This window comes from Musca autumnalis, unplaced genomic scaffold (genome assembly GCF_047663935.1).
Source record: "Musca autumnalis isolate F117 unplaced genomic scaffold, ASM4766393v1 scaffold_5, whole genome shotgun sequence".
Lineage (NCBI taxonomy): Eukaryota > Metazoa > Arthropoda > Insecta > Diptera > Muscidae > Musca > Musca autumnalis.
In genome coordinates, this window is record NW_027412088.1 from 113665753 (window position 1) to 113737841 (window position 72089).

General features: G+C 35.7%; 1 protein-coding gene across 1 annotated transcript; it reads right to left on the reverse strand.

Annotated features, from left to right (window-relative positions):
• Positions 1-44164: 44164 nt before the first annotated feature.
• Positions 44165-47588, reverse strand: LOC141386731 (uncharacterized). Its single transcript, XM_073955652.1, has 3 exons — positions 46080-47588; positions 45532-45650; positions 44165-44468 (listed from the first exon to the last, which is right to left on the reverse strand). Exons 1-3 carry the CDS (start codon positions 47586-47588, stop codon positions 44165-44167), a joined length of 1932 nt encoding a protein of 643 aa, XP_073811753.1.
• Positions 47589-72089: the final 24501 nt, after the last annotated feature.

A 72089-nucleotide genomic window follows, 5' to 3' on the forward strand; every position in this document is an offset into this window, starting at 1 on the left:
TGAAAAATATGCTCAATTGAAAGCAGGCTTCAGTAATGGTACAACTTTGATTAAGGAAACAGGTGGCTGGAGAGACGACATGAAGTTTCTCTTCCACCTTACTCGTGTTTTCCGCAATTTCATTGAGAAGAGTGAAATTCCTTTTGTAGATTTTAAGCAGATCCCAAACATTTGCAATGCACGCTGGAACTCTCGTGCCATTCTAGCTCTACTTGCTTTTATACTGATGCCTGAAACACGGAGCAGGTTGCGTAAAATCTGTTTATTCATTTCTTATTCATGGGCTGATCATTGGTTCAGTAGTCAATTGTTCCGCTCTGAAGATTTCGCAGAACTATCTGCAGCTCTGAATGACTACCCAAAAGCTCTCAAATGCTTAAGTACTCATTGGAAAAAAGATGAATCTCCAATCAACATTGCCCGAAGCAACCAGTGTTGTGAGCGCGCGATCAAAGATATGCAAGACTTATATAACTCCTGCCGTAACAAGGACAACCTCCCACTGAGATGCATCCTCTCCAATGACAATGTGAATATTTAACTTTCTTTTGTTTTTCATAATCCTTGTTATGTTAGTATATTTATTTTAGTTATTATTTATATATTTTTTAATATCTACTTATAGTGACTCCAAAAAATGTCAAAAATGCATAAATAAAAATTTTCAAATGATTTTGTGCGTGAGGTTTTTTTATCCAATCACGTTAAAATTAAGATTTTATGTAATCTTATGTAAAAGTTCATCCCAATATGATACAGGAATATGAGGTTGTAAAAAAGTCATAACCCTAATGTTCACTGATGCGACTGCTGTGTTCAACTTCAAACTGATACTACGTTACATGGGTGTTTGTGTGTCTGTCTTGAATTCATTATCACCATTAGCTGTTCGAAATTGACAAAAGGTACAGTGAAGGGAACATGCAAGTATTATGCCCGATGTCATTGCGTTATACTTTGTTGACACTTATCATTTTAAAAATAGAAAGTAATTAACGTATTTTTTAACTCCAAAGCGCCTGAAAACTCGTGCAACCTATTAATAGAAACTGTGAAATTGAATACAGTTTGTCAACTAATGTTTGAATGTTAATTTTTTTAATGAAAATAATAATATATAGAACTGAAAGGGTAATAGGGTAGTAATCTTACATAACTTGTGTTTCTCAAAAATCAACTTGTAAAAAGTATATGTCAACATTGCCGACAGAGATGTACAACGTTGCTAAATCGATCTTCGACTCAGAAGTTCCACAGGGTCTTCGGTTCAATACTTAATTTTAAAACTAGACTGTAGCCGTATACTAATACCCTAACGACGAATAAATCATGTTCCCGGTCTTCTACTGCCAAACGCCGAACACATCGTGTTCATGATTATCTTTATCGGAACACCAAACACATACTTTCCTCGCTCATCCAACCTTGAACGTCGAAGACATAGATCTCACGATCGTCAGAAATACATCACTTAGCTATCAACGAATCGCCCGGAACTGAACCCGCCCTCTCACCACGAACTCCCCAACTGCCAAGCACTCATCCAGTCTGCCTAAACTATGTTCACGTCAACGATCAACCCCAATCTATATCCACTGAACAAATTTTATTACATTTAAAGAGTATATGATAAAAACTGAACTTCCTCTGCAATTCCATTTGAAAAAATTTAAAAAAAATTGGGGGCACATCTACAATTTTTGGAGCTTAAGGAAAAAATTCTGGTTTCAAATCTGTTCGCGTTCACAAAATTGGCCGATGCGCGCAAATGTTACAGAGGTTTTTATTCTCGTATAAAGAAAAAATATTTAAAAATGTCTTATTTGTTGTTATGAGAAAATGTATGCATAAATCGTTAACAGTATTCCATATATATTCGTAGACGTTTAAATATTTACTGAATTTATTGTTATTTTCGCGGAAAATCAACAAATAATAAACACATATTGAAGTAAATTCAAATTATCCTGTCCCAGAGACCGTACAAACCCTCAAAAATAAATTAAAAATATCTGCGAAATCTAGACAATGCGTAGAAAAATATGATACCAAATTTATAGAGATTGGGTATATAAATTGCATATCATAGCAACAACAAAAGGGAAAAACTTATTGTTAGAAAATATCTTTTTTGGTTTGATTCGAAAAATTAGAAAAAATTTGGGCGTTCTTCAACTATTTCGCTAAAATATCATACAATAATTAATGTCTACTGCTAAAACTTCATCAAGAAATATGGTTTACCATTGTGAAAGCTTATTTGCTTACTGTGATAACTTATAAAGATAGGAAAATAAGAGTAATATTGAAATTACAATCATTCAAAATATATGAAAATTAAAAAGCCTGTTATTGGCGAATTAGTTAAAGTCGGTTGATGCGCATCCGATTTTGGATACAGCGAATCGATCTCTTTCAATATTTACGCATATTTCGATGTTTCATTCAGCGGTCATTGTGTGCCGTCAGTTGCATCTCACAATGCCAATGACCGTTAAGTGCGTAAAAGTCTCGCAATGTGCATACGATATTGATGCGCATCCGGTTTCATTAGCGCCCATCAAAAATACGTCAATATACACCTATTTCAAATAGATTCTTTAAGAACCGCGGATGTGCCTCCACATTCTACTTTGCGTTAAAAACCCATATTACTCGCGTATCTCTGTAATTTACGACACGCGTTATCGCAAATATTATAATCGCGTATAAAGGATTACATTTATGTAAATATTATTAAAGAAAATCGCGGTTTAGTACGCGGATTTGTCCAAATATATTTTTGCTGATTTTCCTATTTTCAAGGTATCTATATCCGCGGTTTTAGTGGATCCGTCTCGTAAAAAAACTAAATTCGCGCGGTGTTCAAAGAAAATTGAATGACACTTGTAAATTTTAAACGCAAAAATAGGTTTTTTAAGAAAATTCACGCATCAAATTTTGGATTTTAGACTCCAGTTACTAGGATACTGTAAGGAGCACACTCATGAGATAGATATACATTAAATGACGTAAAATCACGAGTTCTATAATCCTATTATAAATTTTGAATATTATCTAGCTGCGCGTCCGCATTATTAAAAAAAATTAAAAAACCCCGAAATTCCGTCTTCAAAATGTCAGCATCAATTTTAGGTGGATGCAGTGGATGTATCGAAAAATCATGCAATAGTATCATGTTGTCCATGGAGTATTCTTTGATTCTTTTTTTGGGCATAGGTCTAAGAAATGTAATGTTAAGCCAGAAATCGAAAAGGAGCATAAAAAACTTGTTGGCTTCAACCCATTTTTACCCATTTAATGCTAACGAGGGTATATCAGCAAAAATTTCTAAAATCGTTTTTCCATTTCAAAAAAAAATCAAAAAAAAATGTTGATACTACATCAATGATTTTTGGTACATAGATTAAGAAAAAAATCGTCATTTCAAATCTGGTTTTATTACCAACTTTGATCGTTGCGCGCAAAAGATATGACCGTTTTAATTATGCTAATTAGAAAAAATTCTAAAAAATCGCGGCTTAATATAGTAAGCTGTTATATCCTATTATCGTTAACTGAATTCGTACCCTTTGCGATGATGTAAAAATAAATTTGAAAAGTCTCAATGGATTCGCGAAAAATCAAATTTGTTAAATAATTTCACGTATTTATAACCATATTTTTGAAACAATCGCGCTTATACTTACAAGAAATATATAAACAATGTACAACAGCATCCTGATATTGTAAAGAATAAAATTAAACCTCAGTCGTGAAGGTTGGAGCTATAGTATTCATGTTATTTGCAAAAATACGAAGAAAATATGACGAACAAAATAAAAATCATGTTATTCTAATTTTATTTTTTTATGGTTTTATAGGAAAGGTTGAAGAAAAAATGTTTGAGTTTTTCGTCATTTTCGTCCAAATTTCACGCAATAACGAAGATATTCCGTTGCAACAAATTTTTCGCGTATAGTTTTCCTATTGGCGAATATTTTTAGAACATTATATTAAATCACAAGGAATTCCAATTGTGCCATTAGATTAAAATAATGTTATATTGAATATTACAACATTTGAAACGCATATATATACGATTTTCCAACACAGCCAATCAATCCCTTTTATTTGGTGTACAGTTTGTGAAATTCTATTTGGCGGCCACGATGTAGCGTCTGTTGCACATTAGGGCGCAAAATACAGTTAGATGGTCATAATTTCCACGAAGTTCATTTACATTTTGTGCGCATCCGATTTCGATGATAAACTTTAAAAAATACATCATTTGATGTCGTTTCATTGCGATCCATCAAGAACCGTGGATGTAGCATCGCACTTAATATTTAGAAAAAATCAATTGTATCTCCGGATTAGCGATAGTTTTGAAATATATGTTTCCGCACATTTTAAACAGGTATATAGCTCTATTTATTTCAGTAAAAATTACACTTCCAAAACGCGTTTCAATGCGCGCAATTTTCAAAAACATTTTTTGCAGATTTTCGAAATTTGAGGGGTATCATATCCGCCGATCTAGTGGACGGATTTTGCATTATGGCTTATTAGACTCAGAACGTAAACAAACTAAGTTCACGCGGGTTTCACCGACAATTTAATGGCAGTTGCAAATTTTGACTCAAAAAAACAGGGTTTTTATAAAAATTTACGCACAAAAATTTCAGTCTTCGAAATGTCAGCATCCGTTTGAGATTGATGCAGTGGTTACATTAAAAAATCATACATTAGAAACTTCATCTCTGAAGTGTATTCTTTAACTTCTTCTTTGAACATTATACTCTACATTGTATTGTAAAGCCACTAATTGAAAATTGACGTAAAAAAACTTGTTTCCTTCAACGATTTTTTCCTATTTTTTTTACATTAATATGGCCACAGCTTCCGCTCAAATTATAATTTTAAGAAATCCATCGGTGAATACTGCTAAAACAGTTTATTTTACCTAAATGCGTTCAAAAGTTATGGTATATTACAACAAGTCGCGAGTTACAATACCCCATACCTCAGTTTCAACATAAGTAAATTTTCTACAAAAAGGCTGATATACACTTTCATACGGGAAAAATGTACCTCATCGAAATATTGGTTTTAGACCCCAAGTATGTTTGGACGAAATCCGTATCAGACAATATGGAGTCGATTAAGCAATGTACGTCCGTCTGTCTGGCTGGCTGGTGCGCACGATAACTCTCGAACGGATGAACCACTCCTTCCACAAAAGTTCGAAAATGTTCGGAAAATTTGTGCGCACGATAACACTTGAAGGGAGTAACCGATTCGGTCCATACTCAGCATATCGTAAAATTTCTACCAAATTTAGATGATGTTCCAATACGGTAGCAATCGGTCCACTCCTTCGGGTACCTCCCACACAAAATTTCGGAAATGTTCGGTTTAGGACCTGCGCTCGAATAGCTTTAATCTTTGCTGTAGCAATTTGCATTTACCGCCCACTATACGACCGTACAAGTTTCATCTAGAGCAAGTTCATACTTCCTGAAAAATAGTCTGAAAGTTGCAAAAAAAACCCTTTGACACCGTGTGTAGTGGTTGGAGCGCAAGAAAACTCTCGGAGTGACCGATTTGGCCCATACTTTACACATGCTATTATATACCAGATATAGATCAGTTTTATATATGGACTATATTTTTCCACTCCTTCGGGTACCTCCCACACAAAATTTCGGATATGTTCACTTTAGGACCTGCTCTAGAAGCACTTTGATTTCTGTTGAAACAACTTGCATTCGCTCTCTCAATTACGACGGTAAATGTTTTTTCAGGGGCAAGTCCATACTTCTTGAGAAAACAGCCCGAAAGGTGTAAGAACCCCTACCACCGTTTCACAGTGGAAAAAATACCGATCTAGCGCGCCAAAAGTCAAAAAATCACATACGCCAATTTAAAAATTATTATTGCAGTATTAATCTAAGGTGTCCACAGAATGCAACGGCATTTAAAATAATTTATTTTGCATCAGTCTAAGCGGAATAACGGTCCATTTTTGGTTGACATTTTTTGAGGTAGTTTTCATAATTTAGTTTATAGACATGCGTATAAGGGGGAAATAGCAAAAATTCCCACAAAGCTGAATTTTGGTGGAGAGCTAGGGTTGGCCATTAGAAGCAACGTCCTAAAAGTCCCCATCGATCCTATGTGTGTAAAACAAGTTATTCGGGGTCAAAGGCCATTTTTGGAGGTATTATTCAGTTTTTTGAATTTTTCTCAAAAACGGTAAGTCCTAGCAAAAGCCGGCTGAAGTAAAAGTTGTAGATTCAATAATTGTCTACAAGAGTGTTCTTTGTGATTCTTAAAAAAGACTTACCATTTTCGAGATATCGCGATCTAAAGGTCAAATAAAAAATTAGCCGCGTAAGTACATTGTGAGGCGAACCGGTTAAAGTAACGACACTATGTGTTAGATACTTCCGTAAGCTTTCAAACGATATCGATTTGCAGTATTCGGTTCAGTAGAACCGGGTTTAACCCGGTTTTTTAATTTGGCCTTTCTGGTCGAATAACCGGCGAACCGGATCCGCAACCGTTGAAAATTATACATTTCCGTAATCAGCGCAACAATCCCTACCTTCGGACAAAACTTGAAAAAAAATCGGAAAGTTTTCGTTGGGATCGTTCCCGTTGGGCTTTCGATTATACATGTGGGTTAAATGGGCTATTTTTGCATAACATGACTCTAACATTGAATAACTCTACTAAACACGCTCCGATTTTGTTGGCATTTTTTTAGAAGATAGCTATAATTTCGCTCTTCAAGAAAATATATATTTTTTGGGGGCAGACCCGATTACTTCTCTTATTTTAGCCGGTTTGTCTGAATATGTGCATATTTCCCTTATAATTGTATAAAAATCATGTGATTTTTAGAACAGCTATATCTCAAGAATGGTTCCTTCTAGGAAAAAAATTATAAAGGTCAAACTTGTAGACAATTTTTCTGTCTACAATATTTACTTTAGTCACTTTTTGATTAGATCAACCGTTTTCAAAAAATAAATCCGAAAACCTAAAAACCCTTAACATTTGACCTTTGACCCCGAATAATTTTTTTGCACACATGGGATCGATGGGGACTTTTAGGACATTGCTTCTAATGGCAAACCCTAGCTCTCCACCAAAATTCAGCTCTGTGGGAATTTTTGCTATTTCAATGTCTATTTTGACCGGACTATTAGTAGTAAATTTATGATCGTCGCATGCACTCTTCCTACAAAGTAATTTTAAAGCTCTACTGAATTTAACATTTCGTGAAGCAGGTGATTTAAAAAATATTGAATATAAGATGTTATTTATTGCAACTCGGATTTTACACTTAAAACATGTGCATACGATTTTTTTCCAAATTGTGCACATCGTTAAAGCTATTACTAAGGAGTGTCGAGGGATGGCGCGTAGATTTTTTATTTTATTTTTAGTACACATAGTTCTTAACCAATTTGTAAAATTTTAGCAGCAACAAACTGCAACCTTTCATTTTATTACTATTTTTATTAATAGTATTTTTTATGTAAAAATGCTGAAATTATGGCGGTACCTTTCTATGGGGGCCATATCAATGCGTGTACCTGTGCCGAAAATTCTCCGTCGGAATATTTTTTACCACCAACGAAGACTAAATGTCAACTTTCAGCTATTTCGGTTGGATAATGTGGCTAAAACCTCAAAAATTACCGAAATCGGTGGTACCGGTATATGGGGGCTATATGAAAACGTAGACCTATACCGAAAATGTTTATAGGAGTGTATGCATAACCCCCACGGAGACTAAATACCAAATCCTAGCCGTTTCGGTTGGATAATGTGGTAGAAATCTTTAAAATATCGAAAATCGATAGGTACCATTCTACGGTACAAATACAAATTTACCAAATATATTAATAAATGAAGTAAAATTGTCAATTTATAGCTGTTCATATCGAATTTATGGGCAAACATGCAATAAAACATAGATTTGTACTTTTGGCGTGCTAAATCGGTACTTTTTTTCCACTGTGCGTTTGTAGTCGCTGAAGAGCACGAAAACTCTCGAACTGATCAACCAATTTGATCCAAAATTTGGCCTTCGTCATATTTTGTCCAAACTTAGTTTCAGTTAGAAGATGGGCAACAACTTCTGGTACTTGCCCCCAATATTTAAAAACTGTTACTGAAATGGTATGCACGATATATGTTGAAGGGGGTACCTCCCCCGCAAACGTTCAAAATGTGTGTCTAAGTGCAGTATACATCTATTCGAAGATCCTTTCGAAATGTATTATATGCGGTTCCTTGTTGTCCTGTTTACAGCCATATTATGTTTTCCGTGGACAAGTCCAAGACTCTACTGAAATGACTAGAGCCCAATATATTATAACGAGGGTTTTGTCTAAGGCTGAGGTGAGTTCAGTCGCAGCCAGGGTCAACTCAAGGACCCACGAAACCTTAAGTGAAAACACGAGTGATGACAATTCAATTCTTTATTATCACCCCTTGGTGCTTAATTTATGATTAACATGTGGATACTTATGTGATAAATGCAATTATATGTGGTGGTTATTCGTCTCAGCTGGGTGGAACCTTACTGTGGGCTCGTAGTCAATCGTCTTCGGCCGACACGAGACAGAGTGATGTTGGTAAACTTGTAGTTGTAGCGGTGTTGGCTTGTTGATGCTCGGCTGTAGTACTCGCACCCAACGACTCGGCTTGTTATATTCGGGTTGATGTGGTCGTGTTGATGGACTCGGGTTGATGGTATTCGGCTTGGTGTAGTCGTGTTGAAGCGACTCGGGTTGATGTTACGGTTTGGTGTAGTCGTGATGAAGCGACTCGGGTTGATGTTACTCGGCTTGGTGTAGTCGTGTTGAAGCGACTTGGGCTGATGACTTCGGGTTGATGATACTCGGCTTAGTGTAGTCGTGTTGGATCGACTCGGGCTGATGTCTCCGGGTTGATGATACTCGGCTTAGTGTAGTCGTGATGAAGCGACTCGGGTTGATGTTACTCGGCTTGGTGTAGTCGTGTTGAAGCGACTCGGGTTGATGTTACTCGGCTTGGTGTAGTCGTGTTGAAGCGACTCGGGCTGATGTCTTCGGGTTGATGATACTCGGCTTAGTGTAGTCGTGTTGGAGCGACTCGGACTGATGATACTCGGCTTAGTGCAGTCGTGTTGAAGCGACTCGGGTTGATGATACTCGGCTGGGTGTAGTCGTGTTGGAGCGACTCGGGCTGATGTCTTCGGGTTGATGATACTCGGCTTAGTGTAGTCGGGTGGTGACCTTAGGCTCTGGATTCGGCTGTGGTAGTCGGGTTGGTGGTTCTCGTTGGGGCCCTTTGGTTTAGTCAGCCTGGAACGAGAAGACGATCGTATTTAGAGGGAAGCGAACGAGTCGCGGAAGCGAACGAATCGCGGAAGCGAACGAATCGCGGAAGCGAACGAGTCGCGGAAGCGAACGAGTCGCGGAAGCGAACAAATCGCGGAAGCGAACGAGTCGCGGAAGCGAACGAATCGCAGTGTTTACAAAAGAAGCGAACGAGTCGCGGAAGCGAACGAATCGCAGGAAGCTTCGGTTGTGTTGGGTACCAGGCGACTGCGGACACTGCCACACGTCAACTTCGTGTATCTTCGGTTAACTCCAGCACTTCACGACTCCTGGTGTCAAAACCTGGAGTACTTATTCGGGGGGCAATGCGAAGTGAATGAGAATTACTTTCCCACACTTTAGAAATAATCATAATTTATATGCACTGAAGTGAAATAATTCCATTACAAGGAGTGTTTTGACTGAGGGTATTTTATGACAATTGCAGAGCATGTATTGACCAATGGTAAATTCATAGATAGCGGGACTCGTAGAAATATGCACATTAAGGTGGGGCATATAATGAGGTGGGTTAACCACAAAATAAAATATTTTTAAGGAAAAGAAATAAAGGTAATGGTCACGTTACATCCTCCCCTTACTTCGGAAAAAAGAAAAAAAAGGAAAAAAAAAGAAAAGACGTTTGTCTACACCCCTCGCTTATAAATTTCCTGTTGTTGTCGCGCTGACTGATTGCACGATGGCGGGGGTATTGGGAAGTCCAGAAGCGTTGGCAATTGCAAAACTTCGTACAGGTTCATTCATGACGTAGACCAGCTGTGCTGGTAGGTTTTTGCCTGAACAAGCTGCAGTAGGCGACGTTAGCGAATATTGGCATGTACGGGTTCGTTTCTGCGCCGGCCGAGGTAATGAGACGTGAATCGTTTGTCTATTGGCGACAGATGTGGTTGATGTCGCTGGCATTCGCGGTTGGCCCTGACCTGGCCGATCTGGAACTGGTTCGTTTATTGTCGACATGTCTCTTGGCTTGACTGTCTGTGGTCCAAAAGGAATGACAGAAGACGAGCTACGATGGGCGAAACGTGCTAACGGAGCAGGGCCCATATTTGTGACTGAGTGAAAACTCACCTGTCGTGGCGGCAAAACCACGTTCGAGATTTTACGAGGCTGAGCTTTCATTGGTGGCCTGTATGGTTGTTTGATGGGTACCTTCAGCTTAACGGTGTGTGCTGCTACCGAACGATTGGCGGATGTTTTAGCAATCTTTTCGGAACGGTGTATGGGCGAGGCGATTGATTCTGTTTCCTGATCTACGGTAATGTCAGCTCTGGATGTAATTGTGTGCGCAATATCCACGAAATGATCGGTAATGACTAGTGGCACTGGTTCTCCATCCAGATTTAAACAGCAGTTTCGCGCTGATAGGAAGTCCATACCTAAGATAAGTGGTTCGGCTAACGTTGGGACTACCGTCACTGAGAGATGAGTCATTTTACCCCGATAATCTACCCCTAAGAGTAGATACGTTTCGCAGTTCATAATTCTCCGATCGGCCATCTGGATACTTTTGTTCGTAGTGCCGGGATGTATACCTCTCGACTGTAACGACTTCCCCAAAGCAGCATCGACGTAGCTTATAGACGCTCCTGTATCGATGAGAGCGTCGACTCGTATACCCTCGACTAACACGGAGATGAAGTACCGACTAACATGTCCATCGGTTAATGTCCCCTCAATGGTCGGTGACTCTGGTTTGTTACAGCCACATTCTCTTGAGAGGACTTCCTCTTTCCCACAGTGTGAACAGAATAGTAGCGGCCTCCTCTTACACTGCCATCGGAAATGACCGGGACGCTTACAGCGCCAACAGTGTGTGTTCCGAGAATAAGGAGCATCGACAGCGTGAAGCATATGGGAAGTGTACGGCTTCTCCATACGAGCCTCATCTCGTTTTAATAATTCATAATCTTCAGTTAATTCTATTAGGTCATCCAGGGTGGCAAAATCGTGACGCCGGACATAATGCCTGTACTCGGGTCGTAAACCTTCGTAGATCCGATCTAGATGGCACGTTTTTCGTAACTGAGGATGTCGTCTGGAAGTTGTCAGCATCGCCAAAATGTAGTCCTTTGCTCTTTCCCTAGCTTGCTGCCGGGTATTTTTTTTTTTTTTTTTTTTTTTTTTTCGTTCGGTCCCACGCCACTCTTTCCCGCCCCACCCGACCGAGGGGGCCACCTCCCTATATCGTAGGGAACGCGTACACCCCATAGACCGGACTATGGAGGGTTAGTAGAATGATGGGATGACCGGCTACATATTAAATCAGCCGGCATACAGTAAAAGTAAACAAGTATTAATACACTAAAACTAATTTTAATAAGGTTGGATGAAGAAGTACTAAATCACAAATCATGCATACGTGTCTGGCACTCACTACATACGCATAATAGCATTTTTTATCAAGTTTAAAGGGTCAGTAAACGATATACTATTATATATATTATTAAAGGATTCACATAAAGCTCTCATGGGATTATTAGCTTCATAATTGGTTCTAACGAGGGGCAAATTTATTGGGATAAAATTACGAGTTAAACGAGACGGGAAATTAAAATTTATTTCGCCTAATAAAAATGGAGAATCAATTAATCCACGAGTCAGTTTTATAATAAACATTGATTTCAACATGAAACGTCTTCTCTCGAGTGTAGGCAGGTCAATTAACATAAGACGACTTTCATAAGGGGGGAGCGGTACAGATGTATTCCAATAGAAAGAATTTTCGATTTGGGTTAAATATCTTTTCGATAGGAAGAATCTCTCGGCTTCCTCTCGAAACTGTGACCAGGATTTTATTGCGGCCCTCTTGACGCGGTACCACTTTAATGCATTGCCCTCCAGGATGGTCAGCAGGGAAGGAAGAAGACGGTCGAAGGGAATGGTGTGGCATTCGGCTAACTCTTCGAATCTTTCCAGAAATTCCACGAGGTCGTGGTCACCCGAAAACTTGAGTGACCATCGGTGGACAATATTTAAGATTTCCAAGTCGGTCATGCCTGTGCTTTGAGGATTTGTCGGGATTTCGATGGATGTATTCGAGTGCGATTCATTTTCCGAAGATATGACATCCTTTTCATACTCACGAAGCAGGTTTTCTGCCGAGGCACGTGTCCGCCTCTCTCTTAAGTACTTGCAGAGTTGTTTCCGAAGATGTTCCACTTTATAGCCTTCGGTCGCAATCGCTGCGTTTTGACAGAGATGTATTAGTTGTTCGCGTTTCAGTAAATATACCCAGCTGAGGGACTCGGGACTCAACGAGTCATTCGCATCCGATTCTCCAAACATGCTTTTCATTGGACTCGACAAATCTTCGCTGGCGGCAGGTAGTGTTTTTCCGCTTTTCGTGTCTTTGTCGGGTCCCTGCTCGGGCGCCATTTATAACGAGGGTTTTGTCTAAGGCTGAGGTGAGTTCAGTCGCAGCCAGGGTCAACTCAAGGACCCACGAAACCTTAAGTGAAAACACGAGTGATGACAATTCAATTCTTTATTATCACCCCTTGGTGCTTAATTTATGATTAACATGTGGATACTTATGTGATAAATGCAATTATATGTGGTGGTTATTCGTCTCAGCTGGGTGGAACCTTACTGTGGGCTCGTAGTCAATCGTCTTCGGCCGACACGAGACAGAGTGATGTTGGTAAACTTGTAGTTGTAGCGGTGTTGGCTTGTTGATGCTCGGCTGTAGTACTCGCACCCAACGACTCGGCTTGTTATATTCGGGTTGATGTGGTCGTGTTGATGGACTCGGGTTGATGGTATTCGGCTTGGTGTAGTCGTGTTGAAGCGACTCGGGTTGATGTTACGGTTTGGTGTAGTCGTGATGAAGCGACTCGGGTTGATGTTACTCGGCTTGGTGTAGTCGTGTTGAAGCGACTTGGGCTGATGACTTCGGGTTGATGATACTCGGCTTAGTGTAGTCGTGTTGGATCGACTCGGGCTGATGTCTCCGGGTTGATGATACTCGGCTTAGTGTAGTCGTGATGAAGCGACTCGGGTTGATGTTACTCGGCTTGGTGTAGTCGTGTTGAAGCGACTCGGGTTGATGTTACTCGGCTTGGTGTAGTCGTGTTGAAGCGACTCGGGCTGATGTCTTCGGGTTGATGATACTCGGCTTAGTGTAGTCGTGTTGGAGCGACTCGGACTGATGATACTCGGCTTAGTGCAGTCGTGTTGAAGCGACTCGGGCTGATGTCTTCGGGTTGATGATACTCGGCTGGGTGTAGTCGTGTTGGAGCGACTCGGGCTGATGTCTTCGGGTTGATGATACTCGGCTTAGTGTAGTCGGGTGGTGACCTTAGGCTCTGGATTCGGCTGTGGTAGTCGGGTTGGTGGTTCTCGTTGGGGCCCTTTGGTTTAGTCAGCCTGGAACGAGAAGACGATCGTATTTAGAGGGAAGCGAACGAGTCGCGGAAGCGAACGAATCGCGGAAGCGAACGAATCGCGGAAGCGAACGAGTCGCGGAAGCGAACGAGTCGCGGAAGCGAACAAATCGCGGAAGCGAACGAGTCGCGGAAGCGAACGAATCGCAGTGTTTACAAAAGAAGCGAACGAGTCGCGGAAGCGAACGAATCGCAGGAAGCTTCGGTTGTGTTGGGTACCAGGCGACTGCGGACACTGCCACACGTCAACTTCGTGTATCTTCGGTTAACTCCAGCACTTCACGACTCCTGGTGTCAAAACCTGGAGTACTTATTCGGGGGGCAATGCGAAGTGAATGAGAATTACTTTCCCACACTTTAGAAATAATCATAATTTATATGCACTGAAGTGAAATAATTCCATTACAAGGAGTGTTTTGACTGAGGGTATTTTATGACAATTGCAGAGCATGTATTGACCAATGGTAAATTCATAGATAGCGGGACTCGTAGAAATATGCACATTAAGGTGGGGCATATAATGAGGTGGGTTAACCACAAAATAAAATATTTTTAAGGAAAAGAAATAAAGGTAATGGTCACGTTACAATATATCAAAAAGATATGACTCTCAAAATAATATCCACTTCCATAATGGACTATTTCGGTCCATTCCTTTAAATGCCTCCTCCGCAACACTTTAAAACTTTAATCCCAATCCACATTTTTGTCGGCAGGTTAAAATAGCCAACAAGAGCAACAAATTTCTGAAAATACCCTAAATACATTCGATCTGTCCGTAGATTAAAGTTTCAAGTCACATAGGCTGAGGGTACATATATCTCTGTCGGCAAAGCCGACTGACACTTTTTTACTTGTTCTACATTAATGTCAACACAGCTTCCACGTAAATTAATTTTAATGGTTGACCTTATGGGATCCCTCCTAAAACGCTTCATTTTATATATTATATAGATTATGTTAACAGTCCGCGAATTCTGAATGGGTGAATCTCGGATTCATCGATTGTAAAACATTTTTGGTTTTTACCATATAGTAAACTATTATTTAATCACTAAAACCGATTTAAACTCCCATTAGTCTTTTCGTTCGGTGAGGTTATATGGGTCCGTATGAAGACCCTAGTCGCAATTGAGATTCCCTCAAGCGACGACAAAATGAGTTCCAAATGGCGCCCGAACAAGGGCCCTTTTCGAAATCGCACTGCGGAAAAGCCGAAACCAACGACTACGGATCGAGTTACAAACGCGATAAGGAATTGAAACCAGAGTCAATGGGTTGGATTTATTTGTTAAAGAAGAAGCAGCTTGTAGAGCAGTGCAAGGCGACAGCAATGCAAACGCAAAGATTAAAAGAGAGGACCTCCACCGAAAATTAACTTCGAAATTTAGATATCACGTTGAGAGCAGAGAAGAAAACTGTGGTCACCTCCCAGCGAGAGGAATTGAAACCAGAGTCAATGGGTTGGATTTATTTGTTAAAGAAGAAGCAGCTTGTAGAGCAGTGCAAGGCGACAGCAATGCAAACGCAAAGATTAAAAGAGAGGACCTCCACCGAAAATTAACTTCGAAATTTAGATATTACGTTGAGAGCAGAGAAGAAAACTGTGGTCACCTCCCAGCGAGAGGCTAACGTTTCCGAAACCATGAATGTTGTGAAGCACTGGAGTAGAGTTTCTACAAGGAGTGCAGGAAAGGACCAAGGGCTATAGGATACCCCATGTCCGATTGATTTCCACCTTGCTCAACATTATGGATGGTAACTCCCTGACCAAACACCTTGCAAATACCAAAGATATTACTAATAGAAATACTCGTAAGTGTCGCTTTGTCGAGGCCAATTCTATGAGGTTGTCACTGGAGAGGATAATCTCAGTGAGAGGCAGTTCTTCTTGTGAACGAATGAACGAACGGATTTTACACAACTTGTTTGGGGTTTCAGGCATAAGAATAAACGTAAGAAGTGCTAGAACGCCACGAGAGTTCCAGTGTGCATTGCAGATGTTTTTATTAAATTTAATATAAAGGATTTGACTCCTCCCAGTGAAGTGAAGGAAGACACGAGTGAAATATTAGTTTGCAATCGGTGAAATCTGCTTTCAACTGAGCAAATTGGCCATTAAATCCTACATAAACCTGTATTCAACTTTTGGCGAACGAACAAAAAACGTAATCCGGGCAACAAATGAACTTGGTTGTGGTGTGACTTTTCTCCTCGAACATTTGCTCCAGCGAACTGTAACGCCTGTCTTTTTGCCAGTATTCACGCTTGTTGTATCGACGACAGTCATGACAATTAATCCCTACGGTTTTAACTCATGTAACACATTTGAGCACAAATAGTATAATTTCCTCAACTAGAGTTTATTGTCAGGACCATAATTCCCACCTTGTATAAAAGAGTTTGAGTTCTAATTTATGTACATACAAGATGTCAATAAAACGACATCCAAGAGTATATACATATTTGAAAAAAATTAGTAATTCTGGAATCCGTCCAACGGATATATTAAAAATGCAGATTTTAATTTCAAATGCCATTATTTTATTTTTCCTGTAATGTCTTATTACAAATTACAACTAATAACTTCGAACCATATTGTTTATTATTATGAAAACGCTCGTAAAAGATTCATTACGCTCACGTACACGTGCATTATTCACGATTGTAGCCGGCGATTATTGTTGTCCACAATCGTGAAACACCTGTTGGATATATTCGTTACATCAAACACCAACCAAACCCCATTATAGGTGCACACAAATATTACATTTATAGGTAATTGACAGAGTCGTCAATAGCCATAATTATTGCAAATCAGTTTTTTTTTTTCAAAAATAACAAGGTTCCAATAATAGAGGCGAACGGGTGAACTGAACAATATGAAACACTACCGAAACGGTAAATACGTGATTGACACGAGCGGAAGTATTTCAATCCTATGCGGCGGCTAAAGGTTTTGAAATAATTCCGAGTATGAAATGTGTTCGTATTCTCCGCCACCGAAGAAAATAAAGAATAAAGCAAAACTTTACAAAAGAAACGAAAACACTTAAAATGATTACTATGCCGATAATGAAATTGACAGCATAAGCTGCTACATCCAGCGTTTAGCTCATTGCGGATCATTGATGGATTTAATGGATTATCAAAGAACTGTTGAAACAGAAAAACTGCATCTTTTGTCTCATTACAAAGAAATATACGACGAGACAATGATTCATTTTATAATACTTCCGCCAACTATTTTTGTCTTTCAGTCTGATGGCGTCTGTAATAATTAAAAATAAGAAGTAATGCGGAGAAATATGCAGAAATACGCCATAATCTGTATTCTATATCTGTATATGTGATTTCCAAATTAAATGATAACAAATATTTACGAAACAAGTTAACTAAACTTCATAACATAAGATCCAGTTCTGTATGAAGTATGCATATTGACATGAATTAGTATCGTATAATTCGGATATACGAGCATGATGGAAGTCTTTGAAAATTAAAGCCTGAAAACCCTAAAAATAGATCTATCGATCTCAATACCTTTGATTTGATACTAAGAGGATACGGCAGGTCAATCGGTTGAAGTATATATGGGGATTTCTGAGTGAAATCGGACACTTATTCAAAATGAGGTTTTTGATTTCATTTATTCTACCCAACACCAATATGTGGAAAGGGTATTATAAGTCAGAATAGACACCTATTGTTATTGGCGATGATCGTGAAATATTTAGCGGGTGAAATGGACGAAAAACAAAATTTTTAACCGATTTTGTAGTTGCTCTGTTGGTCGCAATAATAGTCTGATCGCCTCGAAATTTTAAATAAGGGTAGATTACAAAGAAGAAGTTTGCAATTTGAAATGGTGATCAGATTAAGAAATTTAAATGAACCAAAACTTTTGTGTGAAAATTGTAAAATTTTTGTGCTACCTTTGGTCAAAAGTAATGTAATACCTAAAAATTGGTAGTTTTTTTCATTGAATGATTGGGTAAAATCAGCGAAAACTACTTCTAAATGTCTTTTGATATATCATACAAATGCTAATTTTTGAAAAAAAATTATGTATGTGTCCATTATAAAATGACTGTGTATGTATGTGCTATATCTCTGGTATGTTATCATGTGTATTAACTTATGTAATATGTCGCAATCATATGATATTAAGTCTGTGGAAAACGAGTGCTCAGGGGAAGTGGTGTAGGGTATCACATGGTCGGCCCCGTCCGACTATAGCCCTCACTTACCTGTTTTTTGCTGTGGTGATGCAGCTCACTAACAAAACATTTCAGTATATTTTCAGATTTTTTTGACTAACGGCTCCAGAGATATCGCGTCTTCAAAACGTCGAATTCGGTAATAACTATATGCAAAGAAATAATCATAACTTCTTTAATATTTGTCCAATTTGAAAAAAAAAATAAATTTTTTGTATTATTTATTGTTTTACAGCTATTTAATAAAAAATAAAAGCGAGTGATATCTCTCGAACCGCTAGTCAAACAAATCTGAAAATATACTAAAATGTTTTGCCGATAAACACGTCACCACAGCAAAGACTTCAGAAATAAAGGAAATCAAAACCCCCTTTTTGAAAAAGTGTCCGATTTCACTTAGAAATCCAAATATATGCCAGAATGCCCCTCTATTTTTTTCTATTTGATCCAAAAACCTTCAATATGAAATTTTACCGCAACTGATCTTTATTTCCAAGGCCAATTTTCATGAAATCTCTCTGCAGGCCACATTTATTGTCCAATCGATGAACATATATTACCAGTAGTGGAATTCTGTAACTAATTTTTCAAGTTACCGACAAATATCGGTAAAATTAAAATGATTATATTTTGTGGATATTATGACCGTGTTTATTTATTAATATAAAGTGGTTTTCACTGGGCTGATTTGGTCAGTTATGTGATGGAATTTTTTGTCAATAGGATTTTCTAATAAAAACTCCTGAAGAAGTTGGAAAGTCGCCAACGAAACGTTGAGTAGATAATGAAATAAATTAGTTTTATTTATTCCATCACATAACTGACCAAATCAGCCCAGTGAAAACCACTTTATACTAATTAAATGATTATAATTTCGGTAATTAACGAAATTTTAAATATAGTTGTCGTTGAGTTATACCAATAGCAACAGTGTTGTCAACTCTTATTGATATTTTTAATTCATAATTTGGCGTTTTAATTTTACCGATTTTTGTCGGTAACTCGAAAAATGAGTTACAGAATTTCACTACTGTTCATTGTTGTGGCGAACAGAAAATTGGCTCGGATTTCAATATTAGCTATATTATAGGGCCCACATGACCTATAATAGACCAAATAGGATTATTGGATTATTGACCCGATTTTCAGAGGTATTTGGGTACTAGTGCGGCATGAAGATCCATCTAATCCATCCACATTCTATTTATGGTACGTAGGTTATATAATGTGTTCATTGAAATAATCATTTGCGACCCCATATAGTTTATCTATTCTTGATCTGAGTAAAATTTTCAGTCGATATAGGGCCTGTCCGTCGGTAAGGGCGTCCGTCTGAAGTAATCACTCTAGCACCGTAGCAAATTAAGATAGGATGCTGAATGCGTCAAGGTAGGTCAAGCTCGTATATGGGCTACATTGGTTCTTGTAATTGTTCCGCCAGATTTTAAGTATTCTAAACTTTTATGCTTGCTTATTTAACCGAATTAGCTTAGGTTTACCAGTCGTCAAAAAACTTCTCCGCCAAAAAGTGTGGACTTAGATAGGCCCCCATGTTTCTGTCATTTTGCACTGTTATACATATATCATATATGCATTGGGGTATATCATAGCTCATTTGATGTGCAATGTACAGCAAAACCACTACTCTCCCGATGTAATCGTACACAGTTTTTTTTTTTAGATTTTATATTAAAAACTATAGATATCTAATCAGGATTTGAGGTTACAATCAAAATTATAGTTTTCTCTACATTTCCCAAAGTAAACAATTTGATCTTATTTCTCTGCCCTTTGTATCCCCCTAAGTACTATCCAAATAATGAATAATGATCCTATGGGGAAGTTGTAATGATTTTGTTTTTCAAAATAGTCAGGCTCAATTCCAGTGTGCCACCGTGATACCACCGTGGTACAATGGTATGCGCACCCGCCTTGCACGCTGGTCGTGGGTTCGATTCCCCGTCAGACAACATCAAACATTTTTCAACGGTGGCAAATTACCCCTCAGTAATGTTGGCGACATTTCCTGAGTATTTCGGCCATGTAAAACTTCTCTACAAGATAAACAGTAGGTCCCATATAATTGAGCTAATATGAATCGGGGTGCACTTATAGATATGAGAGGAGAAGTCTCCCTTGTCCCTTCTGTGATGTTTGTGGAACAATTATTATAATTCCAGTGTAGTTGTTTAAGTATTATATTTAAGACAGGGAAGACGTTAGTTTCGCTAGTCAAGTTCCATTCTTTTTGTTTCCGGATATGCTCCATGGATGCTGGTCTATTGCATCCCTAACGAACCTGAACCTGTTCTTAAGCGTAAATGAAATTTTGTGGAGACGTACAGGAAGAAGTGGACAGATATATTATATCTTTGAATATGGCGTAAGTTTGGAAGAACGACTACGATGTGCAAAGATTGGATAAAATTGGGAATCCATTAAGAGCCACAGTAATTATCTCAGTCAATATTGACTTACTCCCGAGATAAAGATATGCAGTCGTAATATGAGCCGTGAATACTACCTGCTGTAAAAATTTCAAAACGCCCATTTCCGAACAATTTTTAACATTTGCGTGGGAGGTACAGGAAGATGTGGATAAATATATAGCCCATATTCGAACATGATTTAAATGAGAAATATTATATCGATGTATTGAGAAGTCTCCCTTGTCCCGCCTGAGATGTTTGTGTAACAATTATATATAATTATATCGCTGTAAACAGGGCCAAAAGAAGTATTTTCGGTAAAAATTGTAAACTATCCCCGAACATCCCAGAAACTGCGCCAAGACAAGAAAAAATAACTTTTGTGGGGGAGTTACCCGTAGACGGTTTCCAATTTAGATCTTTTTTAAAATTTGATGTACAGCTGTGTTCAAAATAATAGGAGTGTCCATACACAAAATGGAATGGTCCAAAAAACATGGTAAAACTTGTCCATTTTGAGAAAATTTGTATTTGTTTAACATTGTTGACATCCCAGCTATTAATTTATTAACAGAAATTTGGCAATTTGTTTTAAATTACTTACTGTTTACACCAACATTATAAACCGACTTCAAATTTTTTGTTAAAAAAAATAGGAGTGTGGAAGAAAAAAGACAATAAAAATATTTTTAGTTTTAATTTACGACCAAAACTGTAAATATTTTAGTTCATAGTAGTAAATCCAATAGATTTGAAGTTTGTTTGAAAACAAAAGTCCTTTGATGGTAGCCAAAAACAGGTTATTGTCCTTGTGGCGATTTTCCCCGTAAATTGAGCAATTTTTGGGCAATTCAATGGATTTTATAGACAAACCCTTTTGTAATTAGAGTGGTTTAACAGCCCAGCAAAATTTGACGGAAGGGGTTCTTTGCGATGACGTGATTTCATGTCATCTTTTGCATTGGTTCAAAGGAAGTCGTGGAAGATCCGATCTTTTCATTAGGATTTGAACCAATGCAAAGGAAGTCGTGAAAGATCCGATCTTTTCATCAACATTTGTACCCATTCCATCGATCCAATAGAGATGATGTTTGTGTTTTTATTTACACACCTGTTTATTTTCATTTTGGTATGTTCCAGTACTGCAAAAATCTACTAATTTTTACTATTTTTTCCGATAACATAAAGGAAAAATTGTTATCGTAGTAAAAATAAGTAGATTCTTGCAGTTTCTGGAACAGACCAAAGTTGTTAGAACTGTCGTCGTGATGTTGTCTCACATTCCCTGCATATCAAACAACTAAAACTTCTAAACAATTGGTATTATATGAAGTCCCAACCATCGAGCTAAAAATAGAATCGGACTGCACACATTGCTATTTTAAAAGTTCCCTTGTCTGTTCTAAAGTATAGTACACATTGACAAGCAAAACTGACAGTCATCGAGGTCTATTTCGTGAATATCAAAGCCTAACTGAAAAATTTCTTTTTTTTTTAGCTAAATAAAAGATGTTATTTGCCGGAAAATTGTCCTAAAAGTACGTTGACTGTCATTTTTGACTGTTAGTGTGTACTCCCCTTAAATCTGACATAGAATGAAATCAATCAAATCTCGCTTCTTGGAATTTGAAAAAAAAAAGTCCGAAACGAAAAGGAACAAGAATCTCAAAATAAAGAAGAAACTACTTTTGGAAAGAAACAATAAAAAATAAATTAATTAAGCATAAATGGTATTTTCCATAAAAAGTCTCTCCTCCCCGTTCGTTACATTTTGTTCTTAGAGATCCCTAAAGCAAGCCGGGTTGTAGATCCCTACATATTTCCGTCACTAAACAAAAGAGTATAAATTACCAAAATGTTGTTATAAAATAACAAAATTATAAAATAAAAGTAATTTACGAAATAACAATACTTAAAGGAGTGCATTTGGAGTCCATGCCGAAATCTGAACTGGTGATGGGAAGATAATTGAAAAAACCTTTTGTAAGATGAAAGAATATCAGTTGCGGAGAACGAAGGAAGTAATCTTTTGCGTTGCAGCGGTGGTGATTACATTGCAATTTTGGATGTAAACTTTTGAAAAACTAAACTGATAAATTTATTGTAGTTATTTCATGAATTCGTTTGAATTAATAAAGAGTTTTGTTTTTCATGAAAACCCTATTTCAATACAGCATTTCCATTTTCCAAACAATATGAAAATGTCATGCCAAGGGGTTGGTGAAAATGACATGCCAAAGCATTGGTTAAAATGACATGTCAAAGCATGGGTGAAAATGACGTGTCAACTCATTGGTGGAAATGACATGCCAAATCATTGGTGGAAATGACATGTCAACGCATTGGTTAAAATGACATGCTTAGGATCCAGAAAAGAACGTCATCTTTTGGGGTCCACGCTCATATAAAATTCATCGATGAAGATGCTAAAAAGATGACATGCTAGATCACTTGCACCCATGATTGAATGTCATCTTTGGCATCGAACATTTTGCTGGGAGTGCTTTAACCATGTTTTTTGGACCATTCCGTTTTGTGTATGTGCACTCCTATTATATTGAATACAGCTGTACGTTTGGAAGAAATTTTACGATTAGGGTTTTGGGTTTTCCCGGTTTTTGTCATTCCCGGGAAACGGGAATCAAAAAATCGCCATTCCTGAGAATCCGGGATTTCCCGGGAAATTTTAAAATACGAGAGTGGATCAATATTTCCGTGATTTTTTTATCTTCTTATAGTAACTTATATGAAATACAATATTTTCAAAGAGTTGCGGGCTCAAAAATGGATGACACGCTTTCGCTCTATCGATGAAAAAAGAAAAATGCACCATGTTGCCCGCATTTTGCCCAAACTGGTCATTTCCATTACTCAGAGCTATTGAAATCGCTCTATGCAAAGTTATTTGGCTCAAACAATGAAGTTATTGATGAGAAATTCAAATTTTATGGACCTCCAAGATCGTATGTTTTATTCTTATGCTTAAGATTGCTTAAAACAAGTAAGAAAATATCAGTTTTCCTAAATTTTGTGTTGGTGGTACCCGAAGGGCTGGACCGATATAGTCCATATTCCAACCTGATACATGACTAGATGAAATTATACGATATAAGAAGTTTGGACCAATCAGAAACTTCGTGTCAAGGTTTCTTGGAGCTTTTAAGACATTATCTCAGGACTTGCTCTCGACAAAATTTGTAATGTCGTAAATAGGGCCGTAAAGACAAATTGCTGAAAAAATTTCAAATCGACCCGAGAAGAGCTCTAAAAATTATCTTTTTCCCAATTTTGTGTGGAACCCGTTCTATGCCTGGAACTGATATTACCATACGCAAAATTATGACCGATTCGGTTATTCTCTTCAACAGTTATTGTGCGCACCATTTTAGCGATAATTGTCGAACTTTTGTGGGGAAGGTACCGGACCTGACCGGTAGCTTCGTTCGAAAGTTATCGTGCGCACCAGACAGGAAACCGGACCCTCTTTAGCCCAATGGCTGAGAGTATAAAAATGGGACTTTAAAATAAAAAATATTCTTTCGCACTTTGGTGCGGCTCTTATAACTTTTTCCCTGAAAACACTTTTGTAGATTAAAGTTATTTCCAAATATTTTGTAATTTATTGATTCTGTAAAATCTAATCGAATTCTGATTCTATGGTATAAAAGTGACGGGCATAGTTTATTCATTAATTTAATATTAGTTGTGATAAATGTAAAAAGATATTTCCCGATTTCCCGGGAAATATGTATTGTTTCAAAAAACCGCAAATATTACGAAAACCAAATTTTAAACTACCGTTCTAGACCGTCATGGCTAAATCGACTCCAAATTGTTTGAAACACACACATTTTGGTCGGATCAAAGTGCATATACCCTCGTTACTCCTTGAGAAGCATATGGTGTCTACAAACATCCTCCAGGATGAGTCATCATATGCTTTAATTTTTATTTTGTTCCATGATTTACGAGCATATCGAACTCCCTTATAAGACTCCAATTCCAGGTGGTCCTTCGGAATTCCAGTCTTGCGGATAAAACTTTCGATTTGGACTTGTTAATTCTTTTGTTCGTTGATATTATTGAAGATTTCCTCATATTAATCTGAAGGCCTGCGCTTGTTGATTGCAATATAAAGTCATTAATTTTCGACTGCATATCACATTGTTTTGTGGACGGAAGACATATCGTCGGTGTCATGCTTAAGTGTTCCATACTCAAAACTCAAGTTAATGTTTAAGCCCATACTACTTTAAGAGCTCTACTTGACTAAACTCAAAGAATATACCAGTATTTTATTTTAGTCAGATATCTGCGATGGTATAGAAGTTATGGTCGATTTTTATAATTGCAAAAAGTTGCTGAATTGTTCCATGTAATCTTTTTTTCGTGTTTTTGGCTGTTTTTATCAATTGTGTTCCACCTCCCTTATGTGAAATGCTACTGTGAGGTTGAAAATTCACGGCTTCAAATGAAACATTTATATGAGCAAATAAATACATTAAGGACCATTATTATGTCTCCATAACATTTATTTATTTGAAATATATATAAGTGGCGTAGAATGTGTGGTAAAACTTACGATCGGAACTGATTTTTGCATTTCTAATGTAAAATAAAAACTTTAAACGCATTTTTCTCAAAACACCATTTTTGTAGTCGGTGCCCACACTAGCTTCAAACGAATTAACGTATCTTCGTATATTTTTGTGGGCTTAAATCAAAATCTTGTCTTAAAACGAGGGGATTTTTTATAGGATGTTTTACCTTAAGCGAAAAGAAATTTTGATTTTTATATAACATTACATTATTCAAAAATATTTAGATTTAAAAACTATTATTCTTCAGTTTTTATGCCCAGTCTTTTAAAACAATTTGTTCCATACGCCACAATGTTCGTAACTTACCAAAATTGGGCAATTTTTTGTTCCAAACGCCATGATTTTTGGGGCGGAACAATTCGTTTTTGTCTCTTTTTGTTCCATACGCCACACGGCATGGATATGGAACAAAAAATTTCAAAGTTGTTTTGTTCCATACGCCAGGCTTTATTAATATGGACAGGATTTTTTATGTCACAAAGCGGATATGGAACATATTGACATCTGAATATCTGAAAAGCTATAGGAGATAGAAGAAAACCGATTAAAAAATTTGAAAGAGCATTGTTTAAAATCTAGTAAGGTACCTTTATCTCAAAATGTCAAAAATTGCGTATGGAACACTTAAGCATGACACCGACGATATGTCGTCTGAGACCTTGAACATGACCAATAGGAACAACAAAGTAAACAAATTATATGTTATGGGTTCCCTAATTGCACATACAACAGCGTGATCCTGCACCAGTTTAATGTTTCTTTCATTGTTTGGCAATTAGAGTTGGGCAATTGAACGACCTAGGTCATACAAACTAACGTGTGATATTACGTACGCATCCACAAAAATTGAGATAGGACGATGAATATTTGGAAACTCAAATGACGGTAACGTGGATCCACGAACATCAGTGAAGGGGCTTAAGTCATTTCAAGTTTCACTGCCCACTTCAAACATATAAATAGATACTATATATAGTGCCTTGCCGAGCTATTAAGTGGATGCGAATGACATCTTTATTCACATCCTGAAATAAAACCACAAAAATCTATGAGATGTATGTATATGCGTATATTGGTCATTTACCTCCTGAAGTACATACATACACACTTGATGCTTTAGAAGTTGAAAGTACCCTTGTGTTACACATTGATGGGATACTTACAGATATGTACTTATTCAGTACATTTCATAAAAAACATACATTTTTCCTCCCTTACGCGTTTTATGTCCTGTATTGCGAAGAAATAATATTTTTAATTGAAAAATACACTTTTAAAATATTCAAATATAATATTTGACAATTCGTCTTTACGAATTCTACAACGATTTCTACAATCGGTAACATAACGTTACAGAATATCACATTCGTAAATTCAAACGAATATATTTGTTAACTAACGATGTCGGTACGATATTAAAAAAAGTTACAGAATCGCACAACTGAACTTCTATATCTCAAAATGGTAAAACCTAGGAACATATCATAAAGGTCAATCCTCTATAGAATTTTCACAGCTGCGACATTTTTTTAGACCCATTTCGATAGGACTTGCGGTTTCCAAGCAAAATCGTGAAAACCTAAGAAAATCCTAAAAATATGAACTTTGATCGCGTTTTTTTTTTTTGTTTTCTGATTTTTCTCATCTATGAACATTGTAGTATCAGAATCCGCAAAAACTTCCCAGGTGTAAGCTCCTTTCATTTAAAGTTGGTTCAAGCACACCGTGAGTGATCTGGTATTTCCAAAGATATTTTCGTCTTCCATGGACTCCAACAAAACCGAATTGGTACATAAGAACCCCTGCATAATTTTTGTGTAGCATAGCCTAATATGTTAGTATACATATACATACATAAACACAATTATATACACTTTGCCGAATACAAAATTCTATATATATATGATGTGAATAAGGAAAATAGTAACGAACAAATAAACTCAATTTCAAGCCACACTTTAGGCGCTCATGGCAGCGGTATTTTAAAGCAAATAAAATCAACAATTGATCGTTTGCATTAAAAGCTTAACATCACAGACACAGCACATCACCAGCCATGGATAAATGAGTGGACATCATTGAAGACAATTTCAGTCTTCAACTAAGACAACGACAACTTTGGAATGTTTAAAGAATACGGGTATTGCAAACACAGACGCACTGAAGACTAAAAGTAGTCACAAGAAAAGTACAAAATAATATTTTTACAAAATTATTCAGTAATGGGGTTCTCTAACTCGTTTTTTGCATATCGAAAAAATTTGTAAAATTAAGCCACAAAATTATGAATGAAAAGTATTAATAAATTTTGACAACACTATTACCGGTATGGCACAGCGACAACTTAATATTGATTGCTAACATAGCAACAACTTTCCTTAATTGCCGAACTTATAAACATTTGAATTTTACCGATTCTTGTCGGTAAGCAAAAAATGAGTTTGAGAATCCTTTAGAGATATGGCTGATACAAAATATTGTACTTTTTTCTTAGTCCGATAAACAACATTAAAGTGTAAAGTCGCGAGTTCACTGCCTTGTCGTGAGAAAGGCACACCGTCAACAGCATCATAATTCGTATCAGTACACTATAGGTCAAACAGCCCACTTTACTGGCCAAAAGTCAGATTTCGCACTTTGTATTTCCACTTATTTTGTGTTACTTTCTTGTAAGAAACACTTCAAATATAATAAAAATAAATTTTGCTTTTGTATGAGAAATAATACCGTTACATGGCAGGCTGCCAAATATGTATTATCCAAATATCTTTAAAAACTTGTTAACGAAATATGTTTACTTGTATACGTTCAGGGTGAAACAAAATCACAATATTAGCATACGTAACGATTTGATTAGAAAGTATTCGATATCTATTTATCAAAAATGTCCTCCTATCAACATTTATGTGTATAAATAGTTATTAAATGGGTGTTAACATTGAATTTTCGAAGAAAGTAGAACATTTTGAGGTTATGTACGCTTTTCAAGTCTCGGCAACGTTCGGCAATGAAAGTGAAAATTGAAATTGGTTCATTAACTCGTGCCGAATGCAGAAAATTTTATAAGATTTTGCGCAAATTTGCTCGACAAGAATTATACAACTTTTTTTAGGTTACCATATTTTCTATAATATTGATATTTTTGAAGGCAGGGTTAAACCTCTTACCAAATAATGTTATCCAAATTGGAGTCTATAGCATTCTGCTGTGTTCTAAAGTCAAATTATTTACAATTTTTTTTTTAAATATATACCGTTATAGTCAAAATATGTCACATCATATTGTGGGATTTTCAAGTTAATAATTTTAACATATATTCACATTAAAACTAAAACGAAACACAACAAAAAAAAAAATTCTGAACTTATCGGACGTCGATGCCTTCAATTTTGTAGACAAATAACACACCTTCCAGTTTTTGTCCCCAAAGGGTTAAGGTACCAGTTGTGTATTTGGTCCATAAAGGGTTAATTTTTTGGTCCACGTTGTTCCATTTTTCTCCCTGAATATAAAAACGCTATATTAACTTAAACCAAATACTTGTTTTAACTTTAAGACTTTTGGCCAATAAAATGGCCCGTTTGACCTATAGTGCAGTAGTGCGATTCTCAAACGCATTTTTGGTTAACGACAAAAATCGGTAAAATTAAATGATTATGTTTTCGGTAATTAACTAAATTTGTCGGTAAGTTAGCAACCAAAATAAAGTTGTCGATATGTCTTACCCATAGTGTTGTCAACTTTTATTTCTAATTTTCATTCATATTTTTGGTTTTTAAATTTACCGATTTTTGTCGGTAACCAAAAAAATGCGTTAGAGAAGCCCTCTACAGAAATAAGCAAAAATTTCAACAAAAAATTCTTAACGAAGTATAAGAAACAACTTGGTAGATGAAGAAAACTTAATTAAAATTTGCGATCTCAGTAACACTGAAATTTAGTGGAAACATATTACAGTATTAGATCTTAATATATTTGTTTAACATAAATAGTAAATTCAATTTATAAAATATTAAAATAACATGTCATTGAGTGCATTTTTATTGCATCTTAAACCTGATTCAAACACACATTCCTTATATGCCTTATAAATTAGTTCAATGCTTCAATTCAATTCGATTGTGCGCTAAGAAACCAAATATATTGCGTCTTAGCAGCGCACATTCCTGTTAAAAGATGCACTGGCAATTGAAATACATTTTTGGATTCCAGCTTCTTTCTAAGATGTTACTATTTTACTCGATGATACCGGTCTATTTTTGGATGTATTTTTTTTTTTTGGTACACTTCTAATTACTGAATAAAGGAAAATCGTTCATGTCTTTTAATCATTACAAGAAAAGTATAACAAGTCTACAAATACACAGTTCACTTGACACAGAACATATTCGACTGTGTCATGCTTCCATATGCCATTGTCTGATTCGAGAAACATTCAATTTTATGTTTGAGTACAATACTTCAGGAGCACAATTATACATAAAACACAATAAATATATCAGAAATGTTTAGCCCTATAACTGTTCTAGTATAAAAGTTGTGGTTAATTTATGAACACATGGAATACGGTTTGTCACATTACTAAATACATGTTTTATCAAAACATTATAAAGGTACATTTATCTCAAAACGTCATAAATTTCGTTATTGAAAATTTTGAGAATATCCTCTAATGTGACCTAGTACTCGTTTGTTCCATATGGTAACCCCCTTTTTGAAACCTCGCGATGTTCTAAGGATTTTCTTATAATTACCGAAAATAAGATTTTTTTTTTCATTTCGAAGACATTTTTGGACACCTTGCATTATGTGTAATTACTGGTTTTGAATATTATTGTAAATTTTCTTATTTGTACATTCAATCCACTTTTTGTCATTTTTTATAAATAACTTTCTTAGTTCGAAATCATTACCATGACAAACTGTACACAGTTTTCTATGAAAATCTGGCAATTATTTCCACATACTTTTATTTTATAAATTTATTGCAACATATGTGTGAATACATTAAATATTTTAAATATAAACTAAGTATAAATACTTTAATCTGAAAATAAACCATTCTGTTGAATTTTGAAATTTTAGAATGAAATACCCGTCACATTATCAGCTGTATTTGAAGTGTTGAGACGACAACCATTGTAATACATAATATGCGCCTAATTTTGACTTCAACCATTTAAATTTATTGTATCTCAGATTATCCCTTGCCTTATCGTGTCAAAAATATTCATGGTGCTCTGAAATAACCAATTCCCAAAGGGTAGTCATCTGTCCATGTCATAGCTTACAATTTGTTTGCTGTCGTCGACGACTTTGCCTGACACAGTCTACGTAAGAGGCATTTATTGGACTTATATTTTTGTTTAGTCATAAGAACTCCACAATCAAAACTAAACGATCAAGTTCAAGTTGATGAACCCATTCTTGACTTCTGTAATGTTTCTTTGTCCCATTCGTGTACTCTGATCAAAGTAAATTAGTTGTATGTTGTTGCAGCCCCAATGTATGTATGTAAGTATGGAAATATGGGATATGTATGTACAATGTACATACATATTCATGAGCATTTATAAAATGTGATCATTTATTGACGTGCCCTTTCGTGTGTTGTGATATGCTCCATTAGAAACGTTTTCACAAAATGCTTCAGACTGACATAGAGAGCGAAACCATGGAGTATAAAATTGGAACCATGTCAATTCAAGTGTTCACTAATTGAGTAATAACGAACATGGAATAGTACAATTTGAAGAATATAATCAAATTGTTTCAATTAATATGAGGGAAAGAAATATTTTTTTTTTTATTTTCCTTGGTAATTGGCATTAACGTTGCTGTGAATTCAACAGAGGGACTGTAACAAATATTGCTACATGAGAAAAAATCATAAACCTACTTAAGTAGGTATTTATTTTTGTTTTCTTAAATATTTACATCAGTATTTTAAGTATACACAATATGGAAAACTTTAAGATTACAATCATTAAAATAATCCCAACCAACATAAAACTAGTAACATAATGCAGACGCTAAGTTATAATATCCTCTGAACACCACGAATGTGTATTGAAAAGATAATCTCACGGTTTACGATAAACAATCCATAGATAAGACTTGTACCGGAACAATAATCTGGGGCTTATCTGCATGTTTGGCAGATTTGCAATAACCTGCAGTTATGTGTAATGCCTTTTCTTCACTATAGATCGATTCGAATAATATTCTTAACTCGATTTAATCCGCTGGATTATCATTATCTTATGGTGTAGCCAATGTTTATGTATTTTAAATATCGATTAATCTGCACAGCTGCGATTCAAATCTAGGCTAATTTTTTCTGTGGTTTTAATACAACCACTTTCGCTATTTTAAACATTTTCTTAGAAATTATATTTTTAATATTTTGAAATATTAGATATTAAACTACTCATACCATGCAAAGAAGATAATTTTTTTCTCTAGTCTTTATACAACAACAAAATGCATGGGTTTTTAGTTTTAGTTTAGAGATTTTGTATCACGAGTCGATTAAAAAACGGTAAAATAAAAGGCTATAAAAAATGTTATTTTAGGTTTCTCCGTGAATAGTAAAAAAGGTAAGGATGTTGTTTCTAGTCAGGACGTTCTTGTGTGTGATCTCGTCAACTTGGCATTTTCGTCGATTAATGCCATCCAGAACCACTTTAGCAGATTCTTTTTTCGAAATTAACTTGGAAGTGTGCTCGAGGAGCAGAGCCGATCACTCGATGTTAAAATCAGTGTAAAGTAGGATGTTGACTGTGGTAAGACATGGAACATACACAAAATTGTGTCAAGGTTTATATACATACATTACCATCTAATGGCTGACTGACATTATCTACATATTAACATTTATAATAATAATAAGCATTATAATAAGAATAATATTCCACAAACATCCCAGAAGGATCAAGAGAGACTTCTCTCATATCAATGAGTGCACCCCGATTCATATTAGCCAAATTATATGGGATCTAGCCGGTTTACACACCTTTGTACCACGGTCCCACCCAAATTTTTATAGTTAAATATTTTCCGATTTCTACAAAATTAATTTCAAGCATTCTTTTTTGAAATCATATACGGTAACATGGGCGGCTTCGCCAGGGTTTTGTTCAAAATGTTCTCATATTAAAGTGTCATTTTAAAGTTTTTTTTTCAAATATTATTTTTGGTAAAAATAATAGCTAAGCTTGACTATATGTTTTGATATATAAATGAATACAATTTTTTTCTAAAATATTATTTTTGAGAATTTACAAAATGTCTAAAAAGTGGCGACATGGGATATACACCAACGGGCTCTAAAAATAGGATTTACCGCACTTTTCTCTAATTATCAACATTATAAAAAGAACATGTTTGACATTGAAAACATGACAAATATGATTTTTAAATTTAAAAAACGTCCGCACAAAATGATTTACCAAAAGAAGTTTCCGACAAATAAGAAACTATCAGATTTTGTATCACGAGTTTGTTTGTGAAATTTGCAGATACCGTAATGTGTTAGTAAAGGGATGTTTACACTAGCCATCAATGTCATATGACCTGAAATTTTCCAATGTGTGAAATTTCGCTAATGTGTGCTATATTGGAAATTTTTCCTTACGCCATTTACATCTTATTGCGTCCACACCAGCAAAAATGCAGTGAAATTACGTCTCCACATTGTCTGTGTGGGCAGACATGGAATGCTTTTATTTCGGGTCATATGACATTGATGGCTAATGTAAACAACCCTTAAGCAAACTTTCTATTCCTATAGAACTCGAAATAATAAATAACATTCAACTAAGTTTGGATGACATACGATGAACACAGTTTGGATCAATCTGAAACCCCTTGCGAGAGTTATCTTGCGGATTTGCCATTTTTGTTGGTGCCGAAAGGGTTTCTTGGAGCTTTTAGGCCATTATCTCAGGCCATTATCCCAGCAAGACCAACCTACTAAAAAAGTCAAAACGATCCGAAAGGTGCTCTTAAACTTCACTTTTCCCGAAAAAGAGGATCGGTATATTCAATATTCGATTCCCATCTATATAAAATAAGTTTGGGCAAAATATTACGAGGTGCAAATTTTGGTTTTAATCGGTTGAATACTGATTACTTTCAATTTTGATATGCGATATTTTCCTAGGCCCTTGATCAATTTTACCGATTGCGACAAAAATCGGTTCGGATTTGAATATAGCTTCCATATATACTTTCGCCCGATTTTAGGTATTGGATACGACAAATATTGATGAAATTTGGAAAATGTGAAGTAATTATTCGTAATTGACAGAACAAAATTGAGTGAGTTATATAAAACTTTCGGGAACATCTTAAATATTAACAGATTTATATATAAATGGGGGATATATCCAAATTTATTCGTAATTGACAGAACAAAATTGAGTGAGTTATATAAAACTTTCGGGAACATCTTAAATATTAACAGATTTATATATAAATGGGGGATATATCCAAATCAGAACCGATTTTTGTGAAAATCAGTAAACCTACTCAAGGGCCTAAAAAAATATCACATATTAAATTTAAATGCTATTCGATCAAAATGGACCGAGTTATAGCAAAATCGGGGAAAGATATATATGGGGACCAAAGGTGAAATTTTCATTCCATCATAAGTAATTGTGCAAAAATTCATCAACCGATGTCAACTTATTCTATTTGTGTCCACTTTTGTATGGAAGCGGCAACACTGTGCACCATAAGCACAACAAACAACATCAGTTATGAAATAAGAAGAATAATAGTTTTGGCCAACAGATACTACTTTGGGCTAAGTAAGCATTTTAAGAAAAAAAAAACACATCTCGTCAAACAAAACTAACGCTCTACAAAATACTGATACTATCCGTGCTAATGTATGGTTCCAAAGCATGGGTACTTGCGCAAGCTAATAAGCCAGTGCTTGGAGTGTTCTAGAGGAAAATTCGAATGATCTATGGCCCAATCCGCGTTGACGGTGAATATCGACGTCGAGCCACGAGTTGTATCGCCTATACAACGACATCAGTATCGTCAAACGTATCGAGATGCAACGATTGAGATTGAAAAGAAATAATTTTTGGAGATATTTTTTTATTTCATAGTATTTTTGTTTTTTTTTTTAATTAATTTCAAAGTGGATTGTGGATGTGTGGTTTTTCAATATGTCAATGGAATAAAATTTATTTTATTTTTTTTTTTGAAATTTTGCCTGTTAGGACGAAGATAGTTTTTTTAATATTTTTTTATTAATTTTATCGTTTTAGAGTTAAGCTTGATGATCGAAATTGTTTTGCAAGTAAAAAAGGAAAGCTCGAACCCACACAGTAACAAATTATGTGACCGGTTTCGCTGTTAGTTGGGCAGCTCTTCACACATATCGACTGTGGAATGGCTTCTCTGTCCTAGAACCTTTGGTTTTACAAATGCAAATGTGTTATTATACAATAACGGATATTTGGCCGTTGAATTGTATTTCTTCATGACAATCGCTTTTTTTGCGCTGCCTTTGAAGTTATGAGTTTGGCTTTGAACGCCAACACTCCGTGACAATATTTTTGTAATATGTTTTCAAGGACGTGGGTTCAAATCCCAGCAGGGATCGTCATTAATAGGCAAAAGTTCATTTATTCTCGATACAGGAAATCATTTTTGAGAAAAAAGGTCAATAAGTCATAACCCTAGTAAACATGCATTATATGATATTGCCAACACCACATTACAATTATTATGTAAAACCCCGTTATTTTGTAGTTTCTTGTATTACGAATTATCGTCATTCCCTGCAAATCAATAAATATAAAAAACCGGTTCTTTACATAAAAATAACTACTCGTAAAATAAGTTGTATTTTCATTGGAAAATAATTAAAGCAATCAACAAACAGCATTCTAATATATTCTAAAACAATTTGTTTTAATTAGAAAATATTCTTCAAGATTGATTGGCGATTTTTGTAATGGACTGTAAACAATAAAAAAGGTGTATTATTTTATGTGTATAATACGAAATATATAAATTTATCGTTTCTGTATGAAAGTATCACTGCATTTCCTAATCTGTACGCTTTATACACCTAATACATAGAGGTGATAAAACGATGTAGTTTGGTTGTCTTTTCTCAGCTCGTGTTCCGGCCAATACACATCTATAGTTTTTGGTGATGGGTGACTTAGGGGATGTAAGATACAATGCCACGGTGGTCTGAACCGTTTTAAAATGGCAAAGCCCAGCAATTATCTTGGTCCCTCTTTCATCTCAAGTAGGCAATAACACCCCCGTGGGGAACATCCTTTTACCCCGTTAAAGCCAGTGAGCTAACATGAGACGAGCGTTCTCCTATAAGAACGATAAAAACTTAGGTTGTGGGTCAGGTTAGTATTCAATGAAAACACCTCTAAAACTTTTTATTGACCATGACCTTCAAATCTGTACATGGAATATTCAGACTCTTTATATTAGGTCCAGTTAAGGCTTTGACAGATATATTCGCAAAGTACAAGGTCTATATTACTGTCATATAAGAAAATACGATGTATTGGAAAAGACGTCACAATATCACCCACCTTTGGGTAGGTCACCACATAAAGCCAGAGTTTGGTTGTGGATTTGTAGTTAGTCGGAGTTAAAAAATATGGTAACAATTCGAATAAAAAGAACAGACCAAAGATATATTTTACGAGCGCTTAGGAAAACATATGACCGGGGTCCCGACCAAGACGATTTCAAAGCCAAAATTACAAAGCAGACTTTCTTGGTTCAACAGTCGTAACAAGCAGTCTCCACAATAACACATCTTGCTACGGAATGAAACCGGTAGACTTGTCAGGGACATAATACATCGTAGTTGGTAACACCAGTAATGCGATTCTGTAACTCTCTACCGATGGAATTAACGACAAATGTCGATAGTAAGCGATTTGAGTTGCAGAATAACATTTTCTGCATTTCAACCTGACATTTTCCTTAATTAACGATATCGGTTCAGAAGAAAAAAAATATACAGAATCCCACTACAGATTTGAGCATCTCGACATTCACGAGGACACTTGGCTGTCGCCAGATCAAAGAACAAGAAAACACGTTTTGATAGATGGGAGACATTCATATAGCGTGCTGGATGTACGAGCAAAAGTATGTACCCGATTAAACGTAGAAAATAAAAAACTAACAGGCACAACACGGAAGTTGGACATCGTTAAGGCGCAATCACAACTGATGATGGCCACAGCAGATTTCACTGAACCTGAACCAAAGCACTGCTCCAATTGGAAAGCAGAATTTCTTTGGTTCAGTCTCCACAATAAAACATCTGACAACGGAATGAGACTGATAGACTTGTCAATTAAATAAAACTCTCACAAATAAATGACCTTCGCCCTAATAAGACAACAATTGAATAAAATTTCATAGCATGAGCCCGGCTGCCCCGGCTTAGGTTTGAACCTGGGTCCTCTCCAACAAACAGATAATGTTATTGAGGTCTTAGCGTTCTAAGGCACTGCCAATCTATCAAACATCCGAACTGGAAGGCATTACAATTCACGAAGAAAAAAATCTTCGATTGTATATGTGTGTGTATTGAAGAAGGATTCTATGAAGACCAGAGACACTAGGCTGACTTCATAGTAAAAAGGCTTCAAAAATACTTCACAGCTGCAAATTTGCAATAAGTTGAATATATATACAAGTTTTCAAACTCAGTCTTTGTCTAGCACCACATCTAAATATGCCTGATGAGCTGAACTAAACCACCAGCGAAACAATCGTAGCATATTGGTTGGATGTGTTTGGACTTCGCTAGATATTTTTCAATACAAAACTCCTTAGATCATGATAGCTCAATTGATTCAATTAAATAAAACTCTCACTAATAAATGACCTTCGTCCTAATAGGACACCAATTAAATAAAAACAAGTAAAAAAGCATTAAGTTCGGCCGGGCCGAACTTTTCATACCCTCCACCATAAAATATTCATTCCTGTCCCCAACTTTAAGTAAGTACGTTAAAATGTCAGATAATGTACATAAAATGCTTCATTCGGGAGGCCCTTTTTTATGGTGCCTATATCTAACTGTTGACAATTTTTGGTGGGCTAGAAATTGGGAGGTACTGTTATATAGGGGTTATAATAAAACATGGGCCTATGTTGACAGTTTTTGATGGGAGCCTTTAATGTCAAATAACTCCTAATTCGGTTAAAAAATTTAGCTAGAATCCTCAAAATATCGAAAATCGGTACATAACGTGGGAACTTCAAATGTCATTAACAGCTAGTTCGGAGGTATCTGGGCTATACGAAAATATGAACTTAAATGAAAAATTTTTGTTGCAGAATTTTTGTTGACTTTTAAATTTCAAATTACAGAAAGTTCGTCCAAAAAAATAAAGCTAAGGTACGAAAAATCGGGAGGTTTGTTTTGGGGCTATACAAAAACATGGACCTACGTTCGGTTAAACATTTTAAGTAAAATCCTCAAAGTACCGAAAATAGGGAAGTATCGTTATATTGGGGCTATGTTGAAAATTGTTGATGCAGATGTGTGGTGACCACTACAACCTTCAAATGTCAAATTACAGTTAGTTCTGTTAAAAATTGTAGCTAAAATTGCCAAATTACTGAAAATTGGGAGGTACCGTTGCATGGGAGGTATATCCGAACATGGACCTATGTTGACAATTTTTGATGGAGAGGTGTTGTGACCACTAAGAACTTCAAATGTCAAATTACTGCTTGTTCGGTTTAATATTGTAGCTAAAATCATCAAATTACTGAAAATCGGGAGGTACCGTTATAAGGGGACTTTCTTGACAATTTTTGGTGGAGAGGTGTGGTGACCACTAAGAATTTCAAATGTCAAATGTTCAAATTACAGATAATTCGGTTAAAACTTGTTGGTAAAATTCTCAAAATACCTGAAATCGGGCGGTAACGTTATATGGGGGCTATTCCAAAACATGGACCTATGTCCACTACTTATATAAGTTTATTGACATTTAAGAACCCTATATGTCAATTGATAGCTAAATCGGTCTGAAAATGTAGATAAAAACGTCAAAATGCCGTAAATCGGGGGTACCGTTATATGGGGGCTATACCAAAACTTGGACCTAGGTCCACAACTTTTGTTTTATAAGTTTAGTTACACTTAAGAACCCTAAATGTCAAATTATAGCTATATCGGTCTGAAAATGTAGCTAAAAACGTCAAAATGCCGTAAATCGGGGGGTACCGTTATATGGGGGCTATACCAAAACGTGGACCTATGTCCACAAGTTTTGTCACATAAGTTTATAGACATTTAAGAACTTCAAATGTCAAATTATAGCTAAATCGGTCTGAAAATGTAGCTAAACCCGTCAAAATGCCGTAAATCGGGGGTACCGTTATATGGGGGCTATACCAATACGTGGACCTATGTCCACAACTTTTGTTATATAAGTTTATTGACTTTTAAGAACCCTAAATGTCAAATTATAGCTAAATCGGTCTGAAAATTTAGCTAAACCCGTCAAAATACCGTAAATCGGGGGGTACCGTTATATGGGGGCTATACCAATACGTGGACCTATGTCCACAGCTTTTGTTATATAAGTTTATTGACTCTTAAGAACCCCAAATGTCAAATTATAGCTACATCGGTCTGAAAATGTAGCTAAAAACGTCAAAATACCGCAAATCGGGGGGTACCGTTATATGGGGGCTATACCAAAACGTGGACCTATGTCCACAACTTCTAATCTATAAGTTTATTAACACTAAAGAACCCTAAATGTCAAATTATAGCTACATCGGTCTGATAATGTAGCTAAAAACGTCAAAATACCGTATATCGGGGGGTACCGTTATATGGGGGCTATACCAAAACGTGGACCTATGTCCACAAGTTTTGTCACATAAGTTTATAGACATTTAAGAACTTCAAATGTCAAATTATAGCTAAATCGGTCTGAAAATGTAGCTAAACCCGTCAAAATGCCGTAAATCGGGGGTACCGTTATATGGGGGCTATACCAATACGTGGACCTATGTCCACAACTTTTGTTATATAAGTTTATTGACTTTTAAGAACCCTAAATGTCAAATTATAGCTAAATCGGTCTGAAAATTTAGCTAAACCCGTCAAAATACCGTAAATCGGGGGGCACCGTTATATGGGGGCTATACCAAAACGTGGACTTATGTCCACAAATGTCAAATTATAGCCAAATCGGCCTGAAAATGTAGCTAAAAACGTCAAAATACCGTAAATCGGGGGGTACCGTTATATGGGGGCTATACCAAAACGTGGACCGATGTAGCCCATCATCGAACTTGATCTGCCTGCAAACAAAAGACGCATTTTCCCAAAATTTCAGCATCCTATCTCTATTTTTGTGGATGCTAGAGTGATTACCACAGACGGACGGACGGACGGACGGACGGACGGACGTGCTCAGATCGACTTAGAATTTTACCCTGATCAAGAATATATATACTTTATAGGGTCGCAAATGAGTATTTCAATGCGTTACAAACGGAAAAACAAACTTAATATACCCTCCATACTATGGTGGAGGGTATAAAAACATCGCAGTTTTTATAGAAGACATAATGATAAGGTCAGTAACTTTCAGTGAGATGACCAGTAGTTCTTCTGACAGATTTTCGAAAAGAATATATGGTATCTGCAACCACCAACGTGCACAGAAATTCACTTCAGTAATGGCTCACTAGACCATGATGAGCCCATTAACAAGGCGCATAAATACGGGTCACATGGCAGTGTACAATACTTGCTAAATTTCTGTGCAAGATCAAGCAGTTGAAGTGTCTTACTGCCTTATAAACACAAAAAATATTTTTGTGGATTTATACCACACTCCTAGTAAATAAGCTGTAACTCTTTGAGTTTTTGGAGAATAAATGAGCGAAATGTTCTATAAGGGCCACCTTAAGTAAATCAGTTAGTAAATTCTTGGTGGCGATCGAAAAATATTTAAAATGTTCTCACAAAAATTGTCGACAGAAAAGAAGTGTGCATATTTATATGATGATGGGAAATAAGAAGTGTGTGAAATCGACCAGAACTTTTGCCGTTTAACCATGATCACGATTGATTTTTTGTGCACTTGTTACAAAATAGGAATGTATTAATTCACCTAAAATTTTAGTTTTAAAATTTAGTCCAGTTTCCCGATGTGTCCAAACAGGGACAAGCAACTTTGTTATTGTGTTCACTTTATAATACATTTTTTAAAGAAAAATGTCACAGAAAGGAATGTTTGGACGCATAGTGGAACCGATTGTAGGTATTTTTACGAAGATTCCAAGTGCAATATATTATCTTGCGTGAAACTCATAAGATGTATAGTATGTACCTTTTCAACAGATTCTGGTTACTGCGAACAAACTTAATGTCTTTATAATTAATACCTCTTCGTTACACCTTTCTTAATTAGAATACATATTTTATAAATTTTTCAAATGTAAACTCATTATGCATAACTCTATCGATCACTTCTCGAAACACCGAAACATGCCTTCGTACTTAGATAAACATTAAAAATTCATTTTCGGGTTATTGGAAGTATAACTACCTGATTTTATATTCAATGTTTTTATGATAGCCTACCCTAATTAACCGATTTGCTGTGTGTGGGACAAAGTCATACAAAAAATGAACTAATTTTACGGCTGTTCAAACCTCAATTGTTACACAAAGGTATTTTGTGATATGTAAACAAACAGCCTATTTTGAATAGGAGGCCTAATTTTCAAATTGTTTATTTGGATAAACAAACCACCTTACACAAAGTGAGGGCATAGATTGTGGCATGTAGGCGGCTAGATAACCATAGCGGCATAGCGGCGGGGCGTTCATTATCAATCAGGTAGTCAGATGCAGTTGTAACTGTCATTCAAACTGTCATAAAGGCATTTAAATAAAAACATTAAGTGCAACTTCTCCTCTTAAGGGTTGTACTAAAATAAGCGCCTGTCATAAAAGCACAACAAAAACATTCATCATGCTGCGAATGTGCGGATGTTTGTTTTTGTTTTCATCTTTTCTTGTTTCAATTCAACTACAGCATCCGAACAGACTCATAAATCATAATTGAAAATGGACCAGAAAAACCCAACATTTTACAAATAATCAATGAAGGCAATAATTAAAAAGAGAATATACAACGAACGGGTGGATAGATGAGTGAGTGGCCGGACAGACGTGATGAACAGCCATTAAGTACTCCATAATAAAACACTTTCACTAGAACGCTACGCCTTTATCCATGGAATCATGCCAATGCAATGAGATGCGATTGCCATAATAGTCAGTCGTAATTCCTGGAGTAATTTGCGCAAAGATTCCACTAAACAAAGCACGTCCGATGTTCTAAAAATAACGAGTAGTCCATTGCAGATTATGTTGAATTGAAAAATGAGTTTTTATGAAAAGGGTTAAATGACAACAACGCATAAGAGAGACGGACATTCCAATAACTTGGATGTTTTTGTATGTTACAACAACACTTTGTAAGATCTTCACCGGAAATAAATAGTACATAAGAGTAAGAACACTGACGCCAGCTTAATTGTTTGCAAAATAGCATTTCGACGGTAACGGTTTATAACTATATACATACATTAGGGCTACAACCAAAAATACCAGGTCAGTACGATGTAGGGAATATTGTTCTGATAACGAAAACGGGGTTTGGGTCGGTTTGGTGAAAGCAGATTATATTCGGGGAAGTGCCAACACATTTTCCTTGTTCTATACTGCTATGGGGTGATATTTTAGATATTTACAAAAAATGATAAAAAGTTAACCCACATACTCGTATTATAACAATAAACCAAATTGCCTTTGAAGCCAAGAATTAGAATAAATTACGCAGAAAAGTAGAACCTACTCTAGTTTTGTGTATTCGAACAAAATAGAACACGATTTCTCTAAGTGTATACAAATGATACTTTTTAAAGAACAGTTTTCCCTTAACTTACTTCATATTCGTTGCTTTCAAACTTTTAATATTACAAATATGCCCTACGCTACTATTTGGGGCGGGTATTATAAGTTGGTTTTGCCCAAAAAGTTTGTAATGCATCGAAATAATGGTCGCAGGCCTATACTTATATATACTAAAATGAATGTCGATTCTATTTCAAGTTTTCGAACTGAATAGACATATTTTTTTGTGTCTCTAAATAAAAATTATTTAAAAAATATTGGAAAATTTAAAAAGGAAATATATACATATTTTCAAGAAAGCATAAGTCTTAATATTAGCGAATCAATGTCCGTGGAGTGTGGGAGTCCATTAGAGAATGTGCCCCCTGATAAACAAGGGGATATCAGAAAATCTAAGAGAAATAACTCAAAGCAATCAGATGATATTTGTCATGAGGAGCCTATACAATCTTCTATCGATCACCTTAATAATTCAAAGGTCAAGCATACTGGCGCCAAATTAAGAACGAAAAATAAAACAAATGATGCAAGAAGGTTTCATGAAGATATTTTTGAAAATGATGATTCCCCTATATGTTCCAATGAAAAGGTTAGTAAAGCTAGTTCCAATATGGTTTCCGCTGAATCTGGTCAATCTCAAACCAAAAGGCCGAGAATGTACGAGTCCTCGGTAATGTCCCAAAGCCTAGAAACAAATTCTCAGAATCGTTTTGCCTTGCTAGGAGATATTGATATTCTATTCGAACCGTCTGTTCCAAGAGCCCTTCAATCACAAGAGTCCATCGATACTAATTCCAATGAACAAACCAATCCAGTTACTCGAAGTAAGACCTCATCTAAAACTTTAAAAAACCTTAAAGGATTCTGCCCACCAATATTTCTGTTTGATGTTAATGTATCAGACCTCATACAAACACTAAAATCTAAAAACGTAGTGTTCCTGTAGGAATGGATGAACAGCAGGCGGAATGGAGCCAGTTCACGTGAATAGATGGAACGAAGATTCAAACTTCAAGAGAGCCAAACCAAAGACAAAATTCTTTATTGGATTTTGTCTTTGTTGCTCGCACCAATGTTTTTTTTTTCAGCACAGTCAAATCAAATGAAACACAAGAAAATGAAAGAGCGGAGACAGCAATTGTTTCTTTTCACATATGGATTTATTTCTTTGGAAAAAAAGTTCTTACCAAGAGCTCAAGTGTGGATAGTTCAATGGATTTCAAAAGACAAGACAGATATTTTAAAAAGGAAATAGCTTTTTTCAATATGGCTAGAAAAAAGTAAAAAAGGTTGAAGAAACCAGAATACGATTAAGGTATTTTGGTTACTTTAGAACAATTTCTATGGCGTTTTTACATTAAATAAAATTGGGAGTTTTTGAATATAAAATAATGGAAAAAGGGGAAAAGTTATGAGTTTGCGTTTCGACGTAAACATTCTCGGCCCCCTTGCAGTACATTACTGCAAAGAAAATAATAATTCAAAGAAGTTAGCTCTTATTGGAAAATAACTCGATAATTCATAAACAACATAGGATAACATTGTAAGATATCTTAACTAATTGTGTGAATTCAGATATTTTATAATTATTTACATGTGTTGACTAAAAGTAGTACAAAATGTGTTATAGATATTAATTCATTTGCATCACATTAATTTATACAGATATGTCTGTTAGGTAGAATATAATCCATACAAGATAACCCCGAATACTGTGTTCTGCGCCGTGGGGAGACCATTCCGAACGTAGACACCATCCCGAACTATTCGGGAGTAAACATCTACCCCAAGCACTATATCGATAGATGCCGCCTTGTTAAATTTTGCGTCCGCTAGGACGAAATTAGAGAAGAGAGTTTTCGCTGACTCTGGAAGGGATTCTTTTGGGGTGATGGTACTAATTCTATTGTGAACCCTCAGAGTAACGTCGATTTTGTTAGAAGAATCAGTAGTTGATAATAAGGTTAGGGTACATATTCTCTATCCATTTAATCTGAAGCACCTCACACCCAATCGGTCTGCACATTTCTGAGAGACAGCACTCATGCGGGATGCAGTGTCCAATAAACACCTTGCATAATGGTTTTCGTCCTTTCCGCCAATCTTAACTACCATAGTAGGGAGGAGTGTGGCAATATTCTGTTTTATGAGAGATGTAAGTGATGTGCCAGATATCACATTTGACGGCAACGGGAGTGGTTCTCGACGAAACTTTTGAGTTGGCGTAGTCGATTGGCTGACTGGAGCTTGGTCTCCTGAAGTGGTTTTGGTTTTTGCATGTCTTTCAACGGAACTTCTAGATCCTTCCTGAAGCCTCGGATGAGCATGAAGTAGAGAATGGTAATAGCTAATCTTTCGTTTGTGTTAGCATTGCGAAAGCGCGTACAGAACTTCAACCCATGTGGCCCCCTGCACAACCGACACGTGAATTTATACGAGGAAACCATTGCATTGTATTTCTTCTTGGAGTTCATTTTTCTGTAAGGAAAGTTGCAGATTAGTAAAGGGTTATAATGGATAGAATGTAAGGAAGCTAGAGGAATGGATAAAAATTAGTTGGAAGTGTATTTTTACTGGTTATGATCTGAGATTATGACCAATTTCGTTATAGGCCTAGTTATGGTTCCCTTTTGTGTACGGACGTCGGCCACTCGAACTCGGTGGTCTGATCCATGATACACCTTCTGAATTCGTCCCAATCTCCAGCTATTTGGGGGTAAATTTTCGTCTCGAATAGCTACGAGCATGTCTTCAGATACATAAACTTCGGGCCTTTTCCATTTGTGGCGTTTTTGGAGCTCCTTAAGGTACTCAGTTTTCCACCGAGTACAAAAATGTTGATGTATGCTCTTGAGCCTTTGCCAGCGGTTTTGAATTGAAATTGGAGCCTGTTCTATTTCTGGATCTAGTGGCATTAGTATTGGAGTTCCTATCAGGAAGTGCCCGGGAGTAAGGGCAGTCAGATCGTTAGAGTTTTGTGACATGGGACACAGTGGCCTGGAGTTCAGACAAGCCTCAATTCTGGACAACAAGGTCTGAAATTCTTCGAAAGTATATTTATTCGCGCGAGCAGTTCTTTTGAAATGATACTTGAAGCTCTTCACACCCGCCTCCCACAGGCCACCCATATGAGGGGCACCGGGGGGTATGAAGTGCCAAGAGATATTTTGGTGGGCATAATTAGAGAGAAGCGCATGGTTCGAAGTATGAATAAATTCTTTGGCAAGTGTTCGCGAAGCACCAACAAAAGTGGTGCCGTTATCGGAGTAAAGATGGAGCGGACAACCTCGTCTGGAGACAAAACGACTGAAAGCCGCTAAAAAGGCTGGAGTCGACAGGTCCGAGGTAGCTTCGAGATGGATGGATTTCGTGGAAAAACAAACGAAGATGCATACGTAGCCCTTCGTAAGACGGCAGCATCGACCAGCATAGCTTTTTAGGTCAAATGGACCTGCAAAGTCAAGACCAGTGTAAGTGAATGGCCTCGAATATTCGCACCTCTCTGGGGGCAGAGCTGCCATTAACTGTTTTTGACACTTACGTTTGTATAAGATGCACGGCTTGCACTGGTTTATAATTTTCTTGATCATGTTTTGGACTTTGGGAATCCAATACTGCGACCTCACCAGTCGAAGTACTAGTTGATTGCCTCCGTGTAGGCTTATGTGATGAACGAATTTAACGAGCAAACGTGAGAATTGGCAATTGTAGGGGACAATTAATGGAAATCTTTCACTGTAAGATAGACTAGGAGATGATTCCAAACGCCCACAAACCCTCATGACCCCATCTGAATCAAGAAATGGATTTAAATTTAACAATGGACTTGAAGATTGAATAGACTTGTTCGTTGTAAGAGCCAAGTATTCATTCGGATATGACACCTTCTGAATTGTGGACACCAAACGATTTCTAACGAATGTAATTTCAGCAGACGTGATAGTTTGGGTTGTCTTTCGATAGTTCGAGCGAAAGTTTGGATGCGTCGCAAAGAAGAATCTGTACATATATGCTACAACTCAAAGCTTTAGAGAAGCACGAAAAGTTTTCTAAAATATCTGTGAACTCGTGGAAATAAGAAAAATGTACCTTTATGGGTTTCTTCTCTAAGTCAATTTCTTCGTACACGTATTGGTTGTCACTTGGCCAATGGTCAGCTGGTTTTGACAACCACTCTGGTCCTCTCCACCATAGCGTATTGTTGATTAAGTCTTGAGGATAAACCCCTCGACTGGCTAAATCGGCGGGATTATGGTTGGACTCTACGTGAAACCACTTAGAGGGATCAGTAATTTGGATAATTTTGGATACCCTGTTTGCCACAAAGGTATTCCAGCAACAGGGCTGTTTGGCCAGCCAGGACAAAACAATCGTGGAGTCTGACCAGCAAGACACAGAGTAATTTTGGATGTCGAGTTGAGGTAGAAGATTATCTATCATTTCCGCCAGTAACAAAGCGCCGCAAAGTTCCAACCTTGGGATGGAGAGCGTTTTAATTGGAGCCACTTTAGTTTTGGATGATATTATATATGTGGATATTTCCTTGGAGTAAGCAACACGAATGTATAGAACTGCAGCGTATGCCCTTTCGGAGGCATCGCAGAACCCATGAAACTGAACGTCTGCATCTGGAGTATAATTAATCCATCTTGGAATCCTTATATTGTTGATTAGTGGATAATGTTCTTGGAATGTTGTCCATAAATTCAGCGATTCTGTGGAAATGGTGGCATCCCATTCGGTCTTGTCCATCCAAATTCTTTGCATGATGATTTTTGCGAGTATAATAATGGGAGCCAGCCACCCCGCGGGATCAAACAGTTTCGATATGTGAGAGAGTACAACCCGTTTGGTATAGATTGAGTCTTCTGGAAAGTGTATTACCTTAAAGTAGAATTCGTCTAATAGGGCATTCCAACGAACCCCAAGAGTTTTCGCGGAGCTGTGGTCCTCAAAATCAAGGAAGTCTGAATAGAGCAAATCTTCCGGGGGCAAATCTTTCAGTATGTCTTTACAGTTCGAGGTCCATTTTCGCATCACGAGACCAGCTGATTTAAGTGCTTGGATCACCTCATCGCGTGCCTGGATAGCTGAAGGAACGTCATGTGCTCCGACTAAAGCATCGTCAACATACATAGATGTTCTTAGAATCTTGGAAGCTAACGGGAATTGTTTTTGAATGTCATTGGCTAACTGGAGAATGGTCCTTATCGCCAAGTAAGGAGCACTGTTTACACCAAATGTAACAGTTTGGAGTTCGAAATCCTGAATAGGATCGCCTGGATTCTTACGGAACAAAATCCTTTGGTAGGGAGTATGAGCAGAATTCACTCGAATCTGACGATACATCTTTTGGATATCACCGTTGAAGACGTATCGATAGGACCTCCAGTTCAGAATCAGGAGTGTCAAATCGTTTTGTAAGACAGGTCCTGTGTGGAGCATATCATATAAGCTCAAACCATTCGAGCTGGGACATGACGCATTAAATACCACCCGGACCTTAGTGGTTGTGCTGTCAGGTTTGAATACAGCGTGATGCGGAAGATAGTAGTGGGATGAGATTGGATGTAAATTCGAAGCGTCTACCGGAACCATATGGTTTAACGCCAGGTATTCTTGAATATTTTCGTCATAGTCTGATTTTAGTCGTGGATTGCGAAGGAGTCGACTTTCGTTACGGAGATATTGAGCCATGGCGCTACGCCTGGATTGCCCTAAGTTCAGTACATTTGGAAATTCTTCTTTAAAAGGGAGAGAGACGACATATCTCCCCTCTTGGTCCCTGGTAGTTGTTCTTTCATAAAGTTTTTCACAGTACTCATCGTTTTTGGAGATTAAACGTTTGTGTGGAATGTTTTCCACTTCCCAAAATCGTGAAATCTCCTTATCCAGAGATACTTCACAGAAGTAAGAAACTGTGGTGGGAAGAGCTCTTGGATTGCGAGCTGGTATGGGACCAGTCAAAATCCACCCAAACACTGTTTCTTGCGCCATTATGGAGTCGCAGATAAGTTGAGTGCAACTAGACAACATGATAAATGGAAGACCGTCTGCTCCTAACAGAAGGTCAATGTTACGACTTTCATAAAACCGAGGATCGGCAAGTTTTAGAGGAGGAAGCATGGAAACTATGTCAGAATCGATCGTTTTAGATGGAAGATTGTTTGAGAGATGCGGAACGATGAGTGCGAAAATAGTGAGTTCAAAGCTTCTATCTATCTTGGACGCTAAAGTAAATTGACATTTCTTCTGAACTTCTGCAGAAATAGTATGGTTAAGTCCAGATACTTTAGCTGTAGTACGTTCCATGGGAAGCCTCAGTAGATTTGACAACCTTTCTGAGATGAAAGTACCTTCAGAGCCTGAGTCGATCAGAGCTCTTGCTTTGTATGTGACATCGTGGTGAACAAGGTTCACGATAGCAGTCCCCAGTAGTACCCCATTGCAATTGGCAGCAAAGCAATTTTGTACAACACCGTTGGATGAAGTAGTGGACTGTATTGGAGTATATTGTGTGGGAACAGATGACGCTGTGACTGAGGTGGTGTTATAATCAGGGGAGCTGCTATTGGAGGTCGGAGACGAAGTGTTAGGTTTATGATTTTCGTCGTCTCTGTGTAAAAGTGTGTTGTGCCGTTTATGACATTTGAAACACGAGTTTTTGCTTTTGCAATTTTTGACGACATGGGAGCTAGAGAAGCAATTTAAACAGAGGTTGCTGTTTTTAATTTCAGTCAACCGCTGATTATGGTTCATGTTAAGGAAAGTCATTAGGACACAAGTTGCACTCTGTTTGGTTAACGCTTGTTTGGAATGTGTTGACTTTGAAAGTTTTGGATTTGGGTAAAGATGGCCTCCGATCAATGACATTTTTCAATTCTGATACAGACTCTAGGGTTCTGTATCGGTTTGTCAGAAAAGCGTCTAACTCAGACCACTTCGGAATCATAGTTTTATCACCTATGGTATGTTCCCATAACGTTAGTGTGGAGTCTGGGAGACAATTAGAACACAGATAGATAAAGATGGGATTCCAGCTGTCAACATCGATTTCGTATAGTTTAAGAGTGGAGATACACGAGTTGATGTCCCTTTGAAGTTGTTTAATGGAGTTAGCGGATTCACTGGTAATTGGGGCTAGAGAAAATAGGAGTTTCAATTAGCCGTTGATTAAAATTCGCCTGTTCTCATACCTAGCACAAAGATTGGACCAGGCACTTGTAAACCCGTCGTTGGTGAGAGGGCTCTTTGAAACAATATCGTGAGCTTCTCCCTTTGTCTTCTGCGATAAATGAAACAACTTTTCTACGGCACTCAATTTTGAGTTTTGAATACACAGTGCTGTAAAGATGTCCCGGAAAGTGGGCCAGGACTGATAATCCCCACAGAAAGTAGTAAGCTCAATTGGAGGAAGGTTAAAGTGATGGGTGGAACTGTTACCATTGCCACTCGGGCTTAGAGGAGTAGCCGGGATTGAGGAGATATTTTCTAGAGCTTCACTAAGCTTTGAGATACATCGGCAGTATGTGGCGTACGACTTTTTATACTTGTCTTTCACAGTTTCCGTGTCACTAGCCTCATCCTCATTGACCTCCTTTTCCTCCCCCTCCTTTACTTCATTGGACAAGTCCGTAAGGCATTTTTCGTATATATCGTTCAATCTTTGCCACGTTCTTTTAACTTCGTTCAAATGTGTCTCCACCAAGCACCGTGTGGTCAGAGGTAGTTCGTTACTGTTTAGCGATGCTTCGAACTCCACTAATCGATCACACGACCGAATAAATTATTCGAGAGACATATTCGAAGGCAAATTGGAAAATTTATGGTAATGGAAATAGCGCTAACGCCCGAAGTGAGTCGGAAGATAAACAAAATTGCAACGATGGTAGTGACAAAGGGATCAGTTCCTCCGAGCAGAGGCAAGCAAAGGCAAATCGATAGTACAGTTAGGACTTGATATCCCAAACTACAGGTTGAGAAGTGTATTGCGAGATTCGAGTATACTATAAGCCTTGACTTAAAGTTGGTTATTTATAAAATCTTCAATTAAATCTACTCTGTATGAAGAGAACACAGGTGACGATGCTTTGGAGATAATATAATTGTATACTGAATGTATGGTTGAGTTTCGGTTTTGTGTCAGACCACATAAGTATATATGTATATTTTGTTCTTTTCTTTTTCCAACCACGGTTTTAGTTCATGCAGACCACTGTGCTGAATGTATCGCAAAAATTTCAATTTATTTTGCAACTAACAGATACAAATGCCTGCGAATGAGTTTCAAATATCAACATATGATCAAGAAAACAACAGAGCAATTACGTCGACTGAGGAAGGAATATGCGGAAATGAAACGCAATGTTTACAAAAAAATCTTTTTCTTCTTGCACAATGATGTTGTATTAGTTACGGAGAATAAAGTACAAACAGCAATAAGAACCCACTCAAACCCTAAGTCTCTCTTTACCTTGGCATGTAAAATTCTTCTTGCACAATGATGTTGTATTAGTTACGGAGGTATAAAGTACAAACAGCAATAAGAACCCACTCAAAACCTGAGTCTCTCTTTACCTTGGCATGTAAAATTCAAGAAGAACTGAATAATATGGGATATCAGTGCGGGACACTGATTACGATGATGAGTAATAGAGATTTTTTATATGGACATGCGCTTTGATGACAATGGAAATTATGATAATAACATAAACAAGATCTGTTACAACCGGTTTGTTGGTCTGTAATAAGTAACAAAAGAGTGACAAAGCAAGACTCTCAATGGACATGCGCAGATATTGCGACAGAAAGTTGAGTGATACTTTGTAGCAATGTGTTGTTTGAGTCACAGAGACCGCTGGATACATATGATGCTCAAGCTGTTAACATCGTTAACAGGTGTATGGAGGATAACATAGAGGGGGTGTTTATTGAAAAAAAAAGTTCATGAGCTTGGAAATGAACACTCTGTAAAGACGACGCTGTTCAAATTTGTTTTGGCAGAATAAATAGAACCACGTTTTTGTTTTAGCATACAGTATGGGAGAAATGTGTTTGTTCTTCAGAAAAATCAAATGCTTCCCTTTGATAACACAATTTGTATATAGATAATGGAAAAGGCGTACGCAATATAAATTCTTATGAATTATTACCCAATTTGAACATAATCACTTCGTCAAATTAGATATAAATATACAATGTTGGCTTTAAGAATTTCTTTTATAACTCACTGTGGTGTTATTTAATTCTACTTGTAAGATTCGGCTACAGTATATCCCAAGGCTTCGTAGGCATTTGAATTTCGATCGTACAGTCAACCATTGGCAGCGTTATGTTCTGTATGCACTTCAGAAGCAACCTCTCTCAGATATGTACGCACCATATAATTTTCTTTAAATGGCCACAGAAAACTTCTTCATGGAAACGTATAATTAATGAATTTTATGTGTTCTGCCGTATTTCGTATGCAAATGTGTGTTCTTGTAAAAACTTTTGTATGATCTTGTTATCGCGTCATATTAAATAACTCATTGTTCAATGATGTCACATAGCATACTAAACACAGAGAATGTAATGGAATTAGCATGCACCATTGAAGAACTGTAAATTTATGGAGCAGAAATCTCTCTCGACAGTCGGTGAGTTTATCCGTCTCGTTATGGACCAAATGTTCCTGTAGGAATGGATGAACAGCAGGTGGAATGGAGCCAGTTCACGTGAATAGGTGGAACGAAGATTCAAACTTCAAGAGAGCCAAACCAAAGACAAAATTCTTTATTGGATTTTGTCTTTGTTGCTCGCACCAATGTTTTTTTTTCAGCACAGTCAAATGAAAGAGCGGAGACAGCAATTGTTTCTTTTCACATATGGATTTATTTCTTTGGAAAAAAAGTTCTTACCAAGAGCTCAAGTGTGGATAATTCAATGGATTTCAAAAGACAAGACAGATATTTTAAAAAGGAAATAGCTTTTTTCAATATGGCTAGAAAAAAGTAAAAAAGGTTGAAGAAACCAGAATACGATTAAGGTATTTTGGTTACTTTAGAACAATTTCTATGGCGTTTTTACATTAAATAAAATTGGGAGTTTTTGAATATAAAATAATGGAAAAAGGGGAAAAGTTATGAGTTTGCGTTTCGACGTAAACACGTAGTATTTAAAATCATTAACAAAAGCCAAAGGAAATCTAAGTTGTACCTCAAAGATGCTTCTGTTCATTCGGAAATGATTGAACTGCTAAAACTTAAAGAAATACCTGCTTATACGTATACCCCAAAAGACCTAAAGCGCACCAGATTGGTTTTAAGGGGGCTTCATTATAAGACATCGTTAGCTGATATTAAACAGGATATTGATGCCATGGTTCCCAATACAGTAGATGAGGTTACAAAATTTTCGAAAGAATATTCAAGGAAAAATAAGATAGATACTGGCCTATTTCTAGTTACACTTTTACCCGGAAAAACAGTTGACGGACTTAGGGCTGAGAGATATGTATGTGATCAGAGAGATTGGTGGGAAACTCCTAAATCAAACTTGAAGGTTGTCCAATGTTGGCGTTGTCAGCAATGGGGACATATATCAAAAAATTGCAGCAGACAACATGTTTGTGTTAAATGCGACCAAAGTCATGCTAGGGGTGATTGTAAATTTGTGTCAAGCGAGGAAAATAAACCTTACTGTGCTAACTGCAAACAATTTGGACATCCTTCAAGTTACAGAGGTTGTTCGGCTTATAAAGAATACTTACGTAAAATAGAAGAAAACAAATCTTTAGCAAGGGAAAAAAGGATACTGGCTAATAACAATATATCTAAAGCAATGAGAAATCTTAATTATTTTGACCCTAAGCAAACATATGCTAACTGTTTTGTTGACTCTGCTCAAATAAGACCAAAGCCCTTAATAATAGAGGAGTTTTTAAAAATTGCTCAAAATATTTGTCAACCAGAAGCTCAAACTCTTGAAGATAGAATAGACAATTTTGTTAGACGTTATAGAACACTAACAAAGGATCAGGCTAAGAGTCAATGTTTGGAGCTTTTAGATGAAATAAAAAAACAATATGGTTCGTAATTATCTAAATTTCCTATCATTTAATGTTAGGTCTCTTATTGAAGTGAGCCGTAGGATAGAATTATCAGGTATTTTAAATTTAAACAAAATCGACTTCGGTTTCATACAAGAAACTCATCTAAGGGATGCTCACAGAGTTAGATTGGACAATTTTACATTCATTAGGGACTACAGCTCCCAAGGTGTTGCAGTTGCCATAAGGAATTCTTACAAATTTAAAAGAGTAAATATCTCAAATTTTCATTTCCCTGGAGTGTTCATTAGCACAGCTATATTTCTAAATGGGATTGAACAAGAAATATTAATTGGGTCTCTATATATTCCGTGCAATGCTGATCGCATACAATACGCCGAAAGTTTGTCAGCTCTTTATCAAGTTTCTCAAAACTATTATGGATTAATAATGGGTGGAGATTTTAATTCTAAACATATGTCGTGGGGTGACACCATGAACAATGTTAATGGAAATGTGTTATATACGTGGCTACAACAATCATCTGTAGATTTTACAAGAATTTCTGATACTCTTCCTTCTTTTCCGAATGGAGCTTCCTTTCTTGATCACTTTATAATAAGCACTAAATTAGTTGATCCCATATGTCCAAATTTTCAAATAAGTACTTTGCCAACATTTTCGGATCATTTTCCTCTTAAATTTCATTTAAAATTGGCTTCGCTATCAATTTTATTAAACTCCCCAAGATGTTACACTTCTTATAAAAACACAAACTGGGATAATTTTAGGGATGATACAAAAAATGCTTTGCTATTAGTCTTTCCGGATTCAGATAGAAATTTTTCTAACTCCGAAATTGATGTATGTATTGATAAATTTACAGAAGTGATAAATAATACACAGACCACACATTCAGAAAGTGTACATTTCAGCAAAAGAATTATTGTTTCAGATTCAATAAAAAATCTTTTTAAATTAAAATCTACATGGCAAAGGAACTTGAAGAGAATTTTCAGTCGATTGCGTGATAGATCAGATCCAAATTATCGTATTTTGTCAAAGCAAATTCAGTTATTAAATATTATTATAAAACGACAAATTGAAATTGAACAGGCCAGACGATTCTCCGAAAGACTTCAGAACATCAAACCGGGTCCAAGAGCCCATAAAAATGTGTATAATATCATTGGCTATAAGAAAAGAGTAAATATAAATAAATAATCTGAAAATAATATTTTAATTACGGATGATTCTGTTGCATGTGAACGAGTGAAACAATACTTCGGGAATATTTTCAATCATTCAACATTAAATAGAAACATTCAAGAAATGGAAAATGTTGTCCACAATGTCATATCTTTTGATACAACTATAGTTGTATTTGATAACATTGAATCTTCTCTTAATCCTATGAATAATACAAGGCTAACAACAATAGACGAAATAATAAACATTAGCAAACAACTTAACAACAAAAAATCTTTTGGTCTCGATAAAATATCAAACTATATAATTAAGAAACTCCCGGCTAAGGCCTTCGAATACCGGACGATAATATTTAATAATTGTTTAAACAACTCGTACTTTCCTGAAAACTGGATGATTTCTAAAATTGTCCCTGTTTTAAAAAAACCAAATAACACAGAAATTAACAATTTAAGGCCAATATCTATGCTTTCTAATCTGGGAAAATTCTTTGAGCGAGTTATTCGTTCTAAAATGGACTATGGAGTGAACGCTAGATATATTCCAGATCTTCAGTTTGGCTTTAAATCGGGTCACTCTACGACAGACGCGTTGCTTAAATTCCATAATGACATTGTGTGTAATTTGCGAGAACGAAAGTGTACGGTTGCACTTTCATTGGACGTGGAAAAAGCCTTTGATCATGCTTCCCACTTAGGAATACTATATAAAATGACTCAACTGCACTTTGATCCATTTATTATAAAATTATTCCACAGTTTTTTCACAAACAGGAAGTTTTGTGTAGAATATCATATATTGTTATCCGAGCTGGGAGACGTTAATTGTGGTGTACCCCAGGGATCCATTTTATCTCCACATTTATACAGTATTTTTATGCATGATTTTCCGCATATTGACACAAATTCATGTGGGCTTCTATATGCCGAGGATTCCTTACTATATGCCCATGATGAATCACCGCATATGGCATTGGTAAAGGTGAAACATCATTTGGAATTAGTTTCACAATTTTACGATCACTGGGGTATCAAAATTAATGCATCCAAGACTGAAGCTATATGTATAAGGAACGCTTCGGGGAAGTGTAAAAAATTTGTAGTTCCAGAAAGTAAAAATTTAAAGTTAGCATTTAATGGCGTTGATATTCCTATTAAAAGCACGATGAAATACTTGGGAGTCACTTTTAATAATCTTTTAAAATTTAACAATCATGCAAGACAGGTCTTACAGAAAGCATATCGAATCCTAGGGTCATTCTCTAAGATTCTGGTGAATAAAGATCTCCCAGTGAGAACTAAAATATTGCTATATAAAACCAGCATAAGGCCAGTATTCTTATATGCATTTCCTATATGGTTCAATATTTCCCCCACAGTTCTAGGTGAAATAGAAATATTAGAAAGAAAAGTATTAAGGCACTGCATTGGCAAGTATTACGAATCAAGTTATAAGCGTTACTCTAATAGGGTAATATATAGCGAGTCCAAAATTACTCCGATTGGATTACACGTTTGTGATTTGATATCAAAATTTGTGCAACGTGTAAAGGACCATGGTAACATATTCGTGTCTGACATTTATATCAATCAAACGTCATATAGTTGGCGGAATATAAATTACCTATCTCCTATTGGTTACATTAATGAAGTCCCACCGAATTTTGACATTCATGTCAATACTCGGTGCTCATTTTATGAAAAAGCCGTATCTGGTACACACAGAGGGTAAATTCAGGTTTACAAGCTGTTTTTTATTTATATTTCCTTTGGTTTTTTATATATATATTTTTAAATTTAGTTTATAAGTTTAATTGAGTTATAAACGCTCAAAAAAAATTTATTCCCGGGAGCAAGGAATTATAACTATTCATCCTCAAATTGTTGTTGTTTTTCTTCAATTTATGTTAAAGCATGGTGCTGAACACAAAGACATATTGTAAATTTCGACCATACATTATAGTCTTAAGTATTTCTAAATATTATAAAAACTCTGTACAATTTTTATCGATTTTTTGAAAGGCTCAATAAATTTAATCTTAATCTTAATCTAAAATGAATGTCTCGACGAGCTGAGTCGATCTGGCTATGTGTGCCTCAGTGGACAAAAATCGAAAAGTGTGTTGTCGACTTTTTATAATTTTATATTTTTATTTTATTCAGAACACTTCAAATAGGACAATCGTGAAAGAATTTTGTCGATATATGGTGTTACTATAAATTTATAGCCCCTCAAACATAGAAAATTGTTCGTAGGTAGCTTATATTGAAATTTATATAAAAGGACCACATGTTCAAGGAATTAAAATTTTGAATTGAGAATTAAAGAGTACCCACTAGACTACCTTTTTGTGAACAAAAAAGTTTACTTAAAATGTTTATAGATAAAGAACCGTTATGTTGATTGAAGCAATAACCATGTTCTACATTACTTACGATTTTCTCTTCTTCCATGGAGTGTATCTAAATTTTGCAGCAAATTGGAGCTTCGGCCATTTGGTACATGAAACGAACATCCCTTTCGAATAAAATTATGCAAAAATTACATCCGGCAAAATCCAATTCTTTGAGACACAACCATATCTTCATAAACAGTGTGTACAAAAAATTCAAGTTTCCTGATTTTACCTCTATTTACCAATTCTCTGTATTTCACTGCCTCCTGTTATTGTTGTTAATACATTGTCGAAAACACTTAAAACAGCTCAAATCTGAAATAATTTTGCCGATAGTTACAGCCAATATTTTAATAGGAGTGGTATGTTGTTGTTATATGTATGATAAATTCAAAAAAATCGAGATAGAAAACCGTTAGTATAAACGAGAAAACCGCTAGTATTAAATTTATTTCAAACTTAAACCAATTTGTGACAAATCCAGGCAGGTTGTTAAAGAGGAAATATTGAAAACAAAAGTACCGTTATATACAGGGACTACATCCAAATCTGAAAAACTTTTGTTTAAATCGGTAGAAAATATTAAATTTGAAGGGTATGAAATTAAAACTGGCTAAGTTACAGCAAAATCGGGGAAAGATATATAGGCACTATATCAAGATCTGAACCACTTTTTGCCAAAATCGATAAAACTGATCAACGACCTAAGAAAAAATAGTATATTAAATTTGAAGGACATTCTATTAAAATTGAACGATTTATTACAAAATCGAGAAAGATAATATCAGAAAATATCAGATATTCAATTAAATTTTAAAATTGACCGAGTAATAACAATATCAGAGAAAGATATATACGGGGGCTATATCCAAATTTGAACCAATATAGACTAAATTTGGTATTTTTCATTCTTATGCCCTCATAATTACTTGTACAAAAATTCATCATCCTAGGTCAACTCCATCTATTTTTGTCCACGTTTACAAGGAAGCAGCACCACTGTGCGTCGCCCCATCTCAATTTTGATCGGATCGTCACGAGATGTTGGGGGTTGATGGGGGTTCTGGAGGGAAGAAGCATATTGAATTTGGTTATGGGTGCCTTGAACGCTAAAGGCCATGACTTCGATTTCAATTAGGTTTTCAATCAAAATCATTTGCACCCCATCAATCTTGTGGTAGATCATATTGCGGTCTGATAAAAATACATTTGAACATAATTCATTTTAAAATAGACTTTTCAGTAAGCTTGAGTCAAAAAACCGCCAAAAAGTTTGATATCTTTGTGAAATAAATGTCCTTCTGATCTTATTGCCATGCCCAAATATTCCCATGCTTCAGAATAAGTTGATCCACCATTTAAAATACTGTGATATTTAATTTTTATCGATAATGATGTGCACTATAATGAATATTTTGGCACTTTAAACAATCTTTCGTAACTACATGGTAGTAAACAGATCGAAGTGTTATTTTTTCATTTGCCGAACACTGCTACTATGGTAAGGCTGAATTTTGTGGATCAGGTTTGTAGAATATTTCGGGTTCAAACTTCAAGTAATTTCCTTCAAATATCACATTTGTAAGAGAAAAATGTTCTTACTCTCATTAAAAAGTGGAAATCCGCAAAATATTCCGAGTAATGGGAGAAAACCATCGAAAATGTTGTTTAATGATAAATCTCTTCAATATCCCTAAATCCTTGAAATATCGATCCGTAAATGGGTCCATAATGGCACAGATGTGTGTGAAACATATTATTTTTATCGTAACTAATTATAATTATAATCATAAGTATTAATAAAACGTTTTTAATTGTTGAGGTCTAAAAATCGATAAAACAATTTTGTCAAAATACTTATGCCACGCAGTGAAATTTTATTTCCATTACAAAAGTGCAAGCATAAATTGATAAAATTTATTACTAATTTTAAGTACTCTAGTAAAGGATTAGCCAGAATATTTTTTCATATTTTTGCCTTCCATGAAGAACGCTATAAGATCTATATAAAAAATTTTACCAATTTTCATAGAAAAAATTTTATTATTTTTTTTAATCCGCTAAATTGTTTGGATTTTATGTTGTTTTGGAGATTGCTTTGTTTCCCCAAGCCTGTTTTTGCATCATAATATAATCGAGACCTTTGTTCATGTCATTTTGGATTAACAGCATAAAACAATTCTTACCGTATACCCCCTCCAGAGGGGAAAGGGGGGAGAATGTTACGCTCGGGGTATCTTAAAACACTCTTCGCAGCAACACAAAGCTGTAACCGGCGCATTGGCTTGATTTGTACACTCTAAATATTTTTGGCCACTTTCTCCATACAAGTGGATCCACTGTGCGTGTACTGGTCGCAATTTTTATCGGATCGTCACAAAATTTTGAGGGTTAATTAGGGTCCCAGATAGGAAGAAGCCTTTTTGTTTTGGTGATTGTCGGATAATATTCATGGGTTGGAATGGCCAAAAGATAATTTGGAGAAAAATTCAACGTTTTATTCCAAAGCGAATATCTCGCCAAAAAAATCTCAAATCGTCATTAAAATTTGAAAAATTGTCAAAAACTAGGTTTGGTTGCCGTTTTATACTATTTTTTCATTGAACAATGGAACACATCATTTGTATGAACAAACTGCTTATACGTAATATCGCACGTTATATTTTATGACGTCACTCATGCGTTTTGGAACTAGTACAGTGGACTAGGAACTCGATTACCCAACTCTAGTGGCCATCTATGTTTGTCATCAACGTACATTTTGGTTGGTTAAAGAGTTGGAAATCGATAAAAACTGTCAAAAAACCTATAATAATACTGTCTTTACAACGATGTAAAGTTGGTTGACGTAGGGCGTCAAACAACGGAGATACCGCAGTAGTCGCTAATCCAACCCAATTTTTAATTTTTGAGATTTTAATTAAAGTCACAGCTTTGGTTGGGGACCGACCAAGAGCAAATTGGCGTAGGTGGTCAAACAACGGAGATAACGCAATAGTCGTGAATACATCCAATTTTTGCATTTTTTGTAATCACGCTACAGATCGCAATTTTGATCGGATCATCAGGAAATTTTGATTGTTAATATTTATATTCGTAGGTCGGAATGGGCAGAAAACTCAACGTTTCATTCTTATGTTAATATCTTCGCTTCTAGTAGGAGTAAAACCTGTCAATGGAAGAAGAAAAGTTCACCTTTACAAAGATGCAAAGTAGGTTGTCGTACAATTTTTTACTTGAATTGTAATGACGAATATCTCAGTTTTGTTACTTCCCAATCATCTGGAAAAATCGCCATTAGTTCCAAAATGAAGCCAAGGGTCTGTAGATTTCTAAACTGTTTAGACTTTTTGCGGACATTTGCGGTTTGGGCAGTTATGACCTAAAGTTTACACCTTCCAATGAAAATGCAACGACTGTGCAATGACCTAATGTTGCTCACAGACAACATTTAGTAACTCCCTTACCGCAGGATAAATATAACGATGTGCAAAGTATGGACCAAATCGGTTACAGCCTTCGAGAGTTATCGTGCGCATAATTTTTGCGAAAAAAGTGTACTTTTGTGGGGAAGGTACCCGAGGGAGTGGGCCGCTATGGCCCATTCTCGAACTTAAACTAAGTTTGGGGAAAATATTACGAAAGCCAAATTTTGGACCAAATCGGTTAATCCGTTCGAGAGTTATCGTGCGCTCCAAAATTGTATGAAACGGATTTCGTCCAAACATACTATACAACCATTATTTCGATAAGGTACATTTTGCCCGTATGAAAGTGTATATCACCAATCATAGCAATCATGAATACTCACGTAGGGAGCTTCTCACGAGTGAGTTGCAGCTCACTTCTCACGTCTCGACCTATCACAAATGACAAGGGAGGAGCGAAGTGAAAGTGAAAAAGGGTTCACAAGTTGGAAAATTGAAAATAGTGCCGCATTTTGTGAACCCTTGAAAATATAATTTGTGTTGCCATATCGTTATTTTATTTACAAATGATTTTGCAATATCTAAATAATCGTAATTTTTTATAAAACACTACTATATTTTAAATTAAATTAATATTTCTAAAACAAAAAATACTTTTGATCAACAATCCACTTTAAAAATACCTGGTAATTGATAAAATATTACTAAATGTTTGACATGTGGCAGCATCTGTAACAGCTGTTTTTTTGTTTTGACAAATATGTAAAAATTGTTTATTTACGCCCGAAGAATTTCTGCAATTTGCAAAAAGTGATCAAACATCGTTTAAAGGTCATTAAATGGCAAAAAGAAATGAAAATGTTTAATATTGCATTTTGGATGATGACCGAAACGACAAACGTTGAGGAATACAAAGAAAATCAAGCAAAATTTTGTGGAAGTTGTTCCATGCGATGCCAATATCTCACTGGATCTTTTGTATTAGTTCAAATGAAGTTGTGAATGATCCCATCTTCAGCATTTGAAGAAATTTCAAGAATTGTAAATAAATACAATACGGAAACATCCGATCTTTTCACCAGCATTAGGACCAATTTTATGAATGCTAAGTACAATTCAATTAAATCCCTTTCTTCAACATTTAAACCAATTTCATAATGTTATCTTTCTTTTTGTTATGTTTTTATTTATAATACTTTTATATTTAACTTTATGAATTTAATCCATCATATTTTGACTCCTTCTTGATGCCATCCAAAATGATTTGGATCTTTTGGTGGGTAACGGTCTTGTAAAAAGAATGGGCGAAGGCGGTAAAAAGGTGACATTTCACTTGCACTCATGCTTAAATAGCATCTTTGGCATCGAATATTTTGCTGGGAACCTTAGCGAACAAAGAACAATTCAAAGGCACTTACGATATGTCACTCGAGTTGCGCGCAAGGTTTGTAAGTACCTACATGCATATGTACATTAATATGCACATTGTTCTATCGAGGAACAACAATTGCAGAAAGGGGTTGCTCCTGATTGCGTCCTCTCCCATTCTTGTTGCCATCCTATGATTCTGAACCGCTTCCCACATCTGAAAAATATTGGCCAACTTCAACTCCGCCTCCAAATTACGCCAAACCCGATTGAGTTCTTCCTTGCTTCATTAAAACACGGATGAACATGTACAGTTGCCAAAAGAATTTCTAATTGTTTTTTATTTGTTACTTTCAACGTAAAACACAAATAAATGCAATTAATTATATATAATATTCGTTTTCGTCGATTTTTTCAATAAACAAATTTCCATATTTACATTTTTTTGTTCAACTCACCTTGAATTCTGTAGTGAGAGAAAATTGCCTCACATTCTCACTTTTTTGACATTTATGATAGCTACTTTTCTCACGAACATGAGTTTTGTTCTCCCTTATGATGTTTATAATAAGGGAGGAGGCGAGAGTGAGAAAACTCACGGTGAGATGATGTTTATGATTGGGCTAAATATTTTTGAAAATTTAACATAGTTGAAGCCAAGGTTTACCCTTTTAACGCGACTTGCGATTGTATATATATATACAAATCAAATATTTTTTGATAAAATGAAATGTTTTTGGACGTTCAAAAAATATTGGCATTAAAAGATAATTTGCGTGGAAACTGTGGCTATACTTATGTTAAGAATTTGTTAAAAATGGGTTGAAGCCAACTTGCTTTTTTGTTTTCTCTCGATTTGTGAGTAAACCACACTTCTCACGATTTTCTTGTCAAAGTAAAAGTAAAAGCAATCTAAATAAGGATAACCTCATGAATGTAAATTTGAAATTTGATCTACTTCTACCATTAAATGATGCTGACATTTTGAAGCCAGATTTACAGTGTTTTTTGAAATTTTCTTCTAGTTGCGTTCCGCAAACAGGGTTTTCAAGAAATAATTTATAGGATTGTAGTACTTGCAATTCTGAATTGTTTGATACGTATATTGTGAGTGTAGTCTGCACAGCTTCATAGAAACCTGCATCCAAAATTTTCGGGTCTAATATTTGCAGTTGTCATTCGAATACTTCGTACTAAATTGCAGATTTTAGTTGTTTACGTTCCGGATCCAATAAATCATTTCCCGTGAAAATCCATCTTCTAAAACGCGAGTTACGAGAAATTCCAATGTCGGAAAATCACCTAATTTTTTTCTGAAAATAACGCGTATTTTATCGCGTTTTCTGCGGGTCATTTCTACAGCAATGAAAAAAGTGATACTGTATTTAGATTTAAAAACATCACTGATAAAGGAGCTATATTAATTTTATCCCAAAAATAGTTGTTGATGCTATATCCACGGTTCTTCATTGACAGCCTTGATTTAAATATATATCGATGTAGATTTTCATGGTGAACACTGAAATCGGATGCGAACAAAAATAGTATGCACTAAGATGCAGCCGATCTTAGCCTCCAAATTAAATTTCGAAAAATACAACTTAATAGATATGGTCTTGCTGTACATGAAAATCACATGCGGACAAAATGATTTTGATAATTACGCGACTTACACGAATTTAAAAATGCATATAAATTAAAATGTGTTATTTGACCTCTATTTCCACTTCAGAAGCCTTGAGATATATCCTCAGCAACCCAATTATCTTCCTCAATGGGAAAGCTTTAATATGAGTGTCTATAAAGCAAAATCTGTCTATTCCATTGGGAGATTTAAGCAAAATGAAGGAAGTATTCCTATAGATTTTTCCAATATTCTACTACATAATATATGTATGTGACCTTTATTTTGAAAAAAAAAGTTTACTTATATTCTATAATTTATCAATTTTATGTACATTCCGCGAATTCTAAGTAAAATTTTACATGTATTATGCAATCTACTCGCTGAAGTCACCTCGACAGAACTTTTTAGTAACAATTGTGCTCATTAAAATAGCACTGTGATACACGAAAAATTTGCAGGGGTTATGATGCATAAATTCGATTTTGTGGGAGACCATGTCACTAAGTTTTTTGATTTTATAACGGAAAATGTAGTGAAAAACGAGGTTTCTTGGATTTTCAAATTTAAACGGGCATATCTTATTTTTTCCACAACGGATTTCTACTTCCTTCCAAGCCATCGATTTCTAAAACCGGTTAACAAATGGCTAAGTTGTGTTGGTTAGAGTGTGACAAAAACGCTTTAAAAAACAGGGAAATGTTTTTTCCTTGTGCTCTATGCTGCGTAGAAGACACCAAACTCTGTAGTTATTTACTTAAAGCAAGAAGAAAATTTAGTTAGCTTTCCAAAATGCGAAAAGAAATCGGTTGAAAAATAGAGTTATATTATTTTTTGTGTTTTAACTTTATTGTTTTTTTTTTTTTTTGTATACTTTCCATTGTACCTCATTTGTGTGGTTGCTATACAAAAACGTGGAGCTACCCATTTTCAATACCAAAAATTCTACGAACGTACAATAGAATTCAAAATTCAACAAACACTTGTAGAAGGGACATGTTTTAGTTTTCCATTTGGATGATCTCTAGATGATTTTAAGCCAAATTTTATATAAATTGTTCCACAAACATTCCAGAAGAGACAAGGGAGTCTTCTCTCATATTAATGAGTGCACCCCGATTCACATTACGTCAATAATATGGGACCTACACTCCTTATCGCCGAGTCCGAACGGCGCACATTGGGGCAAGATTCCAAAAAACGGAGATTAATTCAGGGAAGCATTTGAGTGAACTAATGTTAATATTTTTCGAATGTTTACACCTCATTCAATATAACGGAACACAGTTTTGGTGCAAATTGAGGGATTGGAGAGGTATATTCGAAGCCCTCATAAATGGGTACCATCAAAACTATGAAGTGTTTTTACGGCTTTGCCTTCATTTCTTATTTGATGAATCCAAAATCTTCTAATATGACAAATTATTGGTTAAGCAAATATTTGGCAAAAAATTATTAAGTTAGGTCAATATTTTAGTGTAGCTCCCATACAACAGTATCTCCCGATTTTATGTATTTCGAGGGTCTTGACCACATCTTTTAGTACATTTATCTGTAAATTAGGATTTATAGTTCTGAATGCCTAAGAATTCATAGTGTGAAAATTTGTCAATATAGGTCAATGTTTTGGTATAGGCCCCATATAGAGGTGCAGTCAAATTTGGGAGTTTTCGAATATTATATGCATATATTGCAACTAAACTGGTTCAAATTGTGAATTGTACATTTTGAAGGGATTGAAAATATTTCTATCAAACATCATCTCTATATATTCTCGTTTTGGAATAAGCTCAATATAAAATATTCCGATACTTTTTTAACTCTAAATACTTTAAAAAAATAGGAAAAATGGCTACATTTTAAATTAATTTTTAATATGCTTCTAAACTTCTTTTGCCATAAATATGTTTTTCTAAGACTTAGATTCCTAACTGAAGTTGCCGATTCCATTCTAAAAGGGGCACTTTTGATGAGTAAAAAATATTACTCTTTATATACCAAAATTTAATTTAATTTTTTATGGTGCTCTTTAAATTATTAAAAATCCTTTAGCTTTATGACAGTGTAACTGTAGAAGTTAACAATATATGATCTTGACATTTTGGTTAAAGACTTACAATTTTGTACCATGTTACCATGTAACGACATTTATACCAAAAACCGAATTTAATTTATTTTAATTAATCTCCATTTTTTGCTATTTCACCCCTTGTGCATCGCCAACATTTTATATAAATCATTATATATAGTTACTATAACATAATGGTAGACCTGCACAAGTTGTGTTATGTAGGGTGACCACAGACATTAAACCAAAACACGACATACTGTACAACAGTAACAGGAAAAATGAAGACAAAAACCCCAAAATGCAAATATTTGACCCACATCTATTTCCACCATTTTTGACATAACTCAAAATGAGCAAGCAGGGAGCAAGTTTTGTTTGCGCAATATCAAAGAAAACAATCAAGAGAAAAATACAAAAAAAATTCTCACGACCTTCTCGACACTCTTTTTTGTTATACTCCAATACATTTCAAAATTATGCAAAATCTGGACACATTTTGAGGAATTTTTTAAACACATTTCTACAAGACTTTTTCAGTACAATTTTTATACCCTACACCACTATGTGGAAAGGGTATTATAAGTTTGTTTTGGTAAAAATTCATGTAACATCACGAAATATTGTAATCAAACTTCAGGCCGCAATTATGGACCGATCGTTAGGAAATTTGGTATGGAGGTCGGTTTCACATCAGAATAGATCGCTATTTTAATTGGTGATGATCGTGAAATATTTAGCGGGTGAAATGGACCAAAAACATAATTTTTATCCGATTTTGTAGCTGCTCTGTAGGTCGCAATAATAGTCCGATCGCCTCGAATTTTTAAATAAGGTAAGAGTATATGACAGAGAAGAAGCTTGCAATTTGATATGGCGATCAGATAATATTTAGAAGGTTAAATGGACCACAACTTTTGTGTGAAAATTGTGAAAATTTTTAATATACAGCTTATATCTTTTTTCCTGGAAGAAACATTACGGGCAGGTAAGCTATACTTGGAAGAGGAACGCTTGACCTTTCTATTGATTTCACTTGTGTTGATGTACGAGGGTGGTTCGGAAACTTCTTAGCCTATCAATGAAAGAGAATAGTTAGTTTTTCAAAAATATTTTTATTTTTCAATATAATCTCCTGAAACTTCAATACACTTAGACCAACGCTTTTCTAGCAATTCTATCCCTTGATTAAAATAGTTATCCTCAAAGTCTTCAAAACAGTGGTTTACAACTGTAATTGCATCTTCATTTGAGGTAAAACGCTTGCCAGCAAGGAATTTTTTTAGATTTGGGAACAAGTAAAAGTCACTGGAAGCTAAATCAGGAGAATAAGGTGGGTGGTCAAGCAACTCGTACTTTAATTCGTTGATTTTAGCCATTGTTAAAACACTCTTGTGCGCTGGTGCGTTGTCTTGATAAAAAATTATTTTTTGTGTTGTAAGCCAGGACGTTTTTCTCGAATTTGTACATTTAATTGATCCAAAAGGTTGCAATAGTACTCTGAATTTATTGTTTTACCCTTTTGCAGATAGTCAATCAATAAAATACCTTTGAAGTCCCTAAAAACCGTTGCCATAACCTTACCAGCCGATTGAATTGTTTTGGCCTTTTTTGGGGCACTTCCTCCAGCATCAGTCCATTGTTTGGATTGTTCTTTTGTCTCTGGAGTATAGTGGTGGATACATGTCTTATCAACAGTTATGAAACGACGTTTAAAATCCTTTTTATTTCGCTTAAAACGATCCAAACAAGCTTGAGAAATGATCATTCTTATGCGTTTTTGATCGACTGTTAACAAATGCGGCACCCATCTTGCAGAAAGCTTTTTCATGCGAAACTTGTAGTAGTAAATGAGCTGCAACTCGACGAGTTTTAGAGATATGTATGAGTATGAAAACACAAGACATAGTGGAAGTCGTAGAAAAAATAGAAATTGCTAACTCAGAAAACGTATTTTTGAGTTATGCCACTCTTTGAGTAAATGAGCGATATATATTTCGCAAAGTAGCCTACATATGGAAAAAACTACTGACCTTTCCTCTGATGTAAATTGCAATAAAGTGTTTGCTAGATAACTGGCCTACTGCCTAATATATAATGGGTTCTGTGTAGAGAACCACATTTTTATACCATGCTACATATTGTCTCTCCAAAAGTTTATGTAACACCACGAAATATTCGTCCAGACCCCTTATTTGGAATGCGAAAATTCATATCTCGACGAGATAAAGCGATTTAGCTATGTGTGTCCGTCCATTAAAAATTGTAAACAAGCTTAAGGCCGCAATTATGGACCGATTGTAACGAATTTTTTAAGGAGGTTGGGGTCGGGCCAGATTAGAAACGATTAGTTTTTGGTGATGATCGTGAAATGTTCAGGGGATGAAATGGACCAAAAACAAAATTCTAACCAATTTTGTAGCGGGTCTGTAGGTCAAAATAATAACTGCAAAATTTTAAACAAAGTTTGAGATTATGATGAAGAAGAAGCGTACAAACCAACGTGAAGGTCAGATAATAAATGTCTTTGTCATGCTAGATAACTTTTTGGTTTTGGCCATAAGTATTATACATTACATCTCTGATATTTGATAATTAAATTTTCACAATCATAGAAAAGAAGTTCCGTGGAGAGCGATTGTCCAGGGATAGTGGTATAGGGTTCCCATGGTCGGCTCCGTCCGACTATATACTTTTCTTACTTGTTTCCTAAAATATTAAGAATTACCTCTGCTTGAAATATCTATTTTGCAAATGCCAAGTTTATGTAGCAAAAACTACGTTAGGGCGTTTTAAAAGCAGCAAAATTTAATACTTTTCACCTGTTTCTTAAATTTTAAAAATATGTTCAACTTTAACACTGTGCTACACGAAAAGTAAACAACATACGACTTTGCTATTTTGGCTAGTGAGGTAGAATTTTGTACTCGTTAACCCTGTCAAGACAGATTATCAAAAATTTGTGTTTCAATTTTTCAATTAAGACCCGTTTTTTTTTTTGAATCTTGCCCCAACGTGCGGCGTGTCTTACGACACCATTTGTAGAGAAGTTTTACATGGCTGAAATACCCAGAAACTGTCGCCAACATAACATTGAGGGGTTTGATGTTGCCTGGTCTGGGAATCGAACCGCAGATCTTCTTAGTGCAAGGCGGGTGCTCATACCACTGCACCACGGCGGCACCCAATTTATAGCTAGATGAAAAGTAATGTAGGGATGGACAACTGTTCACTTTTTTCTGTTCCATTTGTTTTAACCAATTTATAGTTAGTTGTAGAATTATATGTTTATAAACAACGGTGTTTTCAAACTGGCTGATGACATTCCAACAGGGACGTCAATGTTTATAAAATTATACTTATGCAAATCGTGCACCATTATTCGGTTGACATACCACCTACGCACCTATGTTATTAGATACATATGTATGTCAATATGATGGCAATGACACACTGAACACTAGATATGGAAATAAGCACTCTATATTATTTAAAATCATTAAAAAAATGAACTGTAATTTTAACGTAATTCTGCCTACGGTGTTATTTAAATTGTTGGATACAATTATGAAATGATTGTTACTCGCTTTTTTATTACTACCATTTTACGCTTGTAGATTTGAAACGTTAATGTAAAATTAAAAAAAAAAAAAACAAAATGTATACTCAATTCAACAACAAATTAACAGAATTCGACGCAAAAATAGCAACAACATTCTAAGTAGTTGAGGGACGATCATATCTACTGTTTGAAGATTAAAGGAATTAGCAAAACTCTCATTTCCCATCAATAGAATTGAAGAAAACAATTCATAGCTATATTTCCATACAACCCGTATGAATACAAGCCATAGACACCGGTACATGAACTAAGACAGCTCGAAGGAAATCATAATTACTCGGGAAAACTAAAAGTGTAGGTCGATTACTTACAGAAAAGGACCTATGGAACAACGTAACAACAAAACATCGTTAAAAATAAATCGCATACATAAACAGAAAACTTCATTTTATTTGCTTACTTACTGATACATTTTGTTAAATACCGAAATTATAAGCAAACAAAGACTTACCAACGATTGACGTTAATTCTGTTCGATTTCTTTGCAGTTTCTAACTCAAATTGGCTAGTTATTTTCAAATCCAGGTGTTCTCCACCAGCTCTTGTTTTAGAGATATAGCCCAGGGCTCTATTTTACGATTTTTATAAAGATTTTCGTTTTCCTTGGTCACCAAAAATATGCTTGGGTGTTTTTTTATACCCTCAGCCTTTAGTCTAACGAGGGTATATGAGTGAAAGTCAAAAAATTTGGTTTCCTTGAAGTCAAGGTTTGCACTATTATAATACGCGAACTCTAGTTTACCAGTATCTATGACTATTGCTGGATCCAATTAAGTGTTTTTAACAAAGCTCAAAAATTTGGCTAAAAAAGTTAATTTCCGTGGATGTTAATGAATAAAAACAGAAAAAAGCACGTTGAAGCTGACGAGGTTTATTACGTTTTTATTCGATAGCTGGTTAAACCACTCAAATGACATCTGTCCAAAGTAGAAGTAAAATAATACAAAATGAAGATTACACTTCTAATGTATCACTTTTCAAAATCTCCACTGCATCCACCTTTAATGGACGCTGACATTTTGGAGTCGGATTTTAGGTGTTTTTTTGTATTTTTGATCTGTCTGCGACACGCATTCGGCTATTTCTACAAACCAATAATAGGAATAAGTGCTCGCGGATAATTTGATATGTATAATGACTGTGTAGCACAGACAGCATCACAGTAATCCACTGCCAAAGGACAAAATTTAGAGTGATATCATTTCTAAAAATCCATTTTTAGGGTGCAGTATTTACAATATCCTTTTGATTGTGCTGGGACCCCACGATATTTTAGAATTTTGATAAATGACACTGTGCTACAAAAGTTGGACAGCGTTCTGATGCAAAATTCCATTGTGTTGAGATCCATGGAGAACGAAAATGCCTTTAGTTCGTTTATGTTGCTTCGTATTATTTTTTTATAACGGTAAATGTAGTTAAAAACTGGCTTTCTTATATTTTCAAACTTAAACGGCCATATCTAATTTTTTCCACAACGGATTTCTTTTGATCCTTCTTCCTTATAAAGGGGTGAATAATATCTTTGAATAAGCTATTATTGTTTTAAATCATTTAACAAATGGCTAAGTTATAGTGATTTAAGTGTGAAAACCTCCACAAAAAACTATAACTGAATTTTCCACAATTTTCAAAATAAATATTGAACAAAACATAAAAACATTATATTTTTGAAAATTATGAGAAATTCAGTTATAGGTTTTTTGTGGGGGTTTTCAGACTTAAATCACTATAACTTAGCCATTTGTTAAATGATTTAAAACAATAATAGCTTATTCAAAGATATTATTCACCCCTTTAAAAGGAAGAAGGAAGCAACCCAAACGAACTAAAGGCATTTTCGTTCTCCATGGATCCCAACACAATGGAATTTTGCATCAGAACGCTTGAATATTTTTCTGGTCAACTTTTGTAGCACAGTGTCATTTATCGACATTTTCCGAAATGTTTGCACCTTCTCAAGACCAAAACTGCCTGAAAAAGCGTTCCAATGCTTTTGCGATGTATTAGAGAGTTCTAAATTACTGTCTTGGCTACAATTTTTGTCTTTGTGCTAGCTCGAAAATCTCAATTATATGCGAATATTTCAAAAAAACTTAGATAAAAAACTTAAAGTCAAAATCGGGAGGCTCGATTTTCATCGTAAACATAGGGTCTAGTCGACTTTTTTGCTCAGTTCAATCCCAGGAATCAGAATCGCGAAGGGCCCATTAAGGTTTTCAAATCGCCCCGGCCTATTCGCCACTTTCCAATTTTTTTGAAGAATATTCGATATGGTGTCAGCTTTACAAAAAATTTGGTTCCAGCTGCATATATTTGCATTTCCGTGTGTGTAAAGGTCGGTCGCACCGAACTTTATTGTAGGGGATATGAAATATGATGAAATATTCTGACTTCAAATGAAATAATTTGTTTCCTTTTCTGTCCACGATACCAGTCGGAGACGTTTTTTGACCACTAAGAACAACCAATTTGAACCGAAATGTAGATAAAAACCTTAAAATAACTGAAATAGGGAAGTACCGTAATATGAGAAACCTGGATCTAAGACTACAATTTTTGCCGCAGGAGGTTTTTGATCATTGCGAACTCCAAATGGCAGATTACAACCAATTCGGTCCGAAAATCTTGATAAAATCTTCAAAATACCTGAAATCTGGTGGTACCACTACATGGGGGCTATAGGAAAAACTGGACCCATATTGATGATATTTTGACTAGAGTATTTTTTACTTATTTCTAGCATATACTGAAAAAAAATCAGATTGATCCGACGATTATAAATATTTTTGTCGCACCTTCCCGTACAAGTAGGACCACTGTGCGATGTATTTTTTCATGGTTGATAGTGAAATCGGATGCGCATAAAAAGTGTATGCACTTTATGCAAATTATAAGTGTTATACTGTTAGTGTTATACGAACTCAAAGAGAAGAATTCAGTGTATTGGTAAAACGCATGAGCATCATGTGATTTTGAGTATTTCGCGATTTACACGCATTTCAAAATGTATATAACCCGATACCGTTTTATTTCAAGATTATTTCCCATTTAAATGAACCCAAAAATATATTTTGGTTTTGCTATAATAAACAAACAGATTTGTATAGTTTTGGTTTCATTTTAATCTTCGAGTTGTTTAGATTGCTTGAATTTCATAAAACAAGTTTCCTTTTTCACTAAAGTTATGGGACCTCAGTTATGCTAAAGTATGTAGGAAGTCATAAATTAACAATGTATCTCAATATAATGAATAGCATTTTTATAACATTTGTTCATATAAACAGAATTAAAACCACCATAACTTTTGAGCGCAATAACCAAAATTAGTATCTCGAACAGATTTGAGAATGGAA

Coding starts and splice junctions, on each gene's coding strand:
- LOC141386731 (XM_073955652.1), bottom strand. CDS start 47,588: ATGGTTCCGGTAGACGCTTCGAATTTACATCCAATCTCATCCCACTAC. Junction 45,651..46,079: donor TAGAGAAGAAACCCATAAAG/GTACATTTTTCT, acceptor TCATCACATAAG/CCTACACGGAGGCAATCAAC. Junction 44,469..45,531: donor GCCGTGCATCTTATACAAAC/GTAAGTGTCAAA, acceptor CTTTCCTTACAG/AAAAATGAACTCCAAGAAGA.